Here is a 70344-nt window from a genome sequence, read left to right as displayed (position 1 = left end):
GCACGTCTTGGATGGCATTAAAGCAGCCCCAAAATGTCTTTGGGCACTTGTGCAAATGTATCATGACTCATTCATGACAATGTTGGAATACAATATCCTGCAGGAGAGATCCTGTAAAAGGGTGGCAGCTCTCATGAAGCTGTTTTATGGGGTGACCTTTAAAACAGATTGGAAACAGGCACAGCAGCTCTTCCGGAGAGGCAGATGTAGGTAGTATCGCAGAAGGGAGTTTCACCCTGTCTGTCCCTTCCTTCAAGGGACAGAAAAACCTGATTTTGACAGGGACCATTCTGCAGGCTGGTGAAACAGCTCAAAATATCTTTGGAGGCCATTGCGATCTGGTGATGCACAGTGTTAATGCGAATCATAACAGGCTTTTCTGGAGATGTTTTCCTGGGTGGGTGACCTTTGCGAACAGCACCAACAATCTTGTACTGTATTTTAACTTTAAAAGGAGTATCTGCGCCATAGTCATATACAGATGGCAACCTGTTCCCTGTTTATAATCTATCTGATTTATAATGTTTGGTGTGGTCTGAGCAAAGGATGAGCACCAAAGAATTCCTAAATTCTCAGCACACTATGAATATTTTAACTGCTCTGTGCCTCATTTCCCCTACCTGTAAAATAGGGATGATATCTCCTGCATCAGTTGGGATGATCAGTTAGTATTTGTTAAGTGCTTTGGAACTGTGAAGTGCTGTGTAAATGCAATATAAATGAGCCATGCAGTTTTCCTTCAGAATGTAACCTATGCTGAGATCAATCTGTTATTTTAAATAATCCCTTGTGATCTGTTCATGCTAATATTTGTTATGCCCTCTTTGTGGGCAAACTCATGATGCTGAAAGCCTTGCCAATCATCTTTGTAGCAGCAAATATGAAGGTTATGCACCTTGGCACTGAGCCACAATGAATCTGGCCTAGCCTCAAGTACCAGGCTGAAGAGAGCCTGTAATAGAAGAGGGGATTGATCTGAAGTCCAAGATACAAATTCTAACACAGGCATTCCTAAGTGTGAGAACAGCAGCACCAGGCCTCACATGTGGGTGAAGCTGGGAATGTCTTAAAAATGCAGATGTATCTCATAGAGGAGCAGCACCCACAGAAGCGGCTGTTTGGATCTGGGAGGCTGGGGGTGGAGGAATGCTGTGTCTCATAGTTTCCTTCATTTTGATGAATGCTAAGAGGGTGGTGTACTACTCCCCAGCTGCCTTGGATGGGGCTGATGGCTCTAGCCAGCATGGGGCACACATTGGTTAACAAGCTTGTTTTAAATAACTCTGTCTTCTTGGATCAACCCTCTTCCAAGATGGAAGGGGATCTGCCAGGGTGGGAAATCAGTACTCGACTTGTGCAGTTGGGTTATAGTGGTCTCTTGGTCACTGAGTGCCTCACTGTTTGGATCCTCTGCACACCTTCCTCACACACATCCCTGACCCTTCACACATACCAGGCAGTTCATTGCCCGCTTTGGAAACCATGGGTGACAATCTGGTAGCCAGGTAGACAACCAGCCAGCCAGCTAAGTGGTCTAGAAGAGCCCACACCTTATGATAATGGCTAGGCAGTATCTCTAGTTCACTTACAAATATGGTGCCTATACCTAGTAAAAGCATGCAACATTGTGTTCCCATCAGAGATCCCCTTATTTCCCTGCTCCCTGTCCCCTTGTGCTCCTAGTTAGGAACTTCAGGGTAGGATCTTCTATTTTTGTGTTTGTACAGTGTCCAGCACAATGGGGCCCAAATCTCAGCTGAAGCTTCTGGGCACTACTCTAATACACATAATGGTGAGTGCTCTTCTGTAGTGATGCTTTACTCTGACAGTTTAATCCCTATCCCCTAGATTAGAGTGGGGTGCCTTTTGCATATGGTAATAGTGGTGGTTCTTGGAAGCTAAGGGATTAAAGCACAGATCATTTCTGCGCCCCAGTTCTATGAAATATCAGAGTCATCTGATTACATTGCAGTAGCATCCAACGGTGCTAATCAGATTTGGGACCCTATTGCAGTAGACGATATACAGACGTATAGAAAGACACAGTCTGTGTCCTCTGCGAACTGGACTGAGACCCACCAACTCATTTCACATCCCTTTAGCTCCTTATACTGCACCCATCACCAGGGTATTAGAGCCATCAAGCAGCCACTGGGAGGTAATGACATTCAGTTGCTACCAACATGGCCCAGAATAGAAATGTGTGACCTGCAAGACCATCACTAGAAGTGAAAGGCTGCATCTCCCATTACCATCGTCTGAATTAACCAGATCCTATAAAAGATTTTTGTTGATTGCTGGGTTTAAATTTCTTTCTGTAAAGCCCATTTGTAACTGTTCTCGTTCTGAAACCTCTCTGTACCTTGGGCACAAGGTAGCAGAGACCCCAACCTGCTTCTCCACCAGATAGTTTATTAAATGGGTTTTATGTCAGAATGTAGTAGGTTAAGATGAGAGTTTTGCGTTTGAAACTTGGGGAGGGGATTCTGCCCATTGCCTGGATATTTTATTTCCAGGGATGTTCATGGAAAGGAGAAGACACAAACCACTTCATATCCTCTGATGCTGAGAATCAGGTACATGCAGATCCAGAATACAGGAGCCAAATTCAGCCATAGTTTCTGCTCTTGCTGAAGTCAGTGGAGTTGCACCCACTTACACCAGGCCCAGATTTGATTCAAAGAGGCTACTGTGGAAACTAGGGCTAGACTAGGTGGACGGCTGTTCCGAAACAAAGAGCAGTTCTGCTGATCTCTGCCTTTTTTCTTGAGTCGTTATTTTCCGTGTTGGGTTAATTACTTGTTTGGCTCTTGTTCCTGGCACTGAAGCGCATTCTCTAAAGGAGAATTAATGAGACACAGAAAGAAGAACGGAGTTTTGATTTGAAACTCCTGCTGCCACCTAGGTTGCACAGAAATCTGTCCTGAAGCAAAGGGAGGGATCAGAAGGCTGGAGTCTGGGCTGATAGGAAAGCTAAGCCACAGCTGTGCTCCTGTCTCCCATGGGGACCATTCAGTTCCTGAATCTGAGTGGTTACCTCATCTCTGAAGTCATGGTCAAAGCAGCAGACTAACTGACTAGAGCTTCTGAGGGGACGGGGCTGGTTCCTGATTGATCTACCTGCCTGATCTGACTGGTGCCTTCCTGTGGGGCAGTGGCTACAGTGGAGAATCCTGTGTTAACCAATTGAAGTTAAAACAACGAGGAGTCCTTGTGGCACCTTAGAGACTAACAAATTTATTTGGACATAAGCTTTCGTGTGATATAACAAAGGGGTTATAGCCCACGAAAGCTTATGCCAAATAAATTTGTTAGTCTCTGAGGTGCTACAAGGACTCCTCGTTGTTTTTACTAATACAGACTAACATGGCTACTCCTTTGAAACCTGTCACAATGCAACTGGAGTTAGTTATAACATGGTGATGATGAAGAAAATAGCCTGGGAACCCTTTAAGGAATAACTCCCCATGAGAGGAGGGACAGGGAGAGAGACTGAGTCAATATGTTGCTGTTTTGTCCTTCTGCACTGAGTGTGCTGCTCTCTGGAATCCCATGATGAAAAGCAAAGACTGGATGTTAAAAGACATTTTGCAACATCTTCCAGAGTAACAGCTGCTCAGCAGAGGTGGGACTGGAGAGAAGGAGCATGGCCATCAGACTCCCCAGTGGTGCTATGATCACTACTTGCACAGCACTTTGGGGGTGGAATCAGCTAACTCTGCACTTCAGCTGTCAGTAATTATTTGGGGGGATCTAGGTGATAGCCTTGGGTTTGAAGCATAGGCCTGGGAGTCAGGAGATATGGGTTCTATTCCCAGCTGTGCCATAGATTCAGTGCATAACTTCAGGCGAATTTGCTTCAACTCTCTGTGACTTGGTTTTCCCATCTATCTATAGAAATGGGAGAATAGTTCTATTTCCCAGGGTGCTGGTGGTTAATTCATGGTTATAAAGTGCTTTGAGAACCTTTGATGAAAGCTGCTATAGAAGAGCGGTCTCAGGCGCCTAACTCTGTCTCTGCCACAACCCAGGTAAGTTATTGGTGCTCATGGTCATCTCGGGTTTTCATTGCTTTGCTTTTCCCATGTGGGGAGTGAGTTATAGTTAAAGGAAGATGGGGGTACAATATCCCACATCAGTGATGGCATGCAGCATGTAACCTCAGTGTTTATTGTGCACACACAAGAAAGCAGTGCAAGGACCTCTATAAAAACCCAAATGAGACACTAAACATGATGCAAATGCTGTGCTGTATGGAAAAGAAGACAGCAGAGGATTCAAGAGAGAGCAGATTTCTATCACTTTGTGGGTGATATCCTGGTCTGGCTCAAGCTGGAAGAAGCAGCAGGGAGAGAAAGATGTTTTAACTGCTGCTCGGTGACCCCTTGCTGGCTGGTCCATGAGGCACCATTAACAGGGTACCACAGAGGAGCCTTCTCCTTTCCTCCCAGATGCAGGGTGCTGCTGTGGGTCAAGAGTGTGGTCTGGAGTTGTGCCTTATTAGGAAGCAACTAGCCAGGTGGTTGGAGAGGGTGGCTTGGGACACAATCCTCAGCGGTGTACAGATGGGCCTGAACCAACATAGGCAATCTGAAACTGTTAAGACAGGGTGCAGATGAAACGTCTGCCCTTGAAGGGGAAGATGCCACAAATGCCTTTTTAGTTGTTGCCCTTAGGTTCAACACTTGTCAAGAAACTTCTTTCTGATGTTTAGATGGCAACAGCTAACAAAACTTCTGTATGGTACCACCTTATCTAACAACCACCCATCTCATGCACTTTCTGTCTGAATGTATACACAAGGTTTCTAGTGCCTGTTTTTGCTTCTATACAATGTATAAAGAAGGCTTGAAAGTGTTTATTTTAAAAAAAAGTTTTGGTTTTGTGTGTGCCTCTGATTTTACACTAGAAATCCAGATGTCTATCATGTCTGTCATGGTTATCCCAAGAGTCAAGAGAGTGAAAGCTGAGCAGTGGAGAAGGGAAGGGATTTTTAGTACAGCTGCTTAAAACACTTAACTCCAATAGCTAATGAAAATTTCAGCAAAAATATGTTTTATGTTAAAGATTTGCCGTCATTCGTGCTCTCTCTCACATGCCTCCTTCAGGTAATATGTGATAAACATTTCTGAGACTCCCAAGAAGTTCTCCTGCAACAGCAGGGAAGACCAGACTTTGCATTTCTGATATTTCTTAGGTGAAAAACAAACAGGAAAAACCCTCAAACATTTCTGACTGTCTTTATGCATTGTAAAGTAAAACAAAGCCCCCAGCCCAATTCTTTTTACAGGTCAGCTTTAAAGCCCCAGCTCCTCTGAGAACCTGATCCGGCAAATGCTTACACATGGGACTACTCACAAGTAATATTATTCATGCGTATATGTGACTACAGGATCAGACCCTTCATTGTATTAAAAATAATGTCACTGCCCTGTTCTTGTAACTGTATCTCTGTGCCTGCATGGAGCCCCATTGACTTTGCAGGGGTTCAGTCACATAGAGCCCAGTTGGCTTCATTAGGGCTTTATGCAGAGGTAGGAGTCTGCCCATAAGGGAAGAATTGCAGGAATGTGGCTTTTGTTACTGACAAGACCTCAGAGAAATAAAATGGAGGGAAGTTATACAGATTGATCTTTCTTTCCTATGTACACTTTGCATTTCACTCAGCTTGGAAAATAAAAGTAGACCAATCAGTTTGGTCTCTACTCAGTTTCATATCCTGCTTCTGAGGTGCTGGTATAATGCTGTGGGTTTGGAGCTTTCAGCACTGCAGGGGAAGGTTCAAATTAAGTACAAAGCAAAGCAGTTTAACTGAAATGAAGATAAATAGAATCCTAGATGTTAGAGATGGGGCAAGCTGCTAGGTCCCATCAAGTCTGCATGCTGGATTGTGCCCTAGAGTATATTTTCTAGTGATCTGCTCAGTCTAGTATTATGTGACTCAAGCAATGTGGCTTCCCCCACTTCCCTCTAAGAGGCTCATCTTCAGACAGATGCAGCTCACTGCTTGGAAGCTTTTTTTTAATATTTAACCTAATTAATGAACATGGGTCCCATTAACTAACTAACCTTTATAGCATCATGGAAGCCTGCGGAGGAGTATTCCCATTTTACTGGTGGAGAAACTGAGGCATAGAGAGGTTAAGGGCATTATTTGCAAATGGCCAAACATCTGCAATTCTCTTTGCCATCAACAGGTGACTGGTCCATGAACCTAGCCATCAGTGTCCCCCTAAGCACTGGCAGATTTTCAGGGTACTTTCCAATGTACTTTTCTTTTATCTGATTGTCTGTCTTTCGTCTGCCTGCAGATGTCCTAATGTCCCTGTAAATCCAGCTGGGAATCTCCTGAGGTTGGGGGGCAGGGATCCCTTGAATTGAAAAGCTTCCTTCTGCCACAGTTCCCTGCTCCCCCTGCCCACCACCACTGTTCCCTGAAGATGGCATCTGACAGCCCAGAGTCGCTGATGACATTATGCACAGACTATTGCCTCCGCAACCTGGAGGGGACCCTCTGCTACCTACTGGACAATGAGACTCTCCGGCTTCACCCCGATGTCTTCCTGCCGAGTGAGATCTGTGACAAGCTCGTCAATGAGTACGTGATTGGCTTGTGTGGGTGCTGCTGTCCATCGGGGATGGAAGCTGGAGGAAGAAGCCAGGACTCGAGGGGAGAGATGCATACACTTTACACTTATTTCTGCTTGATTCTTACATTAGAAATGTAGCTTTTGCCTAGCTTGTTTTTCCTGGAAAGCTCTATGATTGACTGGAGAACAAATAGGGATGTGCCCTTACAGGCACCATGTCTGGGAAAGCTGATGGGGGAAAGAGATCTATGTTTATACAGCACCCACCACAATGGGGTCCTGGTCTATCCCATTTTCTGGTCCTCCAGGGAGAGCTCCAACAAACTCAGAAAGATTTCATAGCTTAGAAAAAGTAGTGGGGGGGAAAGGGGAAACATTGTTTTTTAAATGGAAAAATTCAAACCCCAGGGTGGAAAATAAAGAAAAATACTTATTTTCTTGGATCTCTTTCAGTTCCAAGAATCTTGGGTGTTACTTGTAACAACAGTAGGAAAGAAAATGTAGAGATGCAAGTGTGATTGTTATATTAGTGAGGTATTAGACCTGGGACTTGATTCTCCATTGGCTTTAAGCACCACTATGCTGCGTTACAGTATAGAGGGCCTTTAAAGTCAGCAGATTCCAACACCATCCCAGCCTTGTCCAGGGAATGCCACCTGACACCACGGGCATTCCCTGGACAGGCCACCCATGGGCTATCCCAGGAGATCAGAGGGAGAGTCTCTCACACACACACGTTTTCTTGTGGCTATTGCTGTGATGAAAATCCTACCAGGTGTGCCCATATCAACCCCACTGATGAGCTAACCCTGTTACCTCTCATGTAGGTATGTGGAGCTGGTGAATGCAGACAGCATCTTTGAACCCCATGAGAGCTTCTTCACCCTATTCTCAGATCCTCGGAGCACCAGGCTAGCACGAATCCATTTGCGGGAGGACGTAGTGCAGGACCAGGACCTGGAAGCCATCAGAAAGCAGGTGGTATTGCATCTATGTCTTCCTAGCTGTCACTCTGCAGCAACCCACAGCAGGGACCACTCACAATGCTCAGGGAGAACCATAGATTACTTGTACTTATTACCTGCTTTATCAGAATCCTAGCTGTGGGAGAACTTGAGGCTTCTCCATCCCCAGCCTTTCACAGCAGGAGTTGCTATAGGGAATGGAGTGGGAGCACTGGCTGTGTGGGAGCTCAGAGGACTCTAGTCCTACTCCTAGTTGCTCCCAGCAGGAGCCACTGTTGGGAACAGTGTGGAAACGCTGGCTGTGTGAGAGCTGAGTACTCCAGACCCAGCCTTTCCCAGCAAGAGTTGCTGTAGGGACTGGTGTAGGAACACTGACAGTGAAGTAATTCTAACATTTTGGCTTCCTGCTTCCAGGACCTTGTTGAGCTGTCCTTGATTAACTGTGAGAAGCTGACAGCCAAGAGCCTGCAGACCCTACTGAGCTTCAGCCACACTCTAGTTTCTCTTAGCCTCTTTGGCTGCAGTAATCTCTTCTACGAGGAAGAGAACCCAGGAGGCTGTGAAGACGACTGCCTGGTGAACCCCACTCGCCAAGTCTTGGTCAAGGACTTTACCTTCGAGGGCTTCAGCCGCCTGCGCTTCCTGAACCTGGGCCGTATGACCGAGGGGGTGAACGTGGAGACATTGCTTCGACCTTTGGCCTCCCTCACTGCCCTGGATCTCTCTGGGATCCAGCTCAATGATGTGGCATTTCTGACCCAGTGGAAGGACAGTCTGGTTTCCTTAGTGCTTTACAACATGGACCTTTCAGAGGAGCACATCCAAGTGATCTCACAGCTCCGCAAGCTCAGGTCAGCAGATGCCTCCCTCCTCACTTGTTCTTTCTCCATTGGGAGTTGCAGGTGCTCAGAGCTGCTCAGGATTGAGCCCCTATGGTGATTTTCTGAGAGCATTTTCCCCATTCCAGATCTTAGGTTTGTGGTGGTGGAGGAACTGAGCTTTCCCTCAAAGGCACTTGATCATTCACTTCCTTTACATCCCAAAGCCCTTGCTGAAGGCCGTTGAGGTTTTTCCTGCATAAGGACAGCAAGATCAAGCACTCAGAGGGGGCTCCCTATGTTTATACCTGATCCTCAGTCAAAATTACTCCTGGTCTGTGGGCACACTTGGATGCTGGTATCACAGCAATAATTGCAGTGTGAAACCAAAACTGACTCCCACAAGTTGCTTATCGAATGAGGAAGTCCAATGTTTAAGCCTGACTCACAGATAAGAGAAAAATTTAGCAATCGGTGGTTGGCTTGAATCATCTGATCACTGAGCACCACCAAAGTCCATTGAATGTGAAATAAGCTGCAGATCTTACTGCTCTGAGCGCAGAGTTAGGGAAAGAGGATGATCCAGGAAACAGTGTCATCCAAAGCAAATAGGCACCCCGGCCTACCAGTGAGAATTAGTGCTGTCACATGACTCCATAGCTGCAAACAGTGAGCACCACAGTCACCAGCGAAACTGCACATTTGATACCAGGAATAGAATGCAGGACTTTCTGGTCCAAAACCACAGGGCTTTACCATTCAAATTAAAGGAGCCTGTCCACCAGTCTTATCACTTATAGTCTCTGTAGGCTGTGTTTACTAGGGGGCACCATGTTCATTCACGTTAGACGTGTCAGAAAAGCACCAGAGGTAAAATTTTCAAAAGCATCCAAGTGACTTAGGAGCTAAGTCCCATTTTTAAAGTGATGTAAGCTCCTAAGTCCTGCTGATTTTTTTTGTTGACTTCAACTCTTAAGTGCCCAAGTCACTTTAAAAATGGGACTTAGGCTCCTAAGTCACATACGCCCTTTAGAAAATTCCAACCTATGTGTCTTTAATCACTAATGTGCAACCCAGTCCTTCTCTCTATCTCTCACACATTCTGGTAGGAATGTACCTGACCATCTGTCCAGTAGGGAGTACTGGAGCCACAACATGCCCCCTGTGGGTAGGCAGTTGTACTGATGAAGTGTATTACTATTATTACATGGTTTATTAACTTAATTTTATGTTGTGTTTTTCATATAACATCAAACATTTAAAACTGTAGGGCAATGGTGCTGGTGTAATAGAGATTATTAAGATCTCTGTACAGTGTCATGGATACAACAATATCCAGTCTGGAAAAGAAAGAGACAAAGGGAGGAATCAGAGAGCTTCTGTCATTCATTTTGGGAGATGAGGTAACACACCTTTCTGGGGATGAGAAGATCTTCTGGTGCAATTTGATCCCCAGGTAGAAGATATGTAGCCAGTTCCATGGTTAGAGAAATGATCAGATGCCTGTTTATGATGAAGACTGGGAAGGTAGGTTGCTCAGCCTACAGTAGTTGCCATTCTGGTCATTTAGCTGAGTAATTCTTTATACTCCATTCTGGACAGGCCCCCACCAGGGATCTATTAGTGTATAATCCAAGGGTACTGCGTGCACTTAGGTTATACACAGGACTCCATCCTGCTGCTAGTTCCACAGAGTCACATCCCTGTATCTTGGAAAATCAGCAGTTGTGCTTGTGAATGGTCTCTGCAGGGCTGGGTTTGACCTGGAAGGATGGGGGAAGCCCCACATGATGCTCTCCAGACTCTTAGATGCTTGCTCTCATTTTCAGGCACTTGGATATTTCCCGAGACCGCCTGTCCAGTTATTACAAATTCAAGCTGACCCGGCGGGTGCTGAGCCTGTTTGTGGATAACCTGGTAAACCTCTCCTCACTAGATATCTCAGGGCACACGATGCTGGAGAACTGCACCATCTCAAGCATTGAGGAGAAAGTGGGTCAGACAAGGTAAGGCTAGAAGGCCAGGCAGGGATGGAGGTCACTGTGGATCTGTGGGAGGGGAAATTTCTTTGAAAGCTGCAGCAAGGACAAATCTCTCTCTTGGGCTTTAGAATTCTTTAGAACTATTAATAATAACAAGAAAAAGAGATTTGTCACCAATTTCTCGTGACTCTAAAGCCTCTCTCCAAGTGGGATTGATCACCATGGATGAGGGCTTCAGAATAGTCGTTAATTAGCCCTACCTGGCTTTCATTCACATCCACGTAGGTTTTGCAGCTGTCCTTTTCCTTATACATTACCCACATACTGATAGCTGTAAAAATAGTTTATATATCATCCACTTCCATCCAAAAAGACCACAAAGCCCTCCACAAACTGTACTCAAATAACTCTTGTCCACCACTGAAATGCAGTGAGTTCTGGGGAGGAGCACAGCAGCCTTCCTGCATCAGCTTCACTACACAACAGTTTTTAGAAGTGTTAGCAAAGAATTACTTCTGCAGTTGAAATAACTGCAGGTATTTTAAGGAGCTCGAATTTACAATGCTAATATTGAGATTTGCCAATACCACCCCCAATGAGAGCCTAACTTCCTTAGGCCCCTTTGAAAATCCCAACCAGCATCTACAGGGAGCACTCTTATCTCTCGCTCCAAATCAGCCAGGAATTTTGCCCTCCCATATTCTGAGCTGTTACAGTGTGAAAGCAAAACTGCTGTGCGCAGCACTGGCTTCTTTACAGAATTTGTGGAGAACGTTGGCTGTAGATCTTCAAGGAATACGGCGGTGATGCAGCAATCACTGCTGATAGTGTTCTGAGTCAATTCCGACCCAGTGCTTCATTGTAATGAGAGGGGTTTTGAGCTGATGGCAATCCTTCAGAGGAGACATAAAATCAGGTTCCTGACTATTTATGATCATTAGAAATCCCATGGCCCTTTTTATAACAATCAGTTGTACCCCTGCTGTCCTAGCCGAACTTGGGTAACTATAGTCCCCCTGCCTGAATTCCTACCGTCGTTTCTGTTGGACACATTCACTTCTTGTGCAGACCAGTAGGGATCATCTGTGATGAAAGGTCCCATCGAGGAGTATGATGTGACTGCCTTTAAAGATGCGATTGTCTTTAAGAAACCCTAACCAGGATTTTGATGGCGTATGACTGAATTTAGACCCAGTTACTCTGGCTTGTTGTGAAGTGTAATCAAAGCAGGCAGGGAGCTCTGTAACTATCTTTGTGCTGGAGGGAGCTGAATAAGCAGAGCTCAGACATGAACGATCTCTTCTTTTCCCAGCATTGAGCCATCAAAGAGCAGCATTGCCCCCTTCAGGGATCTGAAACGACCGCTTCAGTTCCTGGGCCTCTTTGAGACCTCTCTTTGCCGTCTGACGCATATTCCAGCCTACAAGGTAAAGGGCCAATGGGAAAATTCTCAAAAGGGGTCTGAAGTTAGAGAGTCTGCCAGCATTTTAGAGCTCTCAGGCTCTGTGGAAGTGATCCATGGCCTTCTGAACTATGGGTCCCCCTGCTGCAAGAATGCTGCAGTGGTGCAAGGTCCGTGCCCCATGCAATGTTTGTGAGGGCTAAAAACAGCCGTTTAGAAAGGAGCCTGGTAAAGACACACATGCACCCTGTCCATTCCCAACCCTGCTTGTAGCACAAAGGGCACTCGACAACGGGTGTCTGAGGCTTAAGAAGAAGTAGCCATACATAACTCTGCAAAGAGATACCACCCTGCCCTGCAGGAACCACTTCCTGCAAGGTTGGGCTGAGAGGTAACTCAGCCTGTGTGCTGATATCTTGGGCCTCATCAGAATGAATCCTGCTAGCTGTATAGAAAAGGGCTGAGAGAGTGCATGCACCATTTGAGCTGCCACCTACAGATTCCTCTCACTGTGGATCCCCCATTCTCTTGCTGGCCTCTCTCTTGAACGACCCCCTCCCTTGCTGGTCTCTTCCTCTCTGGACATGATTTTTTTCTTTCCTTGCTGCCAGGTGAGTGGGGACAAGAATGAAGAGCAGGTGCTGAATGCTATCGAGGCATACACTGAACACCGGCCTGAAATCACATCCCGGGCCATCAATCTCCTTTTTGATATCGCCCGCATCGAGCGCTGCAACCAGCTGCTGAGAGCACTGCAGGTGAGCACACAGGCACTTACCCACAGGCAGTGCTCACCTCCCTTGAGCACAGTCAGATTTAGGGAGAGGAGGATTTTACAGCACAAAAATCAAACCTTTCCCCATGACTTAGGGCATGATCCAAAGCCCATTAAAGTCAAAGGAAAGATTCCCATTTCCTTTGACTTCAATGGGCTTTGGATCAGGGTCCTAAAGAGGAAGTTCCAGTAGCATGATGGAAATAGGGTCCTTGATTTTAGAAGGTGTCTTATGATCTCATTGAACAGACTATTCCAGCTGTGCCTGTGCTCTTCGTCCCTTGAATGCTTGTATTGGTCTTTGCCTGCGTAGGGGTAACGGTTACATGGGGGCCCAGCTGGGACTAAATGGCACTAAAAGCTCCCGTTGTTTCTTTGCAGCTGGTGATCACAGCTCTCAAGTGTCACAAGTACGATAAGAACATCCAGGTGACTGGGAGCGCAGCCCTTTTCTATCTAACAAATTCAGAGTATCGGATGGAGCAGAGCGTGAAGCTGCGGCGTCAGGTGATCCAGGTGGTGCTGAATGGCATGGAGTCTTACCAGGAAGTGACAGTAAGAGCTCAGTCAGCTTCACCATGTTCTCACTGTTCTCCCTCTTCCCTTTCTCCCAGTAACAGGCCATTTCCAGTACTTTGTACCTTCTGGGCGCTTTGAGCCTATTGAATGTGTACCACGGCATGCCCTAGAGAAGCCGTTGCCTATATCTGGTCATGAATTCACTTTATGGGTGCGTGGGTGCAATTTTATTTGGGACCTACATTGTACATGTGATGGCGACACAGTTCTGTAGTAATACGGGGGAAGAAAGAGGCGATAATGGTGCATGTGTATTTGTGGCAAAGGTGACTGGCTTTGGATTGCATGTGGAGCGTGCAGGTGGTGGTGGGGTTGGGTAGCAGATGGAGAGTGTGCATGCGGTGAGAGGGTTGAGCTGTAGGCTGGTGAAGCTATGGTGTGGGGAGTGCATATGCAGCGTGGTGTTGGGTTGGAGGGTGATGCATGTGTGTGTGGTGTTTGTGTTGAGATGGAAGACAGTGACAACGCTGTGTGGCATCTGTACATGTGCTTATGGGGTTTTGCACATACTTGTAGGATGATCCGTCTTGTGAGCCCACCCTCAGCTTGCTCTGCTTCCCCCCGGTAGGTGCAGCGGAACTGCTGCCTGACACTGTGTAACTTCAGCATCCCAGAGGAGCTGGAATTCCAGTATCGCCGTGTCAACGAGCTGCTGCTGAACATCCTGAACCCTACTCGGCAGGATGAGTCCATCCAGCGCATTGCTGTACACCTCTGCAATGCCTTGGTCTGCCAAGTGGACAATGACCATAAGGAGGCTGTGGGCAAGATGGGGTTTGTCATGGTTGGTATGGTCCCAGGATGGCTGCTAATCCCTACCCCAGTCTGGGCTAGAGTCCTGTGTGAACGTACTTTCTGAGACTTCCATTGGACATGTCCGTGGAGTAGGTCCAGTAAATAATCCAGCTCCCGAGGGTCATAGAAAAGTATTGCAGTCAGGGAAAGCAAGAGTCCTAGCAGTGCTGTCCTATCATGGAATTCACCATCCTTAAGCTGAGCCCCTTGAAAACGTGCCAGCAGGGGAAGTCATTACTTTCTTGATGTGCTGTTAGAGGTAGTGTCTGTTTGAGGGCAGGGGAGGAGGCATGATCTCAACACAAGGCCAGGAGTCACGACTCCTGAGTTCTAATCTTGGCTCTGCTACAAATTTATCGTGTGGCCTTGGGTAAGCCCCATAACCTCTCTGTGCCAGTCTCTCCATCAGTAGAAGGCAGACCGTCCCAAAGAAAAGTAATGTTGGATGGGGTGGGCTTCACACTGGGCAGTATTGTTTTCCTCCTAGAAACATAAAAAAATGTTGTTTCTGCAACTAGCACAATCCTCCTGTGAACAATGTAAGGGTTTTCATTTGGACATGTCTGAGTAACAACCTTGCCCCTGCTTTTCGATACAAAATGGCCCAGCAGGTCAGGAAGGCTCTCCTGCCTCTCCAGAGATAGGAAAAGCTGCTGCCCATTTGGAGATAATAAAATCTGCAGAACCTTTCCATTGTGGTTACTGCATGGACAGCACTTCCAGTGTGCCAAGAGTCAGACCTCCCTTCACACCTTCAGTTACATAGATTGGGTGGACATGTTTCTTTGTCTCACTTGATAGACAACACTGTCCAAGTAATGGACCAGAAATTGTGCGTGTGGGTGTCTGTACACAGTTTTGGGGGGTTTCCAAGTCCCCCAAAGTCCCTACAGGAAGTCACTCTGCTCATTTTTTGACATAACCATAATCTCTTCCTGGCTTCAACTCTCCTGCCTCATTCCAGTTCCTTATCCTCCTCTTCAAGACTCTGCTCGAATCCTCTCCCATACCTCCGCCGTCATTTCCTCCAACAAAATTTCCTATACCCCAAGCTCTTCCCTGTCTTTCCTTTGGTCTCCTTCACCCCTCTTGATTTCATGGCTCCTTCAATGCTCCCCCTTGAGTTTGCAACAGCCTCCCAGTTAAAGTCCACCAACTTCTGAGGACCCATCTTTTTCATGATGCTATAAAGAGCACACACCAGACTATTTATTTCTCATTGGGCTGTTCTGTACCGAACTCTGCGTTTTTGTGCGTTCAGCTGTTTAGGCCAGGGACTTGTTATCTGGATGGTACAGGTCATCTGTCGTACTGTGCTGTGTGAACCAGTGGAATCGTTGTTTATACAGTGCCATTGAACCAGAGAAAATAACACTAATCTCGGAAGGAATGGGAGGGGTGTTTACACCTTGTGAATCAGATTCCAGATGCATAGAGCCAAATCCAATCCATGAGTAAGCATAACTTCCATTGACTTCGGTGAGAGCTGTGCCAGACTATGCAAGGGTTGAGTTTGATGTTATTTTAATCTCTGTGATTCCTGGCCTGTTCCCAGACATGCTCTTACACGTCTCGTTCCCTCTTCTCTCTGCCCACAGACCATGCTAAAGCTGATTCAGAAGAAGCTGGTGGATAAAACAGTAAGTGTTTCTTCTTAAAATCTGTAAGCAAAATATACTCCAGTTATATTCACTCTGACCCTGAGGTGGAGAGGTCAGCCCAGGGGTGCTAGGAATCCAGTCACATTGCACCAGCAATTTTCCAGGTGTCCCCAGAGGCTTGTGGGGACTTGGCTCCTCTGAACAAACTGGATAATGGTACTGTTTGTGTTGGTGGGTCTGAACTGAATAAAAACTGGTCTCTTCCGAGGTGACAGCAGTTCCCCATCCTTCCGATTCGTTTGCCTTGGGCTCCTGTATTACAGGCACTCTGTCTTCAGTTGCCTGTGCCACATACTCCGTTCCACTGTGTTTACTGTCCCCTTCCCTCTGACTTGACAGTGTGATCAGGTGATGGAGTTCTCCTGGAGCGCCCTGTGGAATATCACAGATGAAACCCCCGATAACTGTGAGATGTTTCTCAACTACAGTGGCATGAAGCTCTTCCTGGAGTGCCTGAAAGTAAGTGCTGCCCAGTATCCTCTACACCAGAGGTTCCCAAACTCTTCTTATTGCGTACCCCCTTCCAGATCTACCAGCTACCCGTGGACCCCTACCCTTCTCATTGCTGATACTTTGTGTGCTCTTCTTAACACTACCTATCTTTAGCCATCTGTCCATATTTCACTGTTACATATAGATATAGTGTGACATGTACAACTGAAAAAAACCCTGACTAAGTTCTGAGTTGCTGGGCAACTCAGCCCGCACTATATGGTGATTGGAGTGGTGGGTTATGTAAATCGGCATCTCTGTGTTTCTGTATTCTCATTGGTACATCTTGAAGTAAATTAACTACCCTATTTTATATAACAAATTCCCACAGAGTTTTAAAGCTTTGTCTGAGTAGCCTATTATGAAAATTCAATAAATAAAATAATAAATAAAAAACACCATTACACAATTTCTTATGAGTAGCCCCCAGAAATATGGTACACATACCACAGTTTGGGAACCCCTGCTCTCCACTGTCACGTTTGGGACTGAGTCCTGGCTCATCTGATCCCTGCTGAAAGCTTCATCTGTTGCATAAACAGAAAGAAAAAAAGACTTATACACATTCTGCCCATTCCCCCTCCACATACAGACATCCTATGAGCACAAGGAAACGGCACACTTCTACTCATTTACTCTCTCTCCCACTCCCTGTCCTGTGCCTGGAGATGCATTTCCCTCTAGTGGCCATGTCAAGCAGTGGAGGACTGTCCCTTGCTTTGCAGTGGTTTGGTTCTCTCCCACCTGTCATGTGTTTTAAATGCTAGAAACCTCACCACACCAAGAAGAGAGCTCCATTCCTGACTGCTGGGAAATAGTCTGCCTTCCTGGATTTGCTGCATCATCAGTCACAGTGGTCATACTTTTTTTTTGCACATGTTCTTTGTTTCCTCAGGAGTTCCCAGAGAAGCAGGAGCTGCACCGTAACATGTTGGGGCTTCTGGGAAATGTGGCGGAGGTGAAGGAGCTCCGCCCACAGCTCATGACCTCCCAGTTCATCAGTGTGTTCAGGTTGGTGCATCACTGATCAAGAAGCAGTATGGTCTAATGGTTAGAGCCATGGACTGTGAGCCAGGAGACCTGGCTGCTCTTCCTGACTGCCACTGAGTCAGTGTGTGACGCAGGGCAGTCACTTAATATTTGTGCATCAGTTTCCCCCCTTGTTAAACAAAACAAAAAAAAGGATAGTGGAACTTGCCCAGTTTGTAAAGTGCTTTGGAATCTTCAGAGGATGGCTGCAATCTAAATACAAAGTATGATCAATAAAACCAGTTTGGGAAGCTGGTGTTTGTCAAGCTGTTTTGCATAGGTTGCTGTGTCCAGTCCAGTTAGGAGATTATGACTTATCTGATGAGCTCTGGTTAGAGTTCACAGGGGCTGCACTGTTTGCATACTAAGTTTTTTTTGTCCCTGATGTGCTGCATAAGGCTATCCTGGCACCTCTGAAATCTTATCCTCTATCTTGGCAGCAACCTGTTGGAGAGCAAAGCAGATGGGATTGAAGTATCTTACAATGCATGTGGGGTTCTCTCCCACATCATGTTTGATGGTCCAGAGGCTTGGGGTATCTGTGAGCCACGCCGAGAGGAAGTAGTAGACAGGATGTGGGCAGCCATCCAGAGCTGGGACATTAACTCCAGAAGAAATATCAATTACAGGTGAGGGATGTTGGATCTTGGCCCATTTATTCCAGGAGTGGGGATTGTCCCAAGAAGTAACCTCAAGCATGCTGAAGTCTGCAAGAAAGATGGAGATCTAATCAAGTGTAGAACTTCTCCCTGGAGTGAGGAAGAAATTTCCCACATGGACATACTATTTTAGTTGGGGTTTTTCAACTTCCTTTGAAGCATGTGGTACTGGCCACAGTTGGAGATTAGAGGGACCATTGGTCTAATCTGGACAGGCAGTTGCTACATTTCTAAGCAGAATATGGAGAAAATTAAAATAGTCTGGATCTCTAGTTTCTCTTGAGGGAACACAGTAGGACTAGAACTTGTCTTGCATGTTTCTGGTGGAACTGGATTGTGCAGGAAACATGGAATCTTACTGTTTTAGTCTGCTTAAAAACATTTCTCTAAGGAATACTTCTCTTGCTGTTGGTTAAATTCCGATTCCTAATGAAAGGTACAGCTAGGATGAATGTCCCTGTCTCCACGAAATGGGTCGCTGCAGCCTTCAGTCTGCCTTTGGGGATGTTTAGACAAGTCTCCCCAAATCCCCTTCAGGTGTTACAGTGACTTGTGGAATAACCCTAAGGCTCCTGCTGTGAGAGTTGTGTCAGGAACTCTGGAATGCCACAGTGCACTAGTACAACAACAGATGGAATGAATTGCTGGTGAGGATGCTGTACAAGTGTGATTTCAACACATGATTTGCAGTGTAGATGCACTTCACTGTTGCAAGAACAAATGGCGCAGCCACTGTTTATGAATGATTAGTGTCCCCTCAGCTGTATCTTGGCCTAGGGTAGATAGATGCCCTTTAAGTGTAGCCCATCTACAGAGTGATCAGCACTGCTGAATTTCAGCTTTCTTAAGGAAATGTGACTGGAACAGGATATAAATTAATTCCCCGTTTAATCCTTCAGAGCTGGTTCTCAGTGCTGCATGGTAGTATTAAACAGTAGGGATTGAGCCTGTCAGTACCACAAACTATGACTGACTCTTTGATACTGGAAGCTGATATGCCAGTGAGCTTTACTGCTGGGTAAAGTATTAGCTCTGACTGTGAAGCTTCCAATACCAAAGCAGGAAAAGATGCTGAAACAGCAGCTTTTGGGTTTCTCATTTTTTTTCTTTAATATTCGTTGCAGGTCATTTGAACCGATCCTTCGACTCCTTCCGCAAGGGATCTCTCCTGTCAGCCAGCATTGGGCTACTTGGGCTCTCTATAACCTCGTCTCTGTTTACCGTAAGTCCCTCCATAGAGAACATTATAAATGCAGTGAAAAGGCTGGGGCTGTGAATTGTCATACACTGTGCCTGTTAGACAGCAGGGGTGGCGAAAAGTCAAGGGAAACTATTTTCAGAGGACCGTAGGTTAATACAGAGTACGTGGCTAACTCCAAGGCAGATCCTTGAAGTTACCAAGAATGTTCAAGGGGTGTAGCCAGAACTAAGAAGACAACATGGACTAAGTGCATGAGAACAGCCTTCTGGAGCTTCCATCACTCTAGCAAGCTTGAGTGCTGAATTGGTTTCTATCTCCGATACTTCTGCAGATTGGATGCACCTAAGAGGCTGAGCCACTAGAAAGAGAAATTTGTACCCTGTGGCTTACCAGCCAGCAACCTTCTCACTGCTTCTCTGTCTCCTCTTGATTTGAGCTCATTGCCTAGGGAGAAGAGTCAGGCTGCAGAATGTAGAGATTTGACCCAGTAGGAGTGAAGATTCCCAGGGTTCTATTTCCCCCTTCTTTACAGCTGACAAGTACTGCCCCCTGCTGATCAAAGAAGGTGGAATGCCCCTTCTGAAGGAGGTGATTAAGATGGCTTCAGCACGGCAGGAGACCAAGGAAATGGCCCGGTAGGAAACCAATAAGTTATTAAACATGCAACCTTGGTTTAGGATTTTTTATATATAAGCATGAGAGTAAAGCTATCAAATATAGGCCATTGAATATGTGATTAGGGATGGAGAGAACACAGTAGTAGTGTGCATAAGTAAATAGAAAAGATGGGAAGGATATAGGTGATTTGAGAGTTGTTCATAGATGGGGAATAGACAAGGATGAATGGGTAGATGAGTTCAGTGGATAGGACAGTAAGGTATCAATGGATTCCTAGAAGGTATCTAGATGAATAGTAGAGCCATACCTCTCAACTAGATCTGATTATGAGGATAGCGTCCCATTTATTTCCATCCCTCAAACCTGGTGTTACCTTACTGTTTATACATTTTTACATACTGTTTGTACATCATTGACACTAGAAGAGCTGAGTCACGTGACAAAATTGATGGAGAATGTCTTGCATAGTAAAATGAATCTACCATTTTCCCAAGCTTCTTCCTCTGACGTTTGATATCAGAACCTTCCTTTTAGGTCATTCTTTCAGATTTTAAAAGCCAGTTGTATACATCTAATCCATGGCAAGTTGAGAGCTATGACTTGATAGATAGGTGGATATTTGCTGGGAATATGTGTATTGTGTATGTATGACAGACACTTCCAGTAGCTGAAAGAATGATAAATGGTGGAGGAGATTAATGAAGCTTATGGAAGATAGAGTAGGAGATTGAATAATAGGGTAGATGAATTGTGTATGGGTCAGATGCATGAATTATAGGGACAATAGAAGAATGGTGAATGGAAAGTGTATGAATAACATGGTAAGTAGATGGCAAGGAATAGCTAAATTGCAGACATATGGGTACAAGGATAGATGACAGAAAAGTAGGTGAATGATGGATGTTTGGATGAGCAGATTATTAGATGTGTTGATGACAGAAAGGTTTTTGTTTGGATGGGAGATGAGGGTGTGATGGCCAGTGAATAATGGGTGGGTTGATAAATGGACAGGTGTGGATCTGGATGTATACCAGGGGTTCCCAAACTGGGGTTCACGAACCCCGGGGTTTGCAGAACGTTGCAGGGGGTTCGCCAGAACAATTTCACTCCTGGCGGCCAGAGGATCCCGGGCATTGGAAGCAGCAGGTGGGACCTGGATGCAGGGCTGGCAGCCCGAGCCCCAAGGAGAGTGGGGCCGGGCAGCTGGGGCTGGTAGCCCGAGCCCTGCCCCTGTGAGCGGGGGAGCCAGCTGCCTGAACCCCTGCGCTCCGCCCGGGGCTGGCAGCCCGAGCCCCAGGGAGTGTGGGGCCGGGCAGTTGGGGCTGGCAGCCCAAGTCCCGGCAGTCAGCAGGACCTGCAGCCCGAGCTCAGTGGAGCTCAGTTGACCAGGGCGGTCAATGGGGTCCAGCAGCAGGAGCCCGCAGAGTGCGGAGGAAATTTAAACTTAAATCCCTGGAAGTATTCATTTTTAGGCGGAGGTTCCCGAGAGTTCACAATTTAGTGAAAGGGGTTCGCGGGCTGTTAAAGTTTGGGAACCACTGATGTACACTAATGTTGGAAGGGATTGGTTGTAAGTGTGTAACTAGAGCTGTTTTTGTTGAGATATACTTGTAACACAGGTACTGGGTTGATGCGTGTCTCAGGATAGGCTCCCCGATACATACACTACATTTAAATGTAGGTGACAGTGCCTTATGCTTATGGCCCACTTCATTATTTTCCTAGTCTTTGAACTAAACCTTTTCTCCTTGTCCTTATTTTGTCTATAGGAAAGTTATAGAGCACTGCAGTAACTTTAAAGAGGAGAACATGGACACTTCCAGATAGAGGCAATGATCTAACAACGCCTCTTGCCAGCACTGTATCCAGCTTCTCTCTAATTCACTGTATATAGAGAGGACTCTTTCCCACCAGCTTGGCTGTTGGAAGGAACCTGTGTGTGTGTGTATATGTGTATGGGTGTGTGTGTGTGTGTGTGTGTGTGAGAGAGAGACCCTCAGTAGATGAAGGTGCACAGGGGTGGGGTGGGGGGGACCTTTTGCACAACAACTGCTTTCTTTAAATTAGTAGGTTTTTCGTTATGAAGTATGGATTGACGTTTTGTGTATATGATTTCTGTATAAAAAACAAAAAAAAATGTATCTTTTGACTTTTTTTAGACCACATGAGAAGCCTCAAATGAATGTGAGCTTGACGATCTAGCTGTGTGATTCATATTGTGACCTTTTTTTTATTTCACACCTTTAGACAATTCCCCTTCACTATATTGCATGAGGTCCTGTCATGTCCACAAGAACAGCCAGTCCAGCATCATGGCCACATCTCTACAGTGGGGTTGTAGGCACTGATCAGTGATCTATTTGCCTAGAGGGGGAAAAATAATGCTAAGAGATTGAGACCAAAGGGATCCGAATATCTGTAAGTAGACTAGTAAGGGGAGAAAGAGCCTTCAAGCCATTTCAGCCAGTTTTTGTATGGGGGTGCTACTAGTGGAACCTTGATGGATTGTATCAAGTGCATTTGGAAATTCCTTGCTGTAAAGCATTCCCATTAACCCTTTAAAGCCAGGAGTTGTGACTTTGCCCAGTAACGCTACAGTGGTACCTTTCAACCACCTGGCACCACAGGGTGAAGGAAAGGCTAGAAAAACCAGCTGTCCTGCCCTTAAGAATGGAGGGTGTTTTCCTGCAAGGGATGCTGTGCAATGAAGAATCAGGTTCATTCACAGAGGGGTCTAATCTCTCCGGCTCTCCATACAAGTCCTTTTACCACCTCTTTTTTTTAAATTGTGTTTTCTGTGTTTTATGGTAAAGGCTGCAAACACCAGAGGGTGAGTTTCCCCTCACCCATGGCCAACTATCTCTGGGACCCAGGCCAGTCACTACTGTATGATTTGGTGACTTTGGAATTTGTGAGGGATTGGGAATTTTCTCTCTTTTCTTAAGTCTGGGCCAACATTTGCCATGTTAAATGGGGATTCAGCCTCCCTGTGTGTCAAACACATTGCAGCACAATGCCTGATTTACAATGGTGCAAGCTCAGGGTCTTCATCTGTACGACTTGCCAAGGTTTGCCTTAAATCTAGGTCCCCCAGCAGCACATTGTGCAACCTGCAGAACCCAAACTTGGGACCCCGCTCCTTGTCCTGGTTCTTTCACAGTTAAGATAATCTTCTCCCCTTAGAAATGGCTATGTACCCAGGAGCAGCCAGGAGAGATTTGGCCTACTTGAGCTGGGACATTTCAGGCCACTGAGACAGCACAATAAGCCTGTCTGTCTTTCCTCTGCTCTCTCCTCCTATCCATTGCACTCTGATTTGATTCGCTGCTATGGCTGAGGTTCTCCTAATGTTCAGGGTAAATGCTGCGGTCATTGTGGATGGTATGGACAATTCTTAGGGCCATTAAGTGACATTTTAAATGACAGAACCCAGTTGCCCTGGAGAGGTTTAGTTTTTCGGCCCAGATGGTGTTAATTTTTTTTTTTTTCCTTTTTAACCCTATGTCATTTGTTTTGATGGTGGGCTTGCTTTGTTTGTTTGTTTGTTTGTTTTCCTTTTAAGTACTTTTCAAACCTATAGATATATATACTTGTGTCACTTTTGATTGTTTTCGTATGTTTGGAAAACTTGACAAATTGTACTTTTGAGGTTCTTTGCTTCAAATGTATTTCCCTTTTCCCACCTCCCCAAGGACTTGCATCTGAATAAGCTTTGGGACAGGGAGCTGATTTCAAAGTGTTTGTACATGCTCTTGCTTGTCAATCTTTCAGTTAGATGCAGAACTAGATGGAGCTACAAACATTGCTCACCTGTCTCCCTGCACATGGAGCGCGTGGGAGAGCATTTGTTTATGTAACTATCCATTCCGTGCTGAGAGGCTAATGCAGATAGCCTAAAGCACTTACAGTTCTGCCCATCTTTTGGAGTACCACAGATGTGAGAGCAACAAGGAGCTTGATAGGGTCCCCTCTGAGCACTAACAACTGCTATGTTGGTGGAGTTGATACTGCTCGGTAGTTCCCAACCACAGTTAATGCAGGATTAGGCCTTGCAGCATAGCCAGAACCAAATGATGCTTTAACTATAGTCTAGCCTTGGATTTTAGCAGGATAGCACTGTGTTTTAGGAACACAGTTAAAACATGGCTTGTTTCCATCTATTATGAGACTGAATTGTGTCAGGGTCTGCTGTGTTGTAACCAGGGTTTTAATGTGACAAGTGGGTGTGGAAGCCTGGAGGACAAAGGTGTGACCACCAACTCTGGGACACGTCTACAGGAAGCTGCTGTTTTTGCACAGTTTGATTATGTTCCATGCTTCCTGAGAAGCCAGTCACTGTATGGAGGTAATTGACCTCCAGAGGGATCAGTAACTCAATGGGAAAGTTAAGGAGGCTCCAGCTGAACACTGCTCCTAGTTCATAGCTTCCCACAGTGTGGCTTGTCCTTCCTGTTATGACTTGTCTGCTCCACCTACTTCTGAGTGCAGGGAGAGATGGAACACCTGCTTCAGCTTTGCCATCTACCACTTTCTTCCCACATGTGACCGAGATCTTGTACTGCAATCTGCATTGGCTTGGCACTTGTTCCACCAGGCCCAAGGAGATATGGTTTGTGGAGAATGGTGTTAACAGAATGGTGTTAACAGGCCCAGCTTGGACAGGGAACAGTCTCATCTGCTCTCTGCTCACTGACGCTCTTTAATGTACAACTTATCCTCTGATCATCCATCTGTACACACTCCTTTCCCCAACACCCTAGCTAGAATTGTTTTATCCTTGCTGCTATTGCCAGTGTTGCTGACACAGTCACTGGATACAAGCTCTTAGGATAGCTTTAAAAATAACTTAAGAAGATTGGAAGGCAGGATGAGGGCAGGGGCAGAGGCTGGTGTGGGGGAAGGCAGGATGGGGGCAGGAGATGAGTTAAATTTGTCTGATGCCTCCACATCTAACCTTTGATGAGAGGTCACTCCATCTTTGAGAAGTAAATGCCAAAACAAAAGCTGAGCCTTAACTCAGGAAAAGCCCTTCAGAGACAGACCCTATCACAATTGCTAAGATCCTCTTGGGTGTGGAGATGGCCCTGTGACTGAACTGTAAGCAAAATCTTTTCAAAGTCAGTCTGTGTTTGTGAGGACTAATAGATTCACACAGGTTAATCTGACAGGAGAGTTCTTGTCTATACAGTTTGTAAATGTCTGAGGAGTAGGGGAGGCAATATCCATAAGCTAGTCAGGATCTATACAAGACAGGTACTTGCACAAGAGAGAGAAGGGTTTTGTCTGAGCACAGGCCTGGGATCCAGGAACTCCTTTGTTCTAGTACTGTCTCTGTAGCCTTAGGCTAGTCATTGAGCTCTGTGTGCCTCAGTTTCCCCATCTGTAAAACAGTAGGTATAAGTATTTACTTGCCTGCTCCCTAGGGATACTGTGAGGCTTAATCCATGACAGTAAAGCACTTTTGGAGGTGAATAGGTGCTAAGTAATTATTATACATGGGCCCATCCTGGGACAGACTTGCCATCTCCAGCTATCTCCCATCAGAGCACACAACACGGTGCAATTCTGATTTTGTGACTGTCTCTGGGAACACCTGGCCCCTTCACAGAAGAGGGAGTTTGAATTCTCAGGACTGCCCCGAGTTTGCTGGCTAGCCTATGCAGATAAATCCTACTGGGCCTTCCTGCTCTACCAGGATAAAGTTTCCTCAGTGCAACCCTGAGGACATACACACCCCTTTGTTTAGCTGGAAATTTCAGTTAACCAGAGTGGCACTGTTCAGAGCCAAGTCAGAAAATTAAGACTATCAGTGCCAATTGAAATAAAGCTGGAGAGTGATTTCTGAGGCACTCAGAACTAAACGATGTGGCAGAGAGACTCCTCTCACAGTATCCTCCCAAGGCTGAGGCTTACCCCCTTCCTCTACACAACCCCAATTTTCACTGAATGTTAAACAGTAGGGCAAATATGAGTGCTTAAATCAGTGATTCTCAGCAAAGACAGCACTGACAAGGGACCCTCCACCTGGAGTTTAGGTAACCAGCACCCTGGCTAGAGGTCTCCCTTGTCAGAGACAATGGCATAGCCTTGAGCCTCCAAAGTGCTGAGTGCCCTCCATTCCCATTGCAGTCAATAGGAAAGACATTTTACAGTAGGTGTTCAGCCCTTAGCAAGTCTTGTAGGAGCAATAGCCTCTACGTATTGGCCCATCAAGATGTGTAGCCTTAACTAGCAACACCTAATAGCACAAGAATAGTTAATTTGTACAGGGCTAAGAAGACAGGTGCAGCACTGATCATCTGAGACCATGAACACTTAACACTACCAATAGTTCATCTTCCCCATTCACATTATAACTCTAACTATACCAGACCCTCTACTGGCCTAACTACTTCCATCCTGGGAACTGAGCACTCTGGTTCCTGTGCTGAAGCACACCCAGCCTTGAAGATTAGGGTATGTACATCCTAGCACTTGGTGGTGGTGCAGTGAACACACAGACAAAAGAGGGTTGTTTTTTAACTCCTGTTGCCTGGATTAGGCATCTTGTTGGGTCACTTGTTTGGGTCTCTTTCTAGGGAAGTGAGTGTAAGGAGGGTTGCTGACTGCACTTTTCTATATGAACCCCTTCCAATCCTGTTAGTGGAGCCTCACTTAAGGCAGTTCCAGAACTGATTGTGCTGTACTTTCCCCTCAGGAAGATAATTTCTGTGGGGGTGAGGCTGCAGCCACCAGGCTGTGGACACTGGATTAAGATTCCATTTCAAAGAAAATATGTGGCCTCTGGAATGATGCAAAGACTTAAAAGTAGTAGGAACCACTTGTCTCCAAGACAACCAAAGTGTATAAAACAAGAGGAATAACGATTTTATCAGTGACGGATGGAAAGCAAGATTGGGGGCTGGCTAGGAAGGCAGCACTTTTAAGTAAAGATGGAAAAATTCCTGCTGCACTCAAACACCTCTCTTACAGATTGAATTCTGACTCCAAATACCTGTCACTGAGAGAGACTGTCTGTCATTTTTCCTTGTAAAAAAAGAAAAATAAATGTTTTAAGTAAGGCTAACAATTAACCAAATATGTATTTCCTTGTTTAAAAAAGTTTCTGTTGTATTAAGCAACTTCTGCTTTCACTGTGTCCATTGATCAGCCTGATGTTGAGAGGTCTGGTTTGAACACTTGTACATGGTGAAACCAAGCTAATTAATTAATTAAATTAAAATGCATATCTGTTGCTTCCTTACAATTCTGATTGAATTAACTTTTCCGTTGTTTCCATAGGGATACCTGTTCTGTATTAAACCTAGTGCTTAACAATCTCTTGCTTCTTTGTCTGTGAATATGGTTTATTTGGATAAGTTACTGTTCCATTTGTTGTCATGTGTCTAATTAAACATGGAAGGAACTGCTGTGTGTTGATCCAGTTCAGTTACTTTTTGCTTTCATGACTCCAAAGGTATATGATGATTTTTTTTGTCACTGGGAGCGGGTGGGGGAAGAAGACTATTGTTATGAAGTGAGGTGGATGGGAAAATCAGGACTATATTCAGTTATACAGATTTCTTGGCAGAGTGTCACCAGGCATATCTGCAGTGGATATGCCCAGTATTCATGGGCATAACCATATTGAGTGGGGAAGCTGACTGTGGGAAGGACTCTCTTACACTGCTTTAGTGCCACTGTGGCTTTCTCCTTAAAGGACCCAATCCTGCAAGCTCCTGAGTACACTTGTCTCCCATTGAATTCAGTGGGAGTGCCAGGTTCTCAGCAGCCCTGGATAGGCAGGGTGAGAAGGAGGAATAGTATGAATCTGAACTGTCCCTAGGGAGCTGGAAATGTAGTAGTGCAGTGATTCAGTATGTACTGAGAGAGGCGCTCTACCGCTGTGATGTGGTTTGTGTAAAATTCCAAGTTGAGTAGATGCCATCAGAATCTAGATTTTATACTGTAAGAGCCCTGCCGCACTCATGTCCAATTCAATATAGGATAGTTTCTAGAATTAAGCCCAAATTTTATCTATCTAGTGATTTTTTGGTTTTTAAACTTTAAGGTAGAGGAAAGCCTCAAGCTCTGTACCAATTTCAAAGCTGCAGGGCGAGGTAAATAGTGCACTACATGTTTCAATGTATAGTTTAAGTCACAAAGGTGAAAGATAAGTTCCCTTCATCAGACTAGGGGGCACTCCCTGCAGTCACACAGAAGATGAATGTGTCTGCTAAAGGGATAAGCAGTGAAATAGTTAATGTTGTTGCTATTTAAAATTGCCATCCTTAGGCTTCAGATCAATACCCCATTGAGATTAACTGAAGGCAGTTCCCACCTCTCTTGTCTATCTGGAAGAACAGCCTGACTACTGCCCTGGGTCCCTGTGGGAAGCTTTGCTGCACAACCAAAAGAGTTAGAAACATATTTTTATGATGGTTCCTCCATAATTTTAATTAATATCATCATCAAAGCACTAGTACAGGCTCAGTCTTACCCCTGGAAGGCTTTCTCCAATACAAAAAGATAACTGGATTTGCTTTCAGGTTGTTAAAACATGATGGGGAATGAACTAGAGATTCTAAATATCATTTTCAACATTTCAGCTTTGCTGTCCCAAATAAATTATTTATAGTCAACCCTGAGCACCTTTAACAGTTTGCACTTTACTGTCATGGGACCAGCAGAGAAAGAACTGACTCACTATATCCCCACAGATGGCCTCAAATAATCAAGAATGCTGATGTACAACCAAGGAAGGAAAATAAACAGTCTGGTTTATACTCAAACAATAACAGGAAGGAATCAGCTGCTTGCCATGTGGAGGAGGATAAAATGTGCAGGGAGAAGAATGGTACTTTCAAGCCTCTACTGTTTTCTAGCTATGATGGACGGAAAAAATTACAGTGTAAAATCATTGTCAGCAAGGCTCGGTATACACTAGAAGTGAAAAGGTGTTGGGACAGATCATTGCTTGTAAAACCCGTACAATGCTTTGGGTCCTCACACATGAGCTGTAGCAGGGATTTTACAAGCTCTGTATTGATTTGACTGCCTGGGTTGAGCTAATTCATGTCTGGCTGACCCAGTGCAGTCTGTGTTTAATTTATCACTAGAGTGAATGGAGAGCAACAGGTATAACAGCTGCATACATTCCAACTGGTTTTGCCTAAGAGACCATCTCACAAAACAGAGCTACACTTTTCACTCCAAATGCTCTGCTACAGGGTCTTGAGAATCCTGTTTCCCCTGCTTCAAGCATCCCTGTGGGTAGTTTTAGTGGAACTCCCTAGTTATGGGTATATGATGGCCAGTCCTTGCTGCAGGTCGCTATAATGCACGTTTGACCTTCATGAGCACCATTGCCATGAGAGAGCAGAATCTTGTGATAGCTTCCTACATTTTTTGCTTCCTATAATGCCTGCTTAAATAAAAAGTATTAATTGTGCTGGGATCTGGCCTGAGCTCCCTTTGCAGAGCCTTGGTTGAGATCATAGAAGATCAGGGTTGGAAGAGACCTCAGGAAGTCATCTAGTCCAACCCCCTGCTCAAAGCAGGACCAACACCAGCTAAATCATCCCAGCCAGGGCTTTGTCAAGCTGGCCCTTAAAAACCTCTATGGATGGAGATTCCACCACATCCCTAGGTAACCCATTCCAGTGCTTCACCACCCTCCTAGTGAAACAGTGTTTCCTAATATCCAACCTAGACCTCCCGCATTGCAACTTGAGACCATTGCTCCTTGTTCTGTCATCTGCCACCACTGAGAACAGCCCAGCTCCGTCCGCTTTGGAACCCCCCTTCAAGTAGTTGAAGGCTGCTATTAAATCCCCCCTCACTCGCCTCTTCTGCAGTCGCAGCGGAAACAAGCCCAGTTCCCTCAGCCTGTCCTGGTAAGTCATGTGCCCCAGCCCTCTGATCATTTTCATTGCCCTCCACTGGACTCTCTCCAATTTGTCCACATCCTTTCTGTAGTGGGGAGGCTCAAAACTGGAGGCAGTGCTCCAGATGCGGCCTCACCAGTGCAGAATAGATGGGGAACAATCACGTCCCTCGATCTGCTGGCCATGCTCAGCCCTTTCTTACACAGCGCGAGTGAAGGAGCCCCTCCACCGCAGGTGCCCCAGCAGGCATCAATGCAGGTAGCCAACAAGTTTAACCCCGGCCGTGCTCTGCCCCCGCGACTCCACATCTGTTAATGCGGTTTAAGAACGACGCCCCACCCCCCGCCACGGCATCCAGCTCAAGCCCCACCCCCTCTGCCACGGCAACCACCCGGCCAACCCTCGCTCCTCGCCCTGCGAACCGGCGCGGCCCTTCCGGGTTTGGAGCCGGGGCGCTGCCGCCGCCGCCGCCGCCCCGTCCTGTGCTGGGGCGATGGGGCAGGGGGCTGTACGGGGCGGCGGCTACCTGGTGAGGGCGGCGCACACGGGGCTCAGCTGGGGCGTCGCTCTGGCCCTCTTCCTGCACCGCACAGGTGAGACCCGGGGCATTCCTCGGGCCGCCACCCTCGGGCCGCCCCGGGATTCCCCTCGCCAGGGGAGGGCCGCTCCCTAAGCACCGGACGTGAGCCCCTCGGACCCCGGGGCCACAGGCGGAAGTCGGCCTCACCTCGGGCGGCGGGGCCTGGCTGCTGCCGCCATGAACTTGCTTTTTTGGCCCCCTCTCCAACTCACCCAGATTTGCCAGCTCAGGATTATTCATTATTATTCGTGGAAAGCTCGCGCTGTTGGCTGCTTTTCTTACAGGCCCATCGCCTGGAGTCATGCGATTGTGAGACAGCTTTCATTTTTAAAAAGTGTTTGGCCCTCATAGGCTAGAACAGGGGTGGGCAAACTTTTTGGCCTGAGGGCCACATCGGGGTTGCAAAATGGTATGCAGGGCCGGTTAGGGAAGGCTGTGCCTGCCCAAAGAGCCTGGCCCCGCCCCCTATCCACCCCCTCCCACTTTTTGCCCCCTCACTGCCCCCCTCAAAACCCCCCACCTATCCAACCCCCCTGCTCCTTGTCCCCTGAGCACCCCCTCCTGAGACCCCCCCCCGCCCCTAACCACCTGCTGGGACCCCACCCCTTATCTAAGCCCCCCTGCTCCTTGTCCCCTGACCACCCTGACCCCATCCACACCCCTGCCCCTTGACAGCCCCCCCGGGACTCCTGACCCATCCCCCGCTGCACACTTCTTGTCCCCTGACCGCCCCCTCCTGGGACCCCCATCCCTAACTGCCACCCCAGGACCCCACCCCCATCCAACCCCCCACTCCCTGTCCCCCCCCATTGGGACCCCACCCCCATACAATCCCCCATCCAACCCCCCTGCTCCCTGTCTCCTAACCACCCCCATCCCCGAACCTCCGCCCCATCCGACCGCCCCCTGTCCCTTGACTGCCCCCGGGACCTCCCCCTCCCCCTTTCCCTTGCCATGCCGCTCAGAGCGGCAGGACAGGCTTGTTGGAAAGCCTGGGACATGGGTGGGCACAAGCCACGTAACTGCAGGGGAGGGGGGACAGCAGGGGAGGGGCTGGGAGCTCAGGAGCTGGGCCGGATGTGGTCTGCAGGCCATAGTTTACCCACCTCTGGGCTAGAAGAATAATATGAAAATATGAACTCTGAAGACTCAAAAACCAGAAAGCTGCCCTTGTTCATTACCTTCAAATAAGAGATTTTTTTAAAATATGTTTTGATGGAGCCAGACTTGTGATTTTTGGACACTTGAAGTTGGCAATAGTGCACCATCATATCTGGCAGGAAAAAAAATTACCTCCAAGCTGGGGAAGTGAGAGCAGAGGAAACTGCTATATCCCTACCCAATACAACTAGATCCCTGTCCTACTCAGATGGGAAACCTCACTCTTATTGTTTGTAGGGCGGGAAGGAGGGTTGGTATTTCACATTTGAGAAGACCTGGTGCCTACTCCAAGGAGTTTACAATCTAATCTAGTCACACAGTATAATGGAAAACCTATAAACCATGGGGGGTTATAATAAAAAGTACCTTCTGTGGTATTTGATTAATATAATGCTTAACATAATCACTATTGATCTCTTCATATATAAATATTGTTTTTACTGGATTCTTTGACCCTGAATCTTACTCTGGCAGCTAGATGCTGCGGTGATAGGCACTTTTTAAATGCAGCTATCATAATAATTCTAGAATAGTTTTATACAGCACACTGCAGAACAGCAGGAGAAGGTGAAGAGAGACTGAAGTACAAGTAGTGTTTGGGGAAGGACTTGCAAATCAATGGGAAGCTGTTTGCTGATCTTTTAAGTATGTTGTAAGGGCTCTCTGTAAATAGTTCCCCTTATAGAGGGGACAGCCGTGATGGGTCCTGAGTTCCTGAGCAGTTGAGGCATACTTTCCACAGTTAATATGGAATTCAGCCCCACTTTGAATCCTATAGCTAATAAGATCAAGGAGAATAACTTGTTGCCCCAAACATTTCACATGGACTTACTCCTTCTCTTTACTCTTTCAGATCTGCGAAAGCAGGAAGAGCATGGAGAGTTGCTGCAGCCACTGATATTTGTCTTACTAGTTCTATGCTCTGTCTTGCTGTACTTTGTAGTGTCTCTCATGGATCCAGGCTTTGTTGAGTCTGATGAGGAAGAGAAGGTAAATCATTCTGTTAACCTGAATCATAGTTGACTGAATGAAGGAAAGTGGGAACCAACCTTCCTGGTTATAAAACCTGTAGATTTCGTTTTTCTTTGCAACATACTGGATAAGAATATGCAATATAAACTGTCTTGACATTTAGGATAGAGGACTCTTAAAATGTGTACAAAAGCAGAAGAGGTCACGGAGTTTAGGTTCTATAAAGTGAGCCTCAGGAATCACAATTTTGCTAGGTGCATTTATCATACTATGCCCCCTTCTGAATTTCCCCTAGCACTCACGTGCTCTCCCACTTTGTTTTACTGAGAAGAACAGATAGCTGCCTTATATCCCCTCACTACTGCCAATTGCTGTGCATATGAAAACCAGGAAAGAGGTGCAAGCTGGAAGGAAAGTATTCCTTACAACTGTATTTACTGAACAAGGTAATTATTCTGTTACTGTATCCCTCTTGAAAGATCTATTTGTACAAAAATCAGATGAGTGCTTTAATTAGATGGAAATATTTCCAGGTATTTTATATGTATCCTTCTTTAACATGCTTGGACACCTTATCTTGCCTTGTACAAGCCATTTAATATCCATTATCACTTTAATCTTCCAAAACTTAAATGAATTTTGATCTGTATATATAACAACTAGCACTGCTTATACTGCAAATGCATTTCCCTTGTATTTTGAGGCAGATAGAGCAGTCTTCTTACTACTTATATCCTATGTGGCTCCATGCCAAAGTTTCATTCTGTCTCCACACCCTATCTGGTTGTCAATGGCTAAAATAGCCCCACTCTCTGAACAGTTATGTGTGTGTATCAATTGTATTAAGTAGGATTTCATGGGATTCCCTGCATTGCTGAGGTTGTCATACACTGTGTTGGGTCTATCTCCTTTGTCTCTTAACAGCTTCTGTACTTCTCAGGGAATTGTTCTCTATGTTTAATGTTCTTAAACCGTGAGAGAGTTGTGACTATAATACTGAATAAAAAAGAGACAGCTGACTAATGGCTGCTGAGACACTTTACATCCCTCTCTCCAGAGTCTGGAGTACAAATCAACCATGCTGCTCACCCTTAGGATGTCTACACTATGAGCTACAAGTGTGATTCCCAGCTCACGTACATGTACTTGAGCTAGCTCTTATCGAGTTACTGCAAGTATAAATAGTAGCCGTGCCAAATACCAGTTTCAGGCGGATTTGTACTCTGCCCCGCTAAACTGTGCCTTTGCTGTTGCTGCTTGTGTTATATGGCTGTGCTACTATTTATATCAGGGGTCAGCCACCTTTCAGAAGTGGTGTGCCGAGTCTTCATTTATTCACTCTAATTTAAGGTTTCACATGCCAGTAATACCTTCTAAAATTGTTAAAGTGTATCTTTCTATAAGTCTATAATATATAACTAAACTATTGTTGTATGTAAAATAAATAAGGTTTTTAAAATGTTAAGCTTCACTTAAAATTAAATTAAAATGCAGATCTTATCAGTTTAGTGTGATCCTTGCCCTTGCTTTCCCTTGCTGAGTTTTCCAATGTCTGGCACGTATTTGGATACTTTAAGCTGCACACAGGCTTCTGAGTGATCAGTTGTTAACTGGCTCCGAGAGGGACAGAGGACAGATTTCATGTGTGAAAGTACCTGTTCACACAGGTATGTGGATCCAAGTGCTGAAAGCATTGCAAACACGATTTTCTTCTAACAGTTAAACATGGGCACGGATGTCCAGTAGGTCAGAATAGATGCCCCATGATCTCTCTCGGTAGCTTCAAGTGCACTCCGCAAATCTCTAAACTTTGATGCCCACAATTCTGAGCTTTTTAACTGAATGAGCTGCATTTCAAAATCTTCAACACCCATCCACTGAAATATAGACAAATCCAAGTCGTGTTCATTGAACTTTTCAGGTTTAATTATAAAAGGAAGCATTGGACCAAATCGCTGGAAATCTTGAAATATGTCAGAAAATTCTGATTCCTGTTCTTGCATGTACATTCTAATCTCAACGTCAAACGCAGTGCGCTGTTCCACGTGGCATGATAGTGATGTAAGCAGCAAATCAGGACTTAAAAATATCCCAGTACGGTGGCGCTGGAACAACTTTTAAGGTGGGGGTGCTGAGCTGTGCCCCCTCTTGTCCCTGTCTGCACCCCTCACAGCCCCAGGCTGGGTCCAGTTGCAAAGCCCCGGGGCTGGCGGCCAGGACTCCAGGCCGGCAGCAGAGCCCCCCCCGGACCAGTGGCCAGGTCCCAGGGCTGGCAGCGGGCTGAGCGAGGCCGGCGGCCGGAACCCCAGGCCCGCAGCATAGCCCCCGGGACCGGTGGCCAAGACCCAGGCAGTGTGAGTGCCACTGAAAATCAGCTTGTGTGCCGCCTTCGGCACGCCTGCCATAGGTTGCCTACCCCTGATTTATACTCATGCTAGCTTGACGAGAGCTAGTGTGTGGATGTATGTACAAACTGGGAATCACCCCTAGCTTGGCATATCGAAATAGTCTTAGGTCCCCTCTTTTTTCTTATCACCTTTTTGTAGGTAGGGATGAATGAAGAGCAAAGAGTAATGATGCCTCAATTTCCAAGCAATGTTTGGCTGCGGCGCTGTGGATACTGCATGCTGAAGGTATGTGTGTACAGCAGTTGGTCAAGGAACTGGGGTAACTGCTTGGTGAGCTGGTGTTCATCTGGCTACTTATCTTTTGTTATTGCCCAGCACATTATTATGCTTAGCCATCACTCAGCTGTTGAACTGGCTGGAGGCATCACTCATTTCTTGTAAACTTACAGTATTATCTTGGTTGAAAAGCCAAGGCAGGAGCAGACAGAATTAGAAACTTGGGTTCAGGTACAATCCTGAAATGAAAGGTGACTCGAGCAGAGTGTGTAACTAAACATTTTTAATTGGGAAACTGTTAATTTTCAAGATTAATACAAATATTCTTGGCAGTTCACAAAAAGTACTGTTCTCTTCTTACTCCACATTGGGGAAAACCCTGCTTCCTGCCTCCTTGTTGCCATGTCAACTGAGGCCTCACTGCATCTTCAGAGACTTTATTTGAAAGTGTCTTAGTAAAGTCAAAAGGTAGAGTTCATCTGGGTGGATTGTGTAGCATGAGCAGATTTCTGGCAGGTATGAGCTTGTTTAGATGCTTAGGACCAAAGAAAAGCTAGTTTTAACTGTAAAAAGCATAGTTTGCTCTTTTTTCTCCTTCATCCAATTAGTTCTTGAATATGCATCCCTGAAGCCCAGAAATGCCTGTTTTCAGTCGCAATCTCTGTCAGTTTTATACAATCCAGGGTTGTTCCAGCTTCTGTAAATACCTGACGACTGACCAGCAGAAAGAGCTATCAGCCAGCTTGTTGTTGAAATAGATAAGAGACTGGCAGACCATATGTGTACCTCAATAAGGGGGCATGTCACCTGTTGCCATCATCCCTTCCCCAACTATGCCTCCCCATTAGTCCTTGGACCAGTCCTCCTCCCAATATCAGGGGAGGAGTGGATACTTCTCTCCTACCCTCTCATCCACATGCCCCTGAAGACAAAACAAAAACCTTTTCTTATACACACTCAAAACATTCCCTTGAATGGCAGGTGCCCTAGTTTTTCACTGTCCGACTTTGGTCACCTTTTTCTTAAATATTCACAGTTCACTGTATTGAGCTCGTTTCAGCTAATACCTTTCCTTATATGTTTGCAGCTTTATTCTGTAGCTAGTTAAGGGAAGTTTTATAGCAAAGTACTGGCCATGGGCAAGTCATTTAATCTGTTTTCCCATCTGTAAAAGCGGGATGATTTTCTTTGTAAGGCATTATACAAGTAGTATTAAAATAATTGTTTTTGAAGGGAGAGTAGAGGGAACTGTCTCACTTTGCAGGAGGATTGACCTAGATGATTTCCCAGCTATTTTATAGAAAATAGGGCATTGGATATGGGTAGACTATTCTTAGTATCTGCTTATTCCACAGCAACCAATGCGAGCCAAGCACTGCCAGCTGTGTCGGCACTGTGTACGTCGTTATGACCATCACTGTCCCTGGATTGAGAACTGCGTAGGAGAGAGGAATCATCCACTCTTTATAGTCTACCTGGCTGTACAGCTTGTGGTTCTCTTGTGGGCCTTTCATGTTGCATGGTAAGAACTTTAAGTGGCAGCCTCTGGCAGGGACAGTTTGTCTTTGAGGTCTTGGAGAGTTTTGATAAGAGCTGGACCTTCCAAAATCCTGCTGAATGTAGAGCAAGATAGCAATGGCTGGAGTTAAGCTGGTATGTTCTCTCCTTGCTTGTACACGGTAACCAGCTTTCCTCACAGCACCACTCTGATTATTGCCACTGAGGATTAACATATCCACTTAAGCAAGAGGGTGTGGTGTTCCTTTAAAACAGTGGCTCTCAACCTTTCCAGACTCCTGTACCCCTTTCAGGAGGCTGATTTGCCTTGCGTACCTTCAAGTTTCACTTCACTTAGACTACTTGCTTACAAAATCAGACATAAAATTACAAGTGTCACAGCACACTATTACTGAAAAATTACTTACTTTCTCATTTTTACTATACACTTATAAAATAAATCAACTGGAATATAAATATTGTACTTACAATTCAGTGTACAATGTAGTATAAAGTCATTGTCTGTATGAAATTTTAGTTTGTATTGACTTCACTAGTGCTTTTTATGTAGCCTGTTGTAAAACTAGGCAAATATCTAGATGAGTTGATGTACCCCCAGAAGACCTCTGTGTACCCCCAGGAGTACACATACCCATGGTTGAGAACAACTGCCTTAACACTTAAAAAGCCTGAGTCCATTCAGGCAGTGGGAGCAGATGGACAAGGCAGTTCTAGAACGGGGGATCATTTAAAAAGCTGGAAATGTGATTTGACTTAAATTGTCAAACAGTTACCTGAGCTACAGCACTTAAAACCAGAGATATAGGACAGACACTCCCTGATAAATGAGGGGCAGGTAGTCTTACTTACAATACAACCTTGGTTTTTCCAGAGGTAACAGCAACATCAAAACTTCTGGAAAAAGAGGGGAGCAGGCTTTGGCATCTGGCAGTAGATATATTCCATTTAAAGTCAGCTGCCATTCTTTCCACCTTGTTCGAACATTGTGGGACTTTCCACGGTGATGTACTGTTTATTCAGTTGACAGAACTGAGGTGATTAGTTATGCAGTTTGATATTTTGGGTTGTAACAGTCCATATGGCTTAGCTTTAAGCTTAAACTAAATGAATATAAAGTAATTTTGCATTGTTGGTGACTGTTTAACTTTCCCTCAATTATTGTGCAACCTATATTTTTAAATGGCAGGCAAGTGAAACTCCCCATAAACCATCTTCTGTTAGTGTCTCCTGGCTTTGTTCTCATGCAGCTCTTCTCATGCAGTGCCAGTGGACACTCGAATTGTCAGGAGAACTTAATTTGTACAGAGGTATAGATGTACAAGATCTTTTTCCGATCTCAGTTCCAGTGTATTTAGAACTTAGCTTTGTTTTGAGTCTTGGTGCTGCAGCTGCTGTCAAAGTTTATACAATGCTTTGAAGCTGTAAAACACTGCAGAAATATTATCAGCATGCAAATCAGGAGTGCAGTATTTATGAGTCAAGCTGATTTGTATAATCTAACCCAGTGTGATTTAGCCATGTTTCTCTTTTAATTAAAAGGTCAGGCCTTTACTTCGAACAGTCTTGGGAGTGGCTGCAGCACAACATCTTCCTTCTCTTGTCCTTCGTTGTGATAGCCATATTCACCATTGTAGTGATGCTGCTGCTGGTTTCACACTTGTACTTGGTCTCATGTAACACAACCACCTGGGAGTTCATGTCACACCATCGCATCTCCTACCTCCGACACTGTGAGTCAGACAACCCCTTTGACCAAGGTGTCATTCTCAACCTCTGGAGATTCTTCTGTGCCTACCGCCTCGTTACATGGGAGAAAATATACTTTCAGGAGGATACGGACCCTGTTTAATTATAGAATGTAAACTCAGCCAGGATTTAATGATGTAATCCAAGTTTGATTACAAGAGGGAAAAGTACAACTACAGTGTGAGCTGAAATAGTCATTCAGGTTTTAACTGATAGAGGCTGCTTGTCATGGTGCATCTGTGCTAAGGGCTTTAAGAAAGAAATTTAGAGGATTCTCAGGAACAACCTCTGTGTGATTTGTTAGAGAAAGCACTTGTGTTGTAACCCATTTCCTACTGCTTCAATGGAGGGGGAATTTAGTCTATAATGAACCATGCAACTTGTACGACTATCCCATCCGCAGGAGCAAGTCTGCTTACAAGAAGATTAAGTGGCAGTGTGGCTCTATAGTTGTTCTTCATATCCAAGTAAAATAACTTCTATTAAAAGGGGACTTCTTAGTTCTGGGCAGCAAGGAAGGGATGATTTCTGGTCTGAGTGAATGTGTATGCTAGTCTTTACATCTTTTTGCTAATCATATTCATCAAGCCTCTTGAGGCAAATGCAGGGACTTCCTGAATAGCTGTTTTCACTTATTTTCTCAGTCTCCCCTCCTCAGTTGGTGCCACATCCACTCTAGGGAATAGCAGCAGAAAGAAAAAGTTCATTATTGATAAATCAGGCCAGAATCAGTTTAGGCAATGTGGCCTTTCTTCAGGATAATTCTTACTGTCAGGACCGATGTGCCTTAGTGGGAAAATAGTGGAAAGTTTTGAATGAATATTTGGACAATGAAAAGCAAACCTCAGTTTGACCGCATGCAGGAGGTTCATGCCTTCCACCAAGATTTGAGCTTTACAACTGCTAATATGCCTGAGAAAAAGCTGTTATGCACCAAATTCAAGTTTTGAACTGTTAAACGTATGCTTTGTGATGGGGTGGCTATTTAGATACAAGTCAACAAAACGATACCATTGACTTAAACATAATGAAATGCTCATTTAAAACCGACCATAGACTCAGTTATTTGATACAGAAATTCATGAGTTTTCAGTGAATATAGACTTCTCAGATTTAAACCATTCTTGAACAGAAAAAAATAACATTTGTCAACTGCATTATTTGTGCATCTCAGTTACTCAGCTGTAACTCACCTATAGCTTGTTTGGGAAAAGTCTCCCTGAAAATATTGTTCTAATTACATATTCTTAAATTAAAATAGTAAATGGGTGAGTGGCAGTGAAGGAGATATTTCTGTATGCCCTGAGATGGTTTTTAACTGGTAACAGTGGGCTGGAGCCAGAATCCTTATTTCCTTGCCCAGCTGGTAATAGTACTGCTAAATCCATGTCTTGATGTTTTCCTCACTACCATATTTTGTACTGTTAGGTTTTCAACTTATTTTACTTTTTAACTCAAAAGGAGAAAGTCTCCTCTTTATTTTTAAAGTGTTAAAGTAGGTGCAGGTACTGTATTAAAGATACTGGGAAGATTTCTATTTTTATCTAAGATGACACTAACGAGTAAACTTAATTTCTTCAGTTTAAGCAGAATGGACAGTGAAATGAACCTGTTTAATTACAAGTTCTTATATGGCATTGCAAAGATTGTGTGTCAGTCCCCAGCCTCAAAAAAGGAGAGCCCTCCGCACTGAAACTTAGTCCTGAAAATATTTCTAATCATCAGGTTTTGTAAAAACTGTTACGCTTATTTGGTGCCATAGTATCTTTCATTACTCAGGGGTTAGCACTTGACACGAGCCAAATGGATGGCTATCACGTTGGCAGATTGCACTCAGGTTTCAAGGTAGGTAAGCTCTCTTAGAATACTGTTATACTCTGAAAAAGCCACTCAAAGACAGCAGTAGGGTCTATGTTTGTGTCTGACACCAGAAAAACATTGCAGGTTCCTTGGGGCCGGGGCTGTGTCTTGCAGAGGGCAGAACACATTATCAGCACTGTGGTATGTGAATGTCAAGATGGGGTCTTTCTGGATTGTACATCTAATTGCAGAATCCTTTCTTAATGGTGAATTTAGTTCTGTTGATGAAGTATCTATCTGTCAGACTAGAGTTGACTTCACGCTTAGCTGTGTTGGCTCTATCACATGGAAAAAACAGTAGTCAGTATAACTGAATACACAAAAGTTAGATTTTTTGATGGGATGGTGAATTTTAAAAAAATGTCTAGGCTGCCATTGAAAGATATTTGCAGTTTACATTTTTAAATGCTCTTAACTGTGTCAAAAATAATTGTAAATCATTAAAAGATTAGAACTAGTTTTTGCTGTTCTCTATACATTTTTCAGGTTTAACCCTCAGCGTAGAGTCATCTAGTTCTCCTGCAGTAGCGCTATGCTGTACCTTTTAATATCTGTTAGAATGTAAAAAATCATGGAAACATGCCAGTCTTGACCAACACATTTGGGGCCAAATGTGAGCAGACAATGGCTGTTTAAACAAGGCACCGTATAGACACACACCTTGCCTTAAACTGGCTTTAAGGTTAGGAGGAGATAATTGGTAGTGTGGGTCAATTTCCCTTTGCGAGAGATTAAGCAGTAGTTATACTTGACTGTGGGAATGGGTGGGCTGTTTTTCTTCCACACAAGTACATATACTAAAGCTCTTACCTAAGTAACACCTTGAGCACTTCAGCAAATCTTGATTTAATAGGGACTCCTCTCTGGTTATGCCCAGATCCTGTCTTCAGAACAAGCACAATCAATCCTTCACTGGTAAAGTCTATCCCTGTAGATGAAGGGTTGAAAAAGCAACATCTACGTGTTCCCATTAGCCTTCAGCAGGGATATTTCTTCTCTAGCCTACTAGCCAAAGCCACAAGCCAAAATTCTGTTCCCTGCACATAGTAACAACCATAAATGTGTAGCAGTTCAGTCTGCACTGTGAAGTGCAACCATGTTGTAATTGCCCCCGTAGTTTATGAATGGCTCTCATTCCCCATACTTATCACTTGGAAAGTGTTTAAAGAACAATTGCTATTTTTGACTGGCTATTTGGAAGAGGCAACAGCACTCTGCAAAACAGTTTCACAGTCAGAACATAATGTTTAAATAGTAATTATAAGTGCCTGTTACAGCACTGCTAGTACAAGAACCTCACACCCACTAATTTCTATATATATACTCACACTTCTGCATTTTGGGCACCAAATGAAGTTGGTCTTGATACAAATTATTCTACATTTAGGCTGTTTTCTAGCCAGAGTTGTTTCACAATCAATATTTATTACTTTTTCCAATATAAACATCCACAATATTTTATATTATCTGAGAAAAATACAGCATATACATAGTAAGGTTAAAAAAAACTGTGTAGAAATAACCTGCCTGCAATCATTAAATAAGGATAACACATACAAAGGGGACAGATCCAAGCAGCTGGAGTGACAAGAGACTCTTATGAAAGGGAAAAAGTATTAACATTACATTTACAGAGATAAAGAACACTCTCTCTCTGTGTTAAGCAGAAGATCTGTGTTCTCCCAGCTCCTGAGATGTTCTAACAAGCCAGGGGGATGAAAGGCATAAGTTTAATCAGAAGGGAGCGTCTCTAATTTACAATAAACAATATATGCAAAGTTTGTAGAGTTTTAAATCAGTTCTTATTAAAGACAGGAATTAAGATTTAAGAGTAGCAGGAGAGTAGAAATAATCTTGTTTCTTCTACAAAGCAAGGCTAAGATCTCAGCTTGTAACATCTGGGCAGTTTTCAAACTCAACTTTCATCATTCTGGTTGTATTAAGCCACTGCACCCCTTCCCCCTCAAACTATGAACACAACTGGGCCTAAATCCTTTGCAAAGGAGAAATAGTGCCACTTTTCTTCTCTTAGAAAATAAGTGGAAAGTGCCAGTTCTTCTGCCGCTGATCATCCAGTGCTGAGAACGCTAGACCGCTTGCGAGGCCCTGCTGCAGAGGTAATGGAGTTTGTTTGGGAAGGTTCTATTTCATTTAGATACATTGTTAAATGAAATCCAGTTTAAATTGTAAGTGCCCACAGCTATCCAATGGTGGCATCAGAGTACAGCCAGGTACTGTTTCAAACACAGCCAGCAAGCATGAACCTTCTTAAAGCTTACATCCAGTACACTCCCTACTAGGACGTGCACACACTGAACAATGCAGTAGAGCAACCAGCTTGCAGAACAGTCTGCTTTCTACAATCCTTAATACTACCAGATCTATGAATAATCTTTGCCTGTTATTAACTTGACCTTCCAATAGTCAGTACCAAGTTCCTCTCTAGGATCTCTCAGTGTAGTAGTGGTCTGCATAGTCTCCTTACACCACAGCAATCAGACTTCCAGAAGGTGTCTGGAGACAAAGTCAAAGTCCTTAAAGACAGCCTGTTCCTCAGTGGTCAGGACAGGGAGCTCGTCTGGAGGAGTCAGGATTGGCTTCTGGGAAGTAAACTCTTCATCAAAGTTGCTAATGTCAGTGGGAGCTCTTAAGAAGGGCACAAAAGGGGGCTTCAGTGCTCTGGCAAACAGAGCATCCCAGTCAATCTCCTGTAAATAGAGGAAATTACAAAACCAGATTGGCACTAACAGACTAATGAATTGTGAGATAGTAGGTAGGAAATAGTAGTGTTATGTATCCTTCCTCCCTACCAGATCAGCTGCTGCATACCTGATTTCTACAAGGCTAGAAACAGAAGTGCCAAGATAACCAAAATGAGGTGCACCACAGGAAAGAGAGAGATCACTCCTAAATCAGTGTCTTCCATGAAACTTAAGGCTGCTCTTCAGAATATCAGCCAAAAAACAAAGCTACAGCTCAGACTGTTATTCAGCAGAGACAAAACTAAATTAGACTCATAAGCTCTTATCAGGAGACCATTAAGCAGTTCTCTGTATAGGGGCTACCCAAAGGTGTGTTTTCATTACTACAGGGCCTGGCATAGCTCTTTACAAATATTAGCATTTATGGCAGAATAGTCCTGGACATTGATAAAGCTCAACTGTTTTATACAGTTGGTTTCAGTATTCAAAGTGTTAGTACCTCAGTGGCCTTCCTTCATAATGTATAGATTATAGCAGCCTCTACACCCTAAACTATTCAGCAGTCATATTCCTCTGTGAACACTACGACAGTTCAAGTTTTATATTTTAACTGCTCAACCCTTCCTCCCGAATTCAGAGATGGTGCTTGCCAGACAATCTGTATACCCACAGCAAGAGAATTCCCATGCTATAGGGGAGATGTTTGATTGTATGCCTGAAATTAAGAGGTGAGGGACATTTAAGACTCAGTTTGGAGCTGCACATATTGAAATAAAGATCCTGTGCTTGGAAGCCTAACAGTACCAGAAAATACAGTCTTCCATCAGGAGGTTCTAAAAGATAGGTTATATAGATAATTGTTTGGCTTTAGTGACCACGTGTCAGAAAAGCTGTTGATGAGATTCTCATTTTTGACCAAAAGAAACAGGCAAGTTTGCCTCTATAGCAACAGAAAGCAAATAGCTCTTCTGCAGCTCAGACATATGAGCACAAAGGTGCACAGGGGACTGAGCTCTTACCTTGAAAAAGGGCTGGGTTTTAATCTCCTCTGCATCCTTCTCTCCTGCCCCAAGGCGACGTTCTGGACATTTCTGGAGAAGCTGCAGGAAATACCAATAGACAAATTCAATACATGGAACAAGGAGGGACATGAACATTATTCCAGAGAGAAAACAGAGCAGCAACCATCCAGTCTCTTCCACTTGCTCCCTTCAGGGCAGGGCCATAACCAGTCATAGAATCATAGAATATCAGGGTTGGAAGTGATCTCAGGAGGTCATCTAGTCCAACCCCCTGCTCAAAGCAGGACCAATCCCCAACTAAATCATCCCAGCCAGGGCTTTGTCAAGCCTGACCTTAAAAACTTCTAAGGAAGGAGATTCCACCACCTCCCTAGGTAACGCATTCCAGTGTTTCACCACCCTCCTAGGAGAAAAGTTTTTCCTAATATCCAACCTAAACCTCCCCCACTGCAACTTGAGACCATTACTCCATTTAGTCAGCACTAAACTCAAGTTTAGTCCATTGTAAGCCACCCATTTATATCAGTGGGTGATCCACTGTGGACTCTAGGTAGCATATAGCCATAACTGTATACGCTGATCCACTGATAATTAGAAATGGAATTCAGCCCTATCCACAAAATGAATCCGACATCCCCTACCCTAGAGTTATTTAACATCTGTCCATTTGAGAATTGGCAGGATAGACTCCAATAGGAACCCTGCTTAATCCTCAGTGGCTATATGGATGGCATGTGTGTATGGAGGTGTCGAGGATGAGAAATTAAGAGAGAAAAAAGTGTGTGTGTGTTGATCTTAAGGGTTCCCTATAGGATATGTGGACACCTCTGGAAGCACACAAACACACGCACTCACACACACAAGTGGAAATGCCATCTAGTTAGAAGAGTGTCTCTCTGGCTCTACTTGTGCTGAGGCCTGAGTAAAACCAGGGAGATCCCATTGCAGTACCTTGCGGAGTATGGGAAGTGCCTCAGAAGAAAGGAATCGCGGATAGCAGACCTCTTCATTAACAATGCTGTCAAAGACCTCCTCTTCATTATCTCCAGGGAATGGAGACTGCAGTGGAGACATGTTGTTATCTGACATACATAGTATCTGTATCCTACTATTTGTTTATTGCACTGTGAGATGGGGATGATAATACTTCAGAGTTTTGGAAGGATTAGGTAAGTTTGACAAGTGCTGTGAATGAGGAAAACGTGATATAAATACTAAGGATCATTAGTGGAGAGAACAGAATTGGGAATGTTAGGCTGTTACAGCTGGTTTCAAATCACCACAAAAGCAATTAGAGGAATTATACTTTTAATGCAAGAGGAACCCAAAGATGTACTTTTATTCACTTACATTATTTTAAAGACATAAATAAAGAGCAGTTAGGTGCACCCAGCCCGTGACCACTCATGTCATGTGGTGAGGCCCACCTCTCCCTTTCCCCAGAGGAAAATGGTCTCACCTCACCAACAAGCATCTCGAAAATGAGCACACCAAGCCCCCACCAGTCCACTACCCGCGTGTATGAGTTGTCTGTCAGGACTTCTGGAGCCAGAAATTCAGGGGTGCCACAGAAAGTGTTAGTGCGGTCCCCAAAACCCATCCCTGTGGAGAAAATGCCTTTATGAACACACCATACACATTCTCAATTGGTTATGCATCATCACATTTTCTGGAAGCATAACAGGCAATGTAGGTGACGACAGCAGAGACGGTGATACTGGACAATAGACAACATGGCTGAGAATAGCAGAGACAGGTGGGCAAAGAGAGGAGAACTGGCATTAATACATTACTCCAAGAGGGATCTGCCTCTGACCTTGCAGGACTCTTGCCCACCCATGTCCATTTACTCTTGAGGAAGCATGGAATCTTTACTAAGGACTCTAGCAGCTTGTCTTTTTAGTATTTCTAAGCTGAAGCACAAGAAGGAATGTAAAGACACTGTTTATATAAACAGCAAGGCAAAGAAACTTCCTGCAGCCACAATTATTATATGACCACATAGCAAGGACGAGGCCCTCCTCAGGAAAACTGCATGATGCTGCATCTTGGCTCCTCAGAACAGTCAAGTGCACTGTAACCCCCTTTATAAATTACCCAGAGAGAAAGAACAGGAACTGCTCCCAACTTCATAGTGGTCAGATAGGAAGGATTTCTTTAAGTGGGATTGAACACAATTGTGTTAGCCCAGCAATTCCACTAGTTGCGCTTGTGAACATGTTACCAAACCCTAGATCCTGAGTTGCTCCAGCAAGGGTGATGGCTCAGTCTTGGTACCATCAAAGTTGCTCACCTTCCTTACACAGCCCAAAATCTGCAATCTTCACAAAGCCCTCAGCATCTAAGAGCAAGTTATCCAACTTCAGGTCCCTGCAGGCAGAGGAGGAAGAGAATGGGGGGTGAAGTCTGGGAATTGGCACATAACCCCAGATGTTAGGACCAGGAAAGTAGAATCAACAATGAATAGAAAGGGCATTTTCTCAAATACTATATCACCTTAGACAATGCTCTTCACAGACTATTGTATTTATTAATTTATTTTCCTAAGAGTATCAGGAAATGGCTCTGTGCAAGGAGGGGCTTGTGCTATCAAAGGATGTGTCCTGCTAATAGCAGGCCCCATTGCCAGGATGCCCCTGGAAAGAGGACACATGTTACCTCGCCCCAGTTCATCGCTGCTTCAGGGTGGATGGCCCACTGGCAATATGTATGACAGACAGTTTCTTAATGACATTCCCTGGCATAGTTAACAGTAAGTTGGAATGGTCAATACAGACACAGGTTTGGATGTGTTGTATTTCTGCCAACTCATTCCAGTCAACTGTGGAAAGGATCCAGTTTAACTCTTGAATGTGATGGCAGGAGTGGTGGAAGGGAAATGTCACTGAGCTGGCTAGGTGGACAGAGTGCTAAAGAAACCCGAGCATGGCAGCAAACTGCACATGTGGCTAAATGCGCAATTTAATATTTGGGTTGCTGGGTTTCTTACACTTTACTGTTATGTTACCTGTAAATAATTTTCTTCTCATGTAAGAACTGGAGTCCCAGCACTACACAGGCTGTGTAAAACCTGAGAAAGAGGAAGAGTTTTCACTACAGAGACTTGAGAACCAAGTCAAACATCTACGGTACTTTGAAGCCTGAAACAAGCTAACTCACTGCGTCACATGTTCTGGAAAGATATTGGAGTGAATGTGCATCATGAGATCACCACCAGGGGTGTATTCCATCACAAAACATGCGTGATCTGGTGTCTGGAAACATGCAAACATGTTCACCAGGAATGGATGGCTGAAGGAGTTGATCACTTCAAAGATTCGCTTCTCACAGTTCAAGCTGTCAGGGTTCAAAGAAAGAAAGTGTCATGGCCAAAGCTTTGCAGAGAAGCCTATGTTTGGAGATGGAAGTACATGGAGATATTTTTACACTTAGATTTATAGAAACAAAAAAGGGAGATGACATTTAATTGTGTGTTGTTCCCAAACTCCAGTTTTATTCTCTTCCCCCCAGGTGAGTGTTATTTTGCTAGATGCCAGGAGCAACACCATTATAAGCTTCCTCCAAGTCTTGATTCTAGCCCTCTGATGCTTAAGAGGGATCCACTACCACATTAGTGCTGAGATTGACATGATTAGAGAGGTGATCTCACAGCCTCTGGTGGAAGTGCTCCCTCTGGACAGAGACTCACCTATCAATCTCATCTCGGCTAATGATGTCTTGTTTCTTTAGGGCTTTGATAGCGTACAACTTCCCTGTTGCCTTGTATTGACCTAGCAGCACCTGAAAGACAATAAAAAGCCAATAATCCAGCACTCTTAGTCATTCTGAGATTCTCTCATCTGGCTACTTGGACTCCCACCCACACAGCCAGCAGGTACTCACACAAACTGCTCCCGTCCATTCCAGAGAGTCATTGTCAAAGCCAAGGCCAAGTAACTCCAAGGAGGGTTTTATTTTTCCCGAATGCTCTGCAGTGAATAGCTCCAGATAGAACTCATTTTAAATTATGCTATTTTTAAAACCTGGAGTGTCAAGGCTAGTCCTATGATTTTATAGCTGCTCAGTGCTCCAACTACCCAGGAGTTGTGAGCTCAATCTTTGGGGAGGAAGAGCACCTAATGCTGTTCTCCAGTGACCCCTATGGATGATGCAAGGAATGACCTTGATGAGCTCTGGAGCTAGAGGCATATGAACTACATGGGGTATGTGAAAAGAGGCTAGGTAGAGGATCCTCAGCCCTTAAAGGTTATCTCCAGCTTTGGAATCCCTAAACACCCTAAAGACCCTCTTATTAACAGGAATATCAGCTGTTTTCCTTGTGGGGCAGGAACTGATTTTTCCATTTACACTGGAATGAGCCACTTCCCCTTTTGGAATATTTCCACTCACAAACTATGAGACGCAGAGGTGGAAAAAGAGAGGGGAACAGCTTTGCACCCACCCCCTTCAAGGAAGCCCCTTATTCCCACTCTACCTTCCCAAAGTGCCCTCGTCCCAGCATGGCGATGCAGTGAAAATCCTGAAGCTGAACAGCCGTCTTCCTGCAGGCAAACAGAGAAAGCACTACTAGTAAACTCAAAGGTCAGAAATGGATACCAAAGGGAAGGAGGTTTACACAGTAAGAAGCCAAGCCTAAGGAAACAATGAAGCTAGAGGGTAGCTGGTGGGACAAGACCACGTAAATATGAAGATGCTGTCAGGACAACGATAGAAGAACAAAAAGTTGGTGGTGGGGTATGGGAGAAGACCAAGTCTCGGGTGCTGGTAGGATGAGAAGGATTCTAGTTCTTAGATAGGGGTAGGTAGTGATGAGGAGAGAGTGGGGGTGTTAGAGGGCCAAAAGGGGGATACAAAATGTGTAGCTGAGTGGACAGATGCCATGAAATATTATGCTGGCCACATGCTGTTACCAAGGAAACTAAAACTAGATTCTAGAACCTCTTGGAAAAAATAAAAAAGCAGTTAAAAGGCTTAGTCTAGGAACATTGTTTGCTGGGAACAGAGGTTTCCCTCTCCTCTGTGTGTGAATTGAAGGGCTAAGAATATAGGCTAGAAAGACACAAATGTCCCTCCCAGAGAGAAGGCAGGTATGTCAATGTATGTGTCTGACTGTGTCCTTGCTACCAACTTCAAACCTCCAAAGTGAGGGCGAAAGGACTGATACGTTAATGCTCCTACATAAGGAAATAGTTGAAGCTGTAGATCAGCTAACGTTTATTTTGTTATTCATGCATTTGTACATAACTGATGGTTCAATATTGTTGTTGTGTTTTTTACCTAGCATTTTCTTGTTGCATTTTTCTAGTCTGTATCCTTGTTATATATAGCCCAGTAGCAGCATTAGACTCTACAAACAACTTTATTATTTTATGTATGCCCCCCGTCCAATGGACACTAATTTATCTCAAATAGCTACATTAATATAATAAACAAGGGGTGGGGTCTACTGGGGGTGCTTTTGAAGTATGTTACTTTGTATTCACAGAGGTATAGCTAAATAGCTCACAAGTTTAAGCCCTAGAGAATTTAAAATGCTTAAAAATTAGGAGCCATTTGAGGGCAGTTAAATTATTTTACCTTCTACTAGAAAGATTCACTCAATTGTACTGCACAGCCTGTTAATAGGGTAATGATCAAGGGTCATTACACAGATAATGCTATGCAGACATCTGGATAAATAAGGTAAAATGCAGAGTTTTACCTGTATTCTATAAATACAGTATGAAAAGTCTGTTACTGAGAAATTAATTTCCTAATTAGAGGTCATACTACCTATTTAACAGAACTCAAGACTGATGGTAAAAAAATGTCAGCTCAATATCCCCTTTTCTTGTGTCCAAAAGAGCCCCATGCTGTCCACAGTTACCTCTGAGAAGCCCAGTTTGGTGTTTCTGTTACAGCAGAGCTGCGAGTCCTCTCTTCCACATGTAGCCTCTTCAGACACTGAATGGAGAGAAAGTCACCACATCCAGTTCTGTGGAATGGTGTTTGCAAAGGCCCACTGGATCAGATCAGAACAGACTGGAAAACCCACACCCAAGCCTCCATCTGTGTCACCCAGCAGTGACCAGAGAGAATGTTGTTCTTGTGATATAAACAGGGATTGTCTCTGTTGTGAGTGGAGTATGGCCCACAGAGCACACAAACACAGATTATCTCTGGCTACTTAGCCCATTTCTACATACTGAGCAATGCAAGAATAAGATTTTATCTCCCTGTTGGAGTCAGCCCCCAGTGTGGGTACCCATTTGAAAAAGCCTAGGATGAACCATGGTTTTCCAGAAAGTCACTTCACATGTCTCAGTGCAATTCTAGAGAACTCTGGTGACCAGAGAGAATGCACTTTCATCTATGGGCACACACCAAGTAGAAGAGTAAGGTAGGTATGTGTCAGGGTACAGCTATTTAACCTTTACAGCACTGAAAACTCACATCTCTACCTCTCCCCCAGCGACTGCTCCTTCCCCTCAGTGAATGAGATCCCCTCTTCCTTCCCACCCAGGTCACCTAGGAGGAGAGCTTTACATGCCCTCCTGTTTTACAGCATCTGCAAGCTCTGTGTCCCTGCTTTCCCTATGCAGATGCCTCTTCCCCACTTCTGGCCTAAAATCCCAAGATGACCCGCCTGCCACTTTTTTTCTGCAAGGGGAGGCAGTTTATAGGATTAGGAAGATGGAGCTCCTCCCCTTAGAGTCCAGATCTGTCCCACTTCTGAGTGATCAAAAGCTCAATGCCCAATTGGACCCCAAATCCCTGGATATTAGCCAGTCTTAAATCAACATCTGCCCGAAGAGTCAGTAATTTCCTGAGAGTTACAAGTCAAAAAGAACTTGCATTTGAGAAGAAAGGGCAGGGCCCAACCCACTAAAGAAACCTGACCAAAACACAAAAATCTCTCTATGAACCCAGATCCTTACCGGAGAGTCTGCAGGAGATGGAGCAACCTCTTTGGAATCTGCTGTCAAAAAAAGGCATGGAGGCTTAGGGGGAGGTTCCTCGCCAAATGTCAGTTTAACCACTGGATAGTCACTGCATTTGGAAGAAATGTTTTAAAGAGGTCACTGTGGAATAAAATATGGTACAGCAGACACTATAGTGCAGTGTCAGAATTGCACAAGCAAGGTTTAAGTTAATCCTAAATGCACTGGACAGTAAGACTCCCTGATTCACACATGGGATTCAAGCCTATGAGAAATCAACAGGTAGTATGCTCCTTTAAAATGAGCTGTAAGGAAATAAGCCTTTATTGTGCTGCTGGTGTTTTTACTCATGTCAGAATACCTAGCACTCTGACATTATGAGTGATGAAAGCTATAGAAATGCCTATAAATAAAATGGCCATCTGATGAATAATTTAAAGTAGACATCTATTGTTTGACTGCGTCACAGCAATGAAGTTTAGCTTAATGACCAACTTGATCTTCCTCCTTTACAAGGGCTAGTGGACCAGTGAAAAATATCCTCTTCTAGAGGAGCAAATCTAAAAGCTAAAATACGCACTGAGGGTAGTTGAGAAGGAACAGATTTGCGCCTGCCTATATGCCCCTGCACAGGAACATGCAGTGCACAGGCACAGACCTTTGGACACTGCTAGCTAAAATCTCCAATTGAGAGTGCCCAGGCACATGCACATCCTATGGTGGAGCACCCATAGGGGCATATACTCAAAGAAGAACCATGATTCTGGAAATCTGTCTAATGGTCAACAATAAATCAGAGGTGGCCCTAAAATACTGAATGCGCCATAAAAGTTCACACCATCTCAGCCAGTATTTTTTCTTAATAGCCCACACTGAGTTTCCTACATAGATCTTTCACACCAGAGTCTTTCACCACCCTGTGGAGTTTCACCAAATTTTAATTTTGTGCCCATTCCAATTTGTCACATAGCATTAACTGGAACAAGACTTACCTGCTCAGCATGGACAGTGAATCAGTTTGAGTTTGCAGCAGCACTGAAGAGGTAAAGTCTGTACGAATGGGAGTACGAAGTGGGGGGCTTAGCGTGTTCATGGAACTACATGGAGGGAGAATGCTCATCATTAGACGACCCCAGGTAGCAATATTTATGTTCATCTGAGAAGCTCGGAGAAACTCCTTTCCTGGAGAAGGAGAAATCCAAATATTACTGAGATTACCATGCCAAGCACTACATGAACCACTGACCTACCTAGTTCATCTAGGCAGCCATTTGCTCACCCCAAAAAGAGGCCCAATTTGGGGATGGTGGGCCAAGAGGCACCATAACCACATCTCCTAGACAATCAAAACAGCTGACAGACTCATAGGTAACTAACGAGGAAAATATTCATAAGGTCCTAGTAGTTGGAGCTGAAAAAGATCTTCCATTTCATCACGTCCCAACCCCTGCAATGGCAAGGTATAATCCTCACACAGAAAATGTACCAGATATTAAACTGATACTCTACTAGAGCTTAGCCAAAAGATAATGTGAAGGTACTACATTCTTATTTTCCACCCCCACTTCCATACTGAATTTAAGTCCCATAGCCTGAGAACAGAAAAATTGTGAAAATAAATTGTGGATTCTGAGTTTTTAAGGTCTTTCCACGATTTTTGCTGTTTCCTTCAGAATCAAAGTTGTTTAAAAAAAAAAAATTGAGCTTTTCCAATTGCAAAGAGCCTTCAGAATATAAATTCTCACTCTCTCTCTCCAGCTCGGGAGAAAAAGAGCACATGACCTGTGCCACCCACCAACCCATTCACCTCGCTGAAGTGTCAACTTCAAAGCCTTGTTGGACAATCGATATCCCTGTCCACACCATGGTTGTGTCTAAATTTTCTGGGAAATCTCTCACCACTGCCACTTATCAGTGATAGCATAGGTGGTAGAACACACAGATTGAGACTTGGATCCTACTAGCAACAATGCTGTTCAGGAACTACTAATCGTAGCCCCGACACATAATCATGTTAGGCATGGATGTAAATGTTATAACATGTACATTCCATGTTACAGCCATGCTTCTATCACTTCCCTGGTGAGTGGAGACATTGCCACACTCTAATAGATCTCACCTACACACATACATTAACCCAGAAGCATTCCAAAAAGTACCATAAACCAGGGGTGTTTGAACAATTTTTACAGTGGGGGGTGCTGAGAGCCATTGAACCAAACTGTAAACCCTGTATATAATGGAAACCACTTCAAGTCATGGGGTGCTGCAGCATCTCCCGCACCGACAACCACATAACCATACATGCCCCTAATTGGAGTGGCTGTCAGTTCACAGGCTGGTTACCTTTCTGTTTCGGGAAAATGCGTTTCTGGCGCTGCAGATTGGACCGTCTCTCAATCACAGGGTTACAGAAGGTCACCTGCCAGGGAAGCAGAGGAGACTCTACAGGGCAGTTCACTTCCCTCCTGGACACATGCTTAGCCTTCTGATCAAATAGACCATTCACACCCATTCAGCAAACTAGGAGTCACATATGAAGGCAGACTCTGGACTGAGTTATACTATCTACTCCCCTCAGGTGCTATGTTTAAAAAAAAAAAAAAAGAATTTTTAAAGTTAGAAGTATCCATTAACATGAAGTACAGAGAAGCTGACAGAGGCAGAATGATTGGCTCATAATTAGGGCCCTACCAAATTCACGGCCATGAAAAATATGTCAGACCATGAAATCTGGTCTTCTGTGTGCTTTTACCCTATACTATACAGATTTCACAGGGGAGACCAGCCTTTCTCAAATTGGGGGTCCTGACCCAAAAGGGAGTTGCAGGAGGGGTGTGGGGTTGCAAGGTTATTTTATGGGGGTTGCAGTATTGCCACCCTTATTTCTGCGCTGCTGCCTTCAGAGCTAGGCAGTCGGAGGGTGGCAGCTGCTGACTGAGGGCCCAGCTCTGCAGGCAGCAGCACAGAAGTAAGGGTGACAATACCATATCATGCCACCCTTACTTCTGCGTTGCTGCCAGCAATGGCTCTGCCTTCAAAGCTGGGCTCCTGGCCAGCAGCTGCTGCTCTCCAGCTGCCCAGCTCTGAAGGCAGCGCCACCACCAGCAGCCACACAGAAGTAAGGGTAGCAGTACCGCAACCCCCCCTACAATCACCTTGTGACCCGACCCCCCAACTCCTTTTTGGGTCAGGACCCCTACAATTACAATACCATGAAATTTCATATTTAAATAACTGAAATCATGACATTTACTATTTTTAAAATCCTATGATTGTGAAATTGAGCAAAATGGACCATGAATTTGGTGGGACCCTACTCATAACATTTCTAAGGTGTCTTCCATCCCAATTGATGCCAGTGTACTTTTCAAATTATATACATAAAGCACTGCTGAAATGCAGATACCTCCAAAGTGGGAAGCAGTAATCAGTCACTCCACAACACAAGAGTGACAAGAGGGGAAATTTTGGCTAAGGAGACTGGGTCAGACCCCAATTTAGGAAAGATGCCCTGGGATCTTTTGTCTCCTGCAAAGGAGACAGGACTCTGTTTTTTAAGGGTTACCTGGAGATCTCGTAACAAATTGAGTTCCATGCACTTTATTATCTCGAAAGATGAAGGGATGAGCCCAACCTGATGGGATTTGATCCCATGGTTCCAGGCAGTCTGAGTAATTCAAACCTAACCATTAAGCCACCCCCTTTAATGTAAAGTGTTGCTGATGACTCCTAACAAAAGCAAGTCAAAGACTGTGGTTTTTATGTAGTGCCCTGGTAATTAGAATGGGGCCCTTTAAGGGTCACTTCTGGCTATAAACACACTCATCTTTTTAAAAAAAGAAAAGGAGTACTTGTGGCACCTTAGAGACTAACCAATTTATTTGAGCATAAGCTTTCGTGAGCTACAGCTCACTTCATCAGATGCATCTGATGAAGTGAGCTGTAGCTCACGAAAGCTTATGCTCAGATAAATTGGTTAGCCTCTAAGGTGCCACAAGTACTCCTTTTCTTTCTGCGAATACAGACTAACACGGCTGTTACTCTGAAACCTGTCATTATGCAAGGCACATCTTTTTAAACTATTTCTTTCCTTGTTTTTAGTTGGTGCTTTTGTCCTCAACCATCTGAGAGTAGACTGCATCAGTGACAAAGGCCACTCCTTAGGGCGGGTAATAATCAATGATTTTTTTTTTAAAACAGATTTTTAATTTAAATCAATTTTTTTAATTTAAATTAAATAAAGGTTTATTTTTAAAAAATAAACGTATTTAGAACTACATTTTAAATTACGGCAATCTATGTTAAGGCTTAAATTTATTAAACTAATTGAAATTAAATAAAAACATATAATATTATGTAGTAAATGTTTGCTGCCAAGTTTTAAAGAAAGTCATATCACTGAACTGGTGAAAGTCACTGGCTAAGGGCTAGTCTACACTGGCATTGCTAAAGCGCTGCTGTGACAGCACTTTAACGTGCCTTGTGTGGTTGCAGCATGGCGCTGGGAGAGAGCTCTCCCAGCGCTCTTAAAAAAACCACTTCAACGCGGGGCGTAGCTCCCAGCGCTGGGGCACTGTTTACACTGGTGCTTACAGTGCTGCAACTTGCTGCGCTCAGGGGGGTATTTTTTCATACCCTTGAGTGAGAAAGTTGAAGCACTGTTAATTGCCAATGTAGACAAGCCCTTAGTATCTCTCACCAGTGTTTTTTGATGTGCTAAACCAACTTTTTCAACAGATGCAGAAAGAATATATTTTATTTCAGTTTATTCAACTACTTCAGTTTAATGACTAGTTCATTCTAAGTTAAGAGATCAATGTGAGTTGAAAGTGCAGGAAAACTTGTTTTCCTCTTTCAATCTATGAATCAAAATTAGGTGCAGGAGGATGAAATCTATTCCTTCTGAAATCCTAAAGGGCATGGTGACAAACAATCAGTTCAATTCACTAATTACAGATAATACTTTCTTTGTTTAATAGATCAGTTAGTTTTAAATGCAAAACATGTTTTGATTAACTTTTTCATTAACTTTGTTTAAATGTATCCAGCATATTTAAGGTAGTTTTATTTAACTAATAATTTTAAAATGCTGTTTTGTGCATTTTTTATTTAATTTGAATTTCCATCTACATAGACCTTGACACAAATCAAAGGTAAAAAAATTGATCATTTCGTAAACAAATGCATCATTCACTATTCCCTAAAACAATAACAAAAATAAAAATTAAGAATCTGAATAAATGAAAGTTAAACTATATAATTGCTTAAATAAATGTGTGTAACACACATCCTCCCTGTTCACTCCTTTTATTCTGAGACAAGCACCTGTTTCCAGGGTAGATGGAAACAAGGAGATGGAGACTATTTGAATTACAAGTGCTCATCATCCCTCCTCCTCTCCCCACCAGAGGCCAAGCAGATTACCTTTGAGGTATAAAGACAACGCATTGAGGGAGGGTGGGAGTGTACATCTAGAAGTTAGACTAGAGAAAATGGGAGTCAAGACTTTTGGGTTCTAGTCCCAGCTCCCCCACTGACTCACTGTGTGACCTTGGGTAAGTCACGTCACCTATCCGTGCCTCAGTTTACCCATTTGTCTGCAACCTTCTCAACGCAAGGAGAGACAAACCCAAAAGAATTACCTATCACTTCAGTGTATACCTGAAGAAAACCTCCAGAGCAGTGACTCTTCTGGAGGAGAAAGGTAAAATCTGGAGACTTTACCTCTGCAAAAAGCATCCCTTGGGGTTCGAGAGAGAGGCACATCCCATGGCGTTCATTATCGAGAAAGTCATCCAAGCGCAAGAACTTCACTGCACACAGTTCTCTCCAGTCACGCCAATAAACTGCAATCTCCAGCTCCCGGGACTGGAAGAAGAGAAGCAGAGAGCTTGGTAATGGACCAGGCCAATGGCCCATAACGTACACACTCTGAACTCCACCTGAGCTCTGATGCTAGTTCCTTTTCCTTCCTTGTAGAAATTCCATGCAGCTAAATAAGAAACATGTATAAGAAACATGCTCCAAGGAAGAGGTGACAGTTCCTCATTCCTATTGCTTCCCACCTTTTTGGTCTTTTCAGACCTTCAGCAGCTACAACTTTCTTTAAAGATTGCTCATTTTCATGATGTAATTTGTTGACTTTGCTCCTACATAAGACTGTACCTCATCCCAAATATCCTGAAGTGAGCTGTATTGCAGGTAAAAGATGGAGCATGGCCGCTCAAATGGAGACAGAAGAGGGGCATCAAATGCTCAGACTGAAGCTACACCAGAGGTAACCTGTACTTAGAGTAGATTTAAGGCTGGGGAGAAGGCCACATTATCAGTCCCAGTAAAGAGATGGATCAAAAATTGAATGACAAGTAAATCACCAAATCCACAGAAATAATTCAAATTAAGTTAAAGAACAAAGGGATACAATACAAGGTTCTGAGGACAAGACTGAAAAGATCCTGGAATTCCTATCATCCAACAGAAATATAGTCTTACCCGATCCAGCTCAATGACAAAGCTTTGGTCCCAAGCCTGGTTATTAACTGGGCCCCAGTTTGTCTGACCAACCACTTTATTGTCCACTTTGAGCACAGCAAGCACCTCATCTGGACAAGGGAGAAAGTGTAGGTTACAATCTTTTATATGGTCATAAATTGGAATATACTTCTTGCTGGAGGTAGCCACACAATCCAATTAGATTTCCACCACAGGAGATCACTAAGAGGGATAGGAGACCAAATGATTCAGCCTCTTCCCCTGTTTCAGGTGCCAAGCTTCCTCTCACTGCACTCACACCAGACTGAAAGGTGGCAGGCACATTAGAATACACCATCACTGATCCAACAGGGAATATCATACTCACTACACAGCTCCTCATTCCGCAAGTGCTTTGCTGCAGTACTGCGGCCATGAATACTCATCCCAGCTCGTGCTCGGTTCATGGACTTCATGTCACTTGGGCTCCCATGGTTGGGAGATGAACCAAACACTCGGGAACGTCCTGGAACTTTTTCCAACAGATCCTGACACCCCATCAGTCTCACTTCTAATGAACCTGAGGAATTTCACCAAAGAGTGTTATTCTCAAGAAAAGTGAAATTATTCTAGTCAGTCCACATAGGAAGTCAGAAACTTTAGACTGATGCTGTCCAGCCTTCAGTAGCGATTAAAGTCGTTACAATCTGACAGCTTTTTGGTGGCCTACATGAAACAAATTGAGGACTTGGGCCAATTCCTAATGGACCAAGTGTCCACATCACAAAAACCACCACGGTCATGACATGGGTACTTAGGGAAGAAATATTCCCCACCCCCCGCAGCCTCAGGTACCTGTAAGAGCTGTGGGTTTGATCAGTGACGTGAAGGGCTGGATGCTGACATGTGGAGCTCCCAGAGAGGAAGCATTCACTAGCTCCTGCTTGATGAGTGCCCGCTTTGGGTGATCAGAAGAAAGCTCATTAAGCTGCTGCTCCAGGGACAAGCGCAGCAAATCAATCTTCTGAGATGATTCTTGCAAACGACCCTGAGCCTGGTAACAAGGAGCAGAGAAAAAGCTAGTACAGGCTTTGAATGAATAGCCACTGCCATGATCTTGGTACTACTAACACTTCACAAGTGACACAACTTCCCATCCTGCTCACAAAGGACAAGAAGGGACTGTCAGCATCACTCATTCATTGCAAGTCACTGCTGCTGAGGGTCTGGAGGATTCTGCCCTGAATAAGCTCCCACCATGGTATTTCCGACTCAAAGAACAGACTAGGATCAAAAATCCAAAACTGATTTCTTACATGCCAGTGCACTACAAGCAGACACCAATTTGGACTCCAAGAGATTTCCAATTAAAAATTACTGGTATAATGAACGCCCAAGTTGGAAAATTACTATAACTAACACTTCACACTTATATAGAGCCTTTCATCAGAGACCTTCAAAGCTCTTTACAAACATTAACTATGGCTCACAAAAGCCCTGTGGGATGAGTATTATCCTCATTGTACAGATGAGTAAATGGAGGCACAAAAAGGAGAAGTGACTTGCGCAAAGTTACATAGCAAATGAGTGAAATTTCCGATTCACATTTTCCTGTTCTGACCATTAGAAATATAAAAGAGATTGTTGTTTAGTTTACTATAAGTTCATTTTTTTTCTGTCCTAGCTTTATGATGTAAGTCAGTTGGCAGGTTCTGGAAACGTAACATCTCTCACAAGAACAGCATACGATGGGGGAGCTTTATATGTGGCTTTTAAAAAAAAAGTCATTGCATATTACAGGCAATGAATCAGATGGCAATGACAAGCACACAATCTCTCAAACAGCCAGTAACAGCAGTTATACAAGGGAATTATCACCTTCTACCGTTACAGTTGCTGGGAGTAGCACCTGCCACAACATCACTACGAGCAGGGACTGCAGTATTATGGCAGTGCTGGGGGATTTAGACCAGTGTAATGGGACTTTGAAGTAGGGAGCCATCATGGCAGTGTTCAGAACAAGGCTAAGGCATTCGTGGACAACAGCTGTAATACTGTTTTTCCTCTGAAAAAAGGTTACTATCCAGCATACAGAAAGTCACCACCAATGCTTCAAGTAGCAATACTGCAATGGTGCTTACTTCAGCCAACACTTTGCGATCCTGCACCCGCCTGCCTCCCAGGATCTTCACCACATTTTTTGCCCCCTCAGCCACAGCAGCTTCAATGCATAGGTGATGCCGCAGTTCCTCGATGCGTAGCTCCAGGAGACTGATGGTGGCCCCCACCTTCACTGGTAAGGTTGGAAATAAATATAACAATCAGACAAGCAAGTGGCCTAGCATCTCAGGCATTGGGGCTCCTTAATTCAGAAGCATCTTCTCTGAGTGATGTCAGATATCCAAAGCATCTTACTTGCTGGATCCATTGCATCCTCTATTCCACCTGCCGACTGAGATACCTTCACAATCTGCATGCGAATCAGCTCAATCTTCGTCTTGCTGTCCTGGAGCATTTGCTGAGCTGTTGCCAACAGCTTCCGGTCCTGGCAAGACAGATTACAGATGGCTAGGGAGGTCCATACAGGAGAGAAATGGATTTTAATGATGTGTTAGACTAGGACAAAGATGGGGCACCACAACATACAAGGCCTTACAAGGGGTCCCAGAAAGTCCTAAAACTTCACACAATGCCCAATTGTGCAAAAAAGATGCATAAGCAACAGGGCTGATGATTTCCAACCATGGTAGATACAGATGAGGGATCTGTGAAATGCTGTGATGCCTATGAAAGATGTGACGAGTTTGCTAGGTAACAGTGTCCTGCACTGTGGGTACATTCAACTAAGAGTTTGTGCTGATGTTGCAATGATTCAATATTGTGCTTCTCTAGTCAATTGTGCTGGCAGAGTTGTATGGATGAAGGTGAGGAATAAACCAGACTGTCTAAGTTCTTTATCTTGCTCATATAGTTAAATTAAGCTTCTTAATTAAACTTTATTTTTTTATTTTCCTCCAGAATATTAAATATGAGTATGCCAAACACAAAAAGCATGATGAATAAGAAAGCAGTAAATTCCCCAAAAGCTCTTTCTTAAGTAACTCATACACAAAGATACCATTTATACTTTGCTCTATCTTAAAGTCTCTGTTGAAATAAACAGTATTGCACCAACTTGGTACATTATATCAGAAACTTGATGATGTGGGATAGTGTCACACATTAAGGGTCATATTCCAAAGCATTTTATTTTCTTACCTTTGGTCAGATGTTTTGGCTCCTTTTCCTCTGCTGCACCTCCCAAAGCCTGGATTGACTTTTCTGGAGGCAGCACTCCATGTCTATGACTGACAAGATCAACCACTTCTGAGATTTTTTGTATCCATTTCTAATCTAGTGGCACTACCACCAGTGTTAGATGCTGGTAGCCATTCTAATGTCTCATACTAGTAACTAATATCAGAGAACAGAAGCATAATCAGTATCTGCAGTCTAAGAACATAAATTACCATACCGGATCAGACCCCTGGTCTATCTAGTCCAGAATCCTGTCTCTAACAATGTTCAGCACCGATGCTTCAGAGGAAGGTGCAAGAAACCCCACAGAAGGCAGACTGATTTGAATTGTAGTAAATTATTGCCTCGGTGACATCCTGTGACAATAAGCCTAACACAACCAGCATTCATAACACTGTTTCCCCATAGGATAGTACACCATGCTGTCACAGGGCTGTGCATCAGCTCATGAACACACAGATGAGCTCAGTCATTCAACCTAAAACAACTCTGCCTTAAAGCGTCTCCCTTTCACACCCAGATCTGGAATAAAGATTTTTGTGTGTTTGCACTTTTAACAGAAATCTTGTTCCAAAGTGGCATGCTCCCTGCTTATTTCTACTCAGCAATGGTTACCTTTGACGTTGCATTTGAATACATCTGGATCATGTTCTCAGCTCCCTGTTTCACTTTCATCTCAATGTGCAGCTGCTTTTTCAGAGCCTCTATCCTCCTTGCCACCGGGTTTGGGTTCCTTTCCCAGAGACAAGGGTCCGGGGACATAGAACCATCTGTGCAACAACAGTGAATTCCATTACCCTCCTTCTCATAGGTCCCTCAAAGGGTAATAGATGAGATGAGAAGAGTAGTATAAATGAGGTTTTCATCTTCAAAGACACGTACAATACATGGCCTCAATAGAAGGACAAATTCTCCTAGCAGTTGTTTACCCTAGCCTACTACTGACCCAATATGAGAACTGCTGGCTTCTTAGGATCGGGCCCTAACTGAGAATACCAACAACTTCCAATCTCACATTTACCCCTCTATTAGGAACTTGCATGTTGGATTCTACCCCAAAGCCCCTATTTTCTCTCCCAAGCTCTGTACGTCTGCCTAAATGAAGTTCAGGAGGTGATCCTATGTCCAACATACTCAATCCTTTGCCCATTCTTATTTATGTTATCACCTCCTTCCATCTCGATTAGTGTCAATCACAACTTTCCAAACTTCAATAGTTCTACACTGTTCATCTCACCTGGACATAAGCAGGAACCAGCTGAGATTCCTCTCCTAGATGGATGAGATTTTTCCTTCCCATCATACTACCCCCCAATAGAAAAAAAAAAAAAAAGTTAAAGCATTGGCTATAATGAGGTTTACTGCTGAAGCTATCATGCCCAACAATTATGTACTAAGACCTACCTGTTTTGCTCTCCCCTTTCTCTGTTACTACAATCCGGGCATTAAGCTCCTGGAGATCCCAGTGCAGCTGCTCCAGTTTCCGATTGGAAGATTTCAGCACATGCTCTATATGCACCAGGTTCTTCTTGTCTGTTGTCACCTTGCGCAGATTTTCCGCCCCCTCTTTGATCTTCAGTTCCTTCTGGATAGCTCGACGAATTACTTCCTTCTCACCCTCCAGTTTCTGCTGGAACCCTGGATCCATGAGGTTCACCCCATTGCTCGCTTGCAGGAGACAGATGCCCTAAATCCAGTACCAAAGGGGAGAGAGTTGGAGATATTATGTGATAGCAAAACAGTGAGTGTGCAACACATCAATAGCGTTCTACCACTTCATCTCAACTACAGAAGGTCTCAGACCAAAACCTTGATTCCAATCACCAACAAATTTTGAGGAAGATCAGATCTAAATTTTAACTTTGCAGTTTGGGGCCCATCTTTGATCTTAATATACCCCAACTTGGCACTAACTCACAAATGAGATGAGTCCTCACAAAGGTTGTCTTCTTGTTATTTAATATCAATTTATATTTATGTGTCCTGAATGAGTACCAAAGGGAAGCTGTAATTTGTTCTTATCGTGATCATGAGTCTGAGTTCCATTGGCATTATATAACAGGTGCAGATCTTTATTTTAATATGGCTTGAGCTGCCAGTTGTCCAAAGCTACATGCCAACTGGAACTTTTTGGAGGTGTTACAGCCATACTCTAACTTTCAGTGAATGCATGACCAAGTCTTCATCACTGAGGAAGACAAATAAATTAATCCAGACATCTGTTTGTAAATTAATGAGTCAAAAAGTCAGCTGTACAAGCTATACCTGAAAAGACAGACACAGTCTGTAGTCCCAACCCCCATCCTAGCTGTGATTTGCAAGCAGTATGGCTTCTTTAAAATTTTGCTCACGTTGAAATTGATCTGGCAACATTAAAGTCTGCTCTTAGCTTTGCTTTTTAAGTCAATTTTAAACATATTTGTTTTGGTGAAAGGTGTACTGGTGATAGCTCTGGACTGACAGGCTCTGTTTACAGCGCCAGAACAAGATATGGCTTAGATAGCACAGACTTTCCCCATGTTCTCCCATGAATAGGCTTGCCACCCAGGCAGAGGCAGCCAGACCCCTATCCACAGGGGCCTGCTCCTGGCTCCACCCACTGCTGATGACATAGTAAGCAGCTCCACGCAGGGGGCTCTAGAAAAGGAGGAGGGGTTTTAAAGGGCTCCATAGCAATTAAAGAAAAATAAATATATATACACACACACACACAGCGCCCAAGACTGATTAATTACTTACCGTGATCCTCACTTTATACAAAATGAAGAGCAGCAAAATAAAGTTCCTGTCACACTCAGTAAATTCCCCAATCTCACAGAGTCGCTGTCAGAGGTAGGAACAGAACCTAGGAGTCCTGTCTCCCTGTCATATTCTTTAATATTAGACCATAAATATAGTAACAAACCACATCAGGATTTGCATTATCAGGTCACTGGTGCATGTCACGGGTGGTTAAGAGTTTACAATGCACCCAAGGTACATGCCAACAGCTCAGAAACACACAATTGTTAAGTCGTTGTAATGCTGTTATTGTGTTGCACATCACACAGCTAGTTTTATAAGCAGGCTCTCCATATTTCTTCACTAATCAGGTGTTGCTTAAATTTCAGTTTAATAGCAAAACAAGAGAGAGCGAGAACAAATTCTATTTTTACTAGTGGTTTAAGCCAATGTCAGGTTCACTACAGACTCAACCACCAAAAAAGGAGACTTTGGGATTGGTAATGAAACAAAGTAGCTCAGGTTTAACATCCTGACTCCAGGAAGTTCTCGCCCAATTAGTAAGGCCAGGAATCTAGCCAAATTCCTGAAAACAAATAATAAAAGGTTTCATCAAGAGGAACTTGAATCATGGAGCCCTTGAGTCACTCAGCCAAACTGTACCAACTCTAGGTCAGGAAATCAGAAAGTCTTTTGTCCAGTGTGTAGAAAGTTACTAAAAGGAGTTTGATTTTTTTTAAATTACATTTTAAACAAATATTAGGAAAAAGTGTGTCATTTATCCTCTTCCCAAACTATATTGATAGGTATATGCAACACACCTTTCTGGTCCTACCCGTACATTTGTACTGACAAACTTATAGGGTAGCTGGTTAGTGTGAGCTTAGGGCTGGCAAAAAATACTGGACTGACTGCGCTGGAAACTGACATCCTTCATTTACCCACAGAATGGATACAGTGTGGCCAGTGTCAGGGCAAGTTTCCTTCACTCTGCTCCCTGCCAAACACATAGCTGAAAATCAACTATCTGCCTATCCATTTTCTAAATACAGTATATTTAGAACACATATACCCTAAGGCATTGTGATTTACAGGCTCTTTCTACCCTCTGTGGGCCAGAAGATACCCAGTGTTAACAGTGATTGCACTAGGGCAGTGGTTCTCAACCAGGGGTCTGGGGCACCCTGCAGGGCCGCAAGCAGGTTTCAGGGGGGTCTACCAAAATAAACCAGGGCAGAAAGCCAAAGCCCGAGCCCCGCCATGCGGCGCTGAAGCCTGAGCAACAAAGCTTTGAAGGCCCCGCTGTGGCATGGGACCCCAGGCAGTTGTCCTGCTTGCTATCCCCTAATGCCAATCCTGGCTTTTAAGCTACTGGATATGCAGAAAAACACATGTGGCATGGGAGAGGCGGGGGAGGAATTTTTATAGCATGTTGGGGGCCTCAGGAAGAAAAAGGTTGAGAACCACTGCACTAGGGGACATAAAATACTATTCAGTCAATCAACACAGAAAAGGGTAGGACAGCAGAATTTGCATTTGGGCTGATACATTTTTATGATCATTTTGCAAAGCTGGTTTAAGAATTCTGGGTGGGGTGTCAAGAAGCTGACACTGTCCATGCTGCAGTTGTTCTGTGGATCCCAGAGAAGGTTAGTCTCCTAGGCTGTTAAACTCTGAACCTGCAATGAAGTCCAATAGCACAGGACCCACTGCAGAGCTGGGGCCAGAGGGTTTGTCTACACATAGACATTGCACTGCTTTAACTGAAATCACTTTAAACATCAATTCAGCTACATCAGTGCAAACCCCTGCATAGACGCTCATATCAATTCAGCATTCACCAAATGCAAGCTAAATCAACAGAAGGTTTAAACTGATATAGAATGTCCACACACAACGATGCACCTTTTTAACTAAAGGGATTTTAAATCACGCCTTTAGTTAAACTGGTGCAACTCTGTGTTTAGACCAAGCCTGAGTCTGGCAACTTTCACCTACACTAAATGTATTTTAAAAAGTTAAAAGTACAGCTCCCAGTTTGGGATAAATCAACTTCTAGCACTTGTGAATCTGGTCCCCTTTACTACTCTGAATTATGCAGACATTATCCCTCCTCTCACAAAAAATAAAAAAATCAGAGAGAAGGAAAGACCTATTTATTATATCGGGTATTCCCTTGCCCCAGGGGCTGTTTCAGAAATATTCTTTGTAGTGGATTCTCCAGGGATTTTTTATGTAAGCAATGCAGCCCCTGTGTTAAAGTATAATTTAAAATTTTAATTTTTAAACATTTTCTAAAATATATATCTAGATAATTGTTTGTCATATTTGGCACCATTGTGTTTGTGGAAGAAAGGGTATTTGAATTATACCCAATTCAACCCATTTCCAACAACATATCAACATTTCCACCAACCTGAGGACCTGGAGCCAGGCCATGGGGGACAGCAAGTGGGTGACATTATGATTCTGTCAATTTTTACAAATCAAATTAAACCTCTCTGACCTTTCTGTCACTAACTTGCTCACAGAATGAGATTGTAATATATTATACTCCCAGATTAGATTTTTTTCCAGATTAGTTTTTAAAATGTCCGAAGTGATGGGGCACACACACCACCTCCCATAGGAGAGTATTCCACAACCTAATGCATTCCACTGCCAGAAAACGTTTCCTGTTATTCACCTTACATTTTCCCTTTCTCCATCTCAGCCCATTTCTCCTGGTTATAACAAACCCTTTTGCCATCCTAAATAACTAAACCCTAACCTTAACATTCACACCTATCAGACACTTGCATTCCTCCCTTAGTCACATTGTAGCAAATTTAGCCCATATTCGTGGGGTTCTTTTTGGGCCAGGGAACATTTTTTCATTGTGTATATGCATGGTATCTAGCACAAAGAAACCCTAATCTCCAACCTGGGCTTTTAGAAACTACCTCAATAATCGTCATCAGTGAAGGATAACCTCATTGTTCACAGTCAACCCAGTCTGTTCTGAAAATCACAGGGTCTACTCTGGTGAGAGGAATGTGTCCCCACATACACTGGGATGAGCAGAAAGAGGGCTGTACACAATAGATCAGGATGGGGGACTGACTGCTTCATATGGGTGGAGAAACCACAGCCTCATGGAAAGAAAAAAAGGCCTCAGGGTAAGGGAACTGGGGACTCCTAGGGGGTCCAGTTTCTCAAGCAAGCCAGGAGAACACTTGAGCCCCTGCGTGGATGTAGGGGAGAAAGGCAAGATGAGTTCCTGGAGGGAGGTGGCCACCCTGAGGAGTAGGGACCGGAGAAAAGCCCCCCAAGAAGGGAGAATTTGGAGGTGACAACGGGAAAGAGCTGGGGGAGACACTAGCTGATTTTTCCAGAGACCAATTTTTCTCTCCCTTCTAAATTACTGTCCCTCTGCAAATGTGAAATCTCATTATTGTCATCCCCCCATGCCTCCCCAAATACCCTCAGACTCTCCCCCCTCCCGACTCTCCTCCTCCCCCCCCCCCCGCGGGACTCTCCCCTCCCGCCGCCCAAATCCCCTCAGGCTCTCCTCGGCCACCCCCGCGGGACTCTCTCCCCTCCCGCCCCCCAAATCCCCTCAGGCTCTCCTCGCCCGCCCCCGCGGGACTCTCCTCCCCTGCCCCCCAAATCCCCTCAGGCTCTCCCCCCACCCGCCCCCACGGGACTCTCCTCCCCTGCCCCCCAAATCCCCTCAGGCTCTTCCCCCACCCGCCCCCACGGGACTCTCCTCCCCTGCCCCCCAAATCCCCTCAGGCTCTCCCCCCACCCGCCCCCACGGGACTCTCCTCCCCCGCCCCCCAAATCCCCTCAGGCTCTCCTCGCCCGCCCCCGCGGGGCTCTCCCCTCCCGCCCCCCAAATCCCCTCAGGCTCTCCCCCCACCCGCCCCCACGGGACTCTCCTCCCCTGCCCCCCAAATCCCCTCAGGCTCTCCCCCCACCCGCCCCCACGGGACTCTCCTCCCCCACCCCCCAAATCCCCTCAGGCTCTCCTCGCCTGCCCCCGCCCCCAAAATCCCCTCAGGCTCTCCTCGCCCGCCCCCGCCCCCAAAATCCCCTCAGGCTCTCCCCCCGCCCGCCTCTCCTCTTCCCTCTCCCCCGGCCCCCGGGACTCTCCTCCTCGCCTCAGGCTCTCACCCCGGCCCAGTCCCAGAAGGGCTCATCCCGATCCCCAGCTCGGGGACTCTCGGCTCCGGTCCAGCCAAGTCTCCTGCCCTCGGGACCCGCTGCGGATCTCCGCTCGTACAAGTCTCTCCCGCTCACCTGCCGGGACTCCCCAGCCGCCATGGCTCCTCTTACCCCGCGGCCCCCGAGCTCCCTACCCCAGCGCAGCCACTCGCAACCGGCACTTTTCAAACTTCAACCTTCACCCCGGCAGGGGAGCGCCGTTCGGGAGCAGGGAGCAGGCGCCCCCTGGCGGCACTGAGGACTACAGCGCCACCTGCCGGAATGCCGGACGGCCCCCTGAGACTGAGGGATCCCGCGCCCCCGGCCGGTGAGTTCTGGTATCCCCTGCCCGCCAGGGGTGGATCAGCGCCGTTTGCTGTGACACCGGGATCGCTGGCACAGAGCTCAGCATTTCCAGCGTCACCTGCCATGGACCCAGCAATCGGGTGCCCATCGCCAGGGATTCAGAGATCTGGTCCCACCTGCTGGAGATCTGCCTAGCCAATGTACCTCACCTGACACTGATCCAGAGATCTAATGCTACTTGCTGGGGAATCCAGCAATCCTGTTCCACCTTCCCTTGATCCAGGAATCCGAACAACACCTGACAGGATGTGTAAATCCAGCACTATCTGCTAAGGGGTCAGAGATCCAAGAGGGAAGGAGTCAATAATTAAATAGGGAAGAGGCTCTATGGTGCCTCCTAAATATTAACACATTACCAGGCAAAAATTTAGTTAAGATGGATTAAGGTTGTAAACATTCATCAGTTCTTTCAGGGAGAAAAAATAAACTTGAGGGCAATGGTGCCATTTTCTAGACAAACATACTTGGACATATGATGTTAACGTTACATTTTTTAAAGGAGCATTGAAAAGTATGCACCTGCACAATTAAGGTCAGAAAACCTTAACTCTGCCCTTATCTCCCAGCTTTCCACCCTCAGCACTCTTGTGTCTGGAATTCTGATTAAGAATTTTTTGTGAGGATTGCCAGACTGTGACTCCAAATATAATAAATCCTACTGAACAGACTGGTTTTAAAGGCCTGACTGCATTGGTGGGAAGAAGGGAGGGCTACACCATGCATCCATCTGACTCACCAGAATTCCTAGCCATTCTCTGAAATGGAGAAGCGTGCAGTGCTCTGCTCTGCAAGGCTAGCTTTGCATGGAGAAGAGAGCATGCCTCCTTCTCTCCCTGGTCCTTTTGGGAGGGTTGCCCCAGCAGCAGTTCAGTCTATCAACTTCTTTCTGCTGCACAGAGGGATTATGCACCTACATAAGAGGGAAAAAAGACTTATTGTACCTTCTTCCCTTATATGACTACAGCACAATCCCCACACTTCCTTTTCCCTACTGTATAGCCTGCAGGATCAAGCACAATCTGGTTCTGTTTCTTGTGGAACTGAGGAGCTAGTTTGGAGTACATATGGCTTTAGTTTTGTACATACCTGTCTATGATATATGTGTGAGGCCTCACCACTGTGCAGCCCCAGAGTGAACCATACATATGGTAGCTATGTGTCTGTGCAAAGGGTCTCACAGTATAACAACACAATTTGGAACTCCATATACTTTTCTGGGGGGGAGCCTAATAAAGTTCTCCTTTGGTGAATACATATAAAGGACTTAATTGTATCTATCAACTGCATACAGATTTAAAGAAGGGAGCAGTTTGATACACTGATTAAAAAAGACAGGTACTCTTAAATTTACATTCTACAATACAATCCATTTTAAGTATAACACTACTTTTTTAATGTTCAGTTTTCCTAAAATTTGTTTTTATGAGAAAACAAAGGTGTCCTCTTAAAATCCCTCCTTAAATAAGATAGATATTTAACTCCATCTTAGGAAAGTTATTTGTCTGGAAAGATGTTAAAATCTGGAAGATAAACTGTGCCTCTTCAGTACTTAACGTTTGACTCTTTCTTCCATTACATAATTCTTCTTGTAGGTCCAGGAATGTGGCCCTGGATTCTCGGTGGTATTGGACCTCTGGATCAATGTGTGTTTGTCACGCTGCCCTCATAGATAGGAACAGAATTGATTTACTGCAGTCCTAGAGCTTATATTCCAAACACTTAAAGGACATTCTCCTTCAGTTCAAATGGTAGAGCCCTGTACTTAAAGATCTCTTCCTGCTGCCAGCCACATGTAATGCTGTTTGTTATTCCATTAAACAGGTTATTTCTGTCCTGAAGTGATACACAACTTTCCACAACTTAACAGCTGGAATATGGGCTACACAATTAGAGGATATTTTCAGTTAATAATAGTCCCATGTTTATTTATTTTTAAAGTGTGTACAAAACCTGATATAAACATAAATGTTTCCATTATTTTTTAAATTAAATTAAAAACATTTTTTTTTAATGTAAGCATTCCCCTGCAGGATTTGCAGCCTGAATATTACAGTATGAGAACTAGCAAATTAAACTGACCAGAACAAGAAGTATAACTGAAACTGAAGTCTAGTTTTTTTCCAAACTGAATTAAATTACAAAAGTAAACAATGATAGATGTCTGCTAACCCTTATTCATCTGCTGCTTTATTAGTAACAGAAGTACAATATTTTTGTTTGTTTTGTACTATATGATTCTACACTAAACTGTGTCCATGTAAAGGAAATATTGGAAAGTTAAAAAGTCAAGTTATTGGATTTAGATTCAGCCTCAGAGGAACAGAAGCTGTAGAAAGGGCAGAGAAATTCTGCTCTTATCTTCAGCAGACAAAGCCTTTCACAGCAGGTAGGGGTCTTGGCTGCATTTTGAATGGTCAGAGGCTGGAGAAGGCTCTGGGTAGAAGCCTGGGGCGAGAATAGAATTAGTTTTCCTGGTCCTCCAACTAGTGGAAAGCGCTGTGCTCTCTGCTTTTTGCGAATACAGACTAACACAGCTGCTACTCTGAAATCTGGCTTTACAGGATCTTTCCCTTCTTTCCTTCCAGGTCTTGGATTCTCTCCAGGTGGAACAGCCAGTGGGAGGGGCCCAAGAAGCAGGTTTAATAATATTGGAGAACTGGACGACTGAATAAGGACCAATCAGCTGAATAGCCTATCAGTCCTAAGGAAGGGGGGCTGGCTAGCTAGCTATTCACTCTCAGGGCTTGTGCATGTATGAGCTTGA

At 44.5% G+C, this 70344-nt stretch overlaps 3 protein-coding genes across 5 annotated transcripts in view; 2 read left to right on the top strand and 1 right to left on the bottom strand.

The window, feature by feature from the left end:
• ZER1 (zyg-11 related cell cycle regulator) overlaps positions 1 to 21571 on the top strand; it is a 22163-nt gene extending 592 nt beyond the window's left edge. Inside the window, exons 2-16 of the mRNA XM_074973822.1 lie at positions 6312 to 6598; positions 7418 to 7568; positions 7970 to 8406; positions 10203 to 10379; positions 11668 to 11782; positions 12369 to 12515; positions 12914 to 13087; positions 13680 to 13895; positions 15505 to 15546; positions 15907 to 16026; positions 16955 to 17070; positions 17529 to 17717; positions 18872 to 18969; positions 19481 to 19583; positions 21336 to 21571. Coding sequence (XP_074829923.1) covers positions 6441 to 6598; positions 7418 to 7568; positions 7970 to 8406; positions 10203 to 10379; positions 11668 to 11782; positions 12369 to 12515; positions 12914 to 13087; positions 13680 to 13895; positions 15505 to 15546; positions 15907 to 16026; positions 16955 to 17070; positions 17529 to 17717; positions 18872 to 18969; positions 19481 to 19583; positions 21336 to 21393 — 2301 coding nt within the window. The 5' untranslated portion in view covers positions 6312 to 6440 and the 3' untranslated portion in view covers positions 21394 to 21571. The remainder of the gene's footprint in view (positions 1 to 6311; positions 6599 to 7417; positions 7569 to 7969; positions 8407 to 10202; positions 10380 to 11667; positions 11783 to 12368; positions 12516 to 12913; positions 13088 to 13679; positions 13896 to 15504; positions 15547 to 15906; positions 16027 to 16954; positions 17071 to 17528; positions 17718 to 18871; positions 18970 to 19480; positions 19584 to 21335) is intronic.
• Positions 21572 to 27873: 6302 nt separating this feature from the next.
• Positions 27874 to 40350, top strand: ZDHHC12 (zDHHC palmitoyltransferase 12). Of its 3 annotated transcripts, none has more exons than XM_074973824.1 (5): positions 27874 to 28402; positions 32027 to 32163; positions 34692 to 34778; positions 36125 to 36291; positions 37827 to 40350. In XM_074973824.1, the coding sequence occupies exons 1-5, from the start codon at positions 28384 to 28386 to the stop codon at positions 38134 to 38136; spliced, it is 720 nt and encodes a 239-aa protein (XP_074829925.1). In that variant the 5' UTR covers positions 27874 to 28383; the 3' UTR covers positions 38137 to 40350. The 3 variants fall into 3 exon arrangements, with proteins under 3 accessions (XP_074829925.1, XP_074829924.1, XP_074829926.1); XM_074973823.1 differs by lacking the exon at positions 27874 to 28402 and adding an exon at positions 29905 to 30025; XM_074973825.1 differs by lacking the exon at positions 27874 to 28402 and adding an exon at positions 34067 to 34206 and having other exon boundaries at positions 32054 to 32163.
• A 1895-nt stretch (positions 40351 to 42245) lies between these two features.
• On the bottom strand, positions 42246 to 67826 carry PKN3 (protein kinase N3). The gene is made up of 22 exons (XM_074973708.1): positions 67730 to 67826; positions 61713 to 61995; positions 60924 to 61078; positions 59427 to 59556; positions 59153 to 59304; positions 57867 to 58065; positions 57400 to 57591; positions 57033 to 57142; positions 56265 to 56408; positions 52884 to 52959; positions 51530 to 51719; positions 50535 to 50646; positions 49484 to 49560; positions 48092 to 48158; positions 47306 to 47397; positions 46777 to 46953; positions 46625 to 46687; positions 45911 to 45987; positions 45077 to 45219; positions 44569 to 44676; positions 43615 to 43695; positions 42246 to 42601 (listed from the first exon to the last, which is right to left on the bottom strand). Exons 2-22 carry the CDS (start codon positions 61954 to 61956, stop codon positions 42389 to 42391), a joined length of 2802 nt encoding a protein of 933 aa, XP_074829809.1. The 5' UTR covers positions 61957 to 61995; positions 67730 to 67826; the 3' UTR covers positions 42246 to 42388.
• Between the last annotated feature and the right edge of the window lie 2518 nt (positions 67827 to 70344).

The sequence above is a fragment of the Natator depressus genome, chromosome 16 (assembly GCF_965152275.1).
Source record: "Natator depressus isolate rNatDep1 chromosome 16, rNatDep2.hap1, whole genome shotgun sequence".
In the NCBI taxonomy this organism is placed as follows: domain Eukaryota; kingdom Metazoa; phylum Chordata; order Testudines; family Cheloniidae; genus Natator; species Natator depressus.
This window is presented reverse-complemented; position numbering and strand designations above follow the sequence as displayed.

What these genes read in the sequence shown, in the direction of transcription:
- PKN3 (XM_074973708.1), bottom strand. Translation starts at nt 61,956, where the DNA reads ATGGATCCAGGGTTCCAGCAGAAACTGGAGGGTGAGAAGGAAGTAATT. An exon ending in TTTCCAGAACATGTGACGCA is followed by an intron (nt 46,688 to 46,776) that starts GTGAGTTAGCTT and finishes CCTCTTTCTCAG; the next exon opens with GTTTTACACAGCCTGTGTAG. An exon ending in CACTTCCCATACTCCGCAAG is followed by an intron (nt 43,696 to 44,568) that starts GTACTGCAATGG and finishes TATTTCCTGCAG; the next exon opens with CTTCTCCAGAAATGTCCAGA.
- ZDHHC12 (XM_074973823.1), top strand. Translation starts at nt 29,926, where the DNA reads ATGGGGCAGGGGGCTGTACGGGGCGGCGGCTACCTGGTGAGGGCGGCG. An exon ending in GTGGATACTGCATGCTGAAG is followed by an intron (nt 34,779 to 36,124) that starts GTATGTGTGTAC and finishes CTTATTCCACAG; the next exon opens with CAACCAATGCGAGCCAAGCA. An exon ending in TGGGCCTTTCATGTTGCATG is followed by an intron (nt 36,292 to 37,826) that starts GTAAGAACTTTA and finishes TTTAATTAAAAG; the next exon opens with GTCAGGCCTTTACTTCGAAC.